The 71,300-nt window shown below is 37.2% G+C and overlaps 5 protein-coding genes and 3 long non-coding RNA genes across 11 annotated transcripts in view; 4 read left to right on the forward strand and 4 right to left on the reverse strand.

The window, feature by feature from the left end:
• Positions 1 to 476, forward strand: part of LOC104090773 (autophagy-related protein 18a-like) — a 964-nt gene extending 488 nt beyond the window's left edge. Inside the window, exon 2 of the mRNA XM_070183503.1 lies at positions 1 to 476. This exon is cut by the window's left edge and continues 295 nt beyond it. Coding sequence (XP_070039604.1) covers positions 1 to 476 — 476 coding nt within the window.
• Positions 477 to 8,811: 8,335 nt separating this feature from the next.
• Positions 8,812 to 21,829, forward strand: LOC104100080 (uncharacterized). Of its 2 annotated transcripts, none has more exons than XR_011410357.1 (2): positions 8,812 to 8,952; positions 21,380 to 21,829. It is a non-coding gene; the product is annotated as an uncharacterized lncRNA (long non-coding RNA). The 2 variants fall into 2 exon arrangements; XR_011410356.1 differs by having other exon boundaries at positions 8,841 to 8,952; positions 21,351 to 21,829.
• On the forward strand, positions 8,951 to 12,261 carry LOC138896866 (uncharacterized). The gene is made up of 4 exons (XM_070182367.1): positions 8,951 to 10,239; positions 10,318 to 10,446; positions 10,517 to 11,186; positions 11,263 to 12,261. The coding sequence occupies exons 1-3, from the start codon at positions 10,209 to 10,211 to the stop codon at positions 11,167 to 11,169; spliced, it is 813 nt and encodes a 270-aa protein (XP_070038468.1). The 5' UTR covers positions 8,951 to 10,208; the 3' UTR covers positions 11,170 to 11,186; positions 11,263 to 12,261.
• A 3,873-nt stretch (positions 21,830 to 25,702) lies between the features above and the next one.
• Positions 25,703 to 47,274, forward strand: LOC104100924 (uncharacterized). Of its 2 annotated transcripts, none has more exons than XM_070182368.1 (11): positions 25,703 to 26,155; positions 38,272 to 38,516; positions 38,630 to 38,713; positions 45,276 to 45,409; positions 45,490 to 45,587; positions 45,717 to 45,805; positions 45,874 to 45,967; positions 46,072 to 46,247; positions 46,323 to 46,393; positions 46,521 to 46,635; positions 46,812 to 47,274. In XM_070182368.1, the coding sequence occupies exons 2-11, from the start codon at positions 38,292 to 38,294 to the stop codon at positions 46,980 to 46,982; spliced, it is 1,257 nt and encodes a 418-aa protein (XP_070038469.1). In that variant the 5' UTR covers positions 25,703 to 26,155; positions 38,272 to 38,291; the 3' UTR covers positions 46,983 to 47,274. The 2 variants fall into 2 exon arrangements, with proteins under 2 accessions (XP_070038469.1, XP_070038470.1); XM_070182369.1 differs by having other exon boundaries at positions 46,099 to 46,247.
• LOC138896867 (uncharacterized) lies at positions 27,381 to 27,774 on the reverse strand. The gene is made up of 2 exons (XR_011410358.1): positions 27,649 to 27,774; positions 27,381 to 27,550 (listed from the first exon to the last, which is right to left on the reverse strand). It is a non-coding gene; the product is annotated as an uncharacterized lncRNA (long non-coding RNA).
• On the reverse strand, positions 27,971 to 29,706 carry LOC138897526 (uncharacterized). The gene is made up of 3 exons (XM_070183504.1): positions 29,334 to 29,706; positions 28,662 to 29,233; positions 27,971 to 28,306 (listed from the first exon to the last, which is right to left on the reverse strand). The coding sequence occupies exons 1-3, from the start codon at positions 29,704 to 29,706 to the stop codon at positions 27,971 to 27,973; spliced, it is 1,281 nt and encodes a 426-aa protein (XP_070039605.1).
• A 1,774-nt stretch (positions 47,275 to 49,048) lies between the features above and the next one.
• LOC104100923 (uncharacterized protein At1g32220, chloroplastic) lies at positions 49,049 to 54,045 on the reverse strand. Of its 2 annotated transcripts, none has more exons than XM_009608289.4 (7): positions 53,764 to 54,045; positions 52,745 to 52,844; positions 52,562 to 52,650; positions 52,398 to 52,453; positions 51,803 to 51,949; positions 49,902 to 50,027; positions 49,049 to 49,436 (listed from the first exon to the last, which is right to left on the reverse strand). In XM_009608289.4, exons 1-7 carry the CDS (start codon positions 53,892 to 53,894, stop codon positions 49,156 to 49,158), a joined length of 930 nt encoding a protein of 309 aa, XP_009606584.1. In that variant the 5' UTR covers positions 53,895 to 54,045; the 3' UTR covers positions 49,049 to 49,155. The 2 variants fall into 2 exon arrangements, with proteins under 2 accessions (XP_009606584.1, XP_009606585.1); XM_009608290.4 differs by having other exon boundaries at positions 52,745 to 52,835; positions 53,764 to 54,022.
• A 2,330-nt stretch (positions 54,046 to 56,375) lies between these two features.
• LOC108945944 (uncharacterized) lies at positions 56,376 to 56,813 on the reverse strand. Its single transcript, XR_004508235.2, has 2 exons — positions 56,491 to 56,813; positions 56,376 to 56,408 (listed from the first exon to the last, which is right to left on the reverse strand). It is a non-coding gene; the product is annotated as an uncharacterized lncRNA (long non-coding RNA).
• Positions 56,814 to 71,300: the final 14,487 nt, after the last annotated feature.

The raw sequence follows: 71,300 nt of genomic DNA on the forward strand, positions 1-71,300 counted from the left end.
GTGAGCTCTGTTTCCGGTCGGAAGTGCACAGGATCAGGCTTCGGCAGGACTACATTGTGGTAGTGCTTGAGCAGAAGATATTTGTCTACCACATTTCTAATCTGAAGTTGTTTCAAATTGAAACAATTGCGAACCCAAAGGGTTTCTGTGAGGTTTCACAAGCTGCTAGTCCACTTGTATTGGTATGCCCTGGTCTGCAAAAGGTTCAAGTTCGGGTTGAACATTATGCATCAAAAAGCACAACAGTTATTGTAGCACATGACTCAGTGCTTGCATGTTTTGCTCTTACGAGGGAAGGCCGGGGTACACTAATCCGGATTTTCAGCACGCTAGAAGGTACATTGTTGCAGGAGGTAAGGGATTATTCTCATCATTGTTTCAGTTTATTCTATATTACACATTCTTTTGTTACAAAACCTGAAGTAATAGCAGCATTTCTGTTATTATGTTTCCCTTTTTGGGCCAAAGTAGAATAATTAATGGAGGGGATAGTGACATTCTTACATGGGTTTGAATTTTTTTATTTTGCTGTTTTTCGGGAAGTAGTGTTCTCCGGTTGATGTTAGTATATGTACCTTACCTATTGTCAGTCTTCCTTTATCCTGTTCTTATGATCATTCAGAATGACGCCTGATTGGCAGGGGCCTTATGGTAAGCGGTGTCACGGCTTGGTCGGAAAATTTTACCAAGTATGTGTATATAGTATAAGCAAAACCAAGTTATTTTGCATATAACTAAATAAATGACACTACCCTGAAACAAAGACGCCCAGTGATCTGCTGGTTAGCGCTACAATTTCTGACTACATTTTATCAATTTGGAGATTTTCTTTAATAAAAAATAATTACATTTTATGAGACTTGAAGCATTAACCTCTAACAAACTATGTCGTTATAAAACTGCTTGAGCTAGAATTCATTTTCTTTGTCAAACTAACAATAAGGACCAGTTTGGACATGAGTTTTGCCAAAATAAATTTGGAATTTATTTGGTAAACACATGTTTGGGCATAGATTTTGTCCACATTTTGGCAAAATCCTAAATCCCAAAATCACCTCAATTGCTGATTTTGGGCCAAAACATGACACGGTCATTTTTTAAATATTACCCCAAATTTTTATAGTTTGTAAAAGAGCCCACATTTATTACGACCAACTAAACCATATCTGCTCACTTGCCTCTCATTAAACTTATTTATATTCAGGACTATGGTTTGTGATAATGATAATGAATGGTATTGATGAAGGTTCTGTATATACAAGATAGCAAGTTTATTTGTTTGGTACTATTGGGTATTTGTGATAATTTTTAGAACTTGTGGGTATAAGTCATGTTTCATATTTTTTCAAATAAAAAGTGAAATATATTTTGAAAAATCATGTCCAAACACATTTTCATCTTCAAACCAAACTTCACCCAAATCAGATTTTTCAAAATAAATTTGGGAATCTATTGCCAAACGCTAGCTAAGTATAATGAAATTATGTAAACTAAGACATATTTAGTGCATTATTTTTAAGGGGAAAAAACAAAACTAGGCAATATTTAAAGAAAATTTGCAAAACGATAGCAACATTAGTTAATTACCTTTAAGGCACCCAAATATTAACATATCATAATACCTTTCAAATAAATGTTCCTAAAATTCAGTCGGACAAGAATCAACCCCATTGCTGTTATAAGAAAAATCAAATTATGGTGGATGTCTACTCTTCCTCCATGATCTTCTCAAATGCTTAATGACATATTCAATGACATATTTCTATGCTTAATAACATATTCAATGACATATTTTTCTTCATTTTTCATGCCTATATAAAAGCCTTGTAATAGATAGGAAAATACACACAATGAAGAAGAAAATCTCTTCCTTCTCTCTATCTCCATTTCTTGTTCATGTTTTACTAAATTGCTTTTATTTCATAACAACATGTCTTGTTCATATTTTACTAAGTTGCTTTTATTTTATAACACGTTATCAGCACGAATTGCTCATTTCATAATCTTCTATGTCAAGACTATGTAAGTTATAAGCAAGCAATGAGATCAAGTACAATGAAAAATGTCTTGGATGATAATACAAAGATAAGTTTTACATCCATCTAAACCCATTCATATTTTCATATCTTTGCATTAACTTTATGTGCAGTGTTTAGTAAAAATATTTTTTTCAATTGTATCCAGTGAAATAAAGAACTGGAAAGGTATGTCTTTATTTGCTACATCTCTTATAGGACAAAGATAATATTCTAACGTATATATATGTTCTGACCTTTTACATACTATGATAGATAATTATTAAGGTAATTTAGTAATAATATTTTTACCATCACATGATGTATTTCATTGAAAGCAAAATTATCAAATATGTAGGCGATTTTACAGTACCTTGCAAATTTGGCATTCGAATATACAATCAATATAAACTCAATATAGTTATAATTTATAATAGTCACAGTTATGCATTAAGCCTTAAATATTTTTGCTGAAAATATAAGTCTCATTCCTCCGTATTGGATTTTTTTGGTGAAGTTCTTATAATCTTTGAAATATAAGTGGTTATAGGTTATCTGCACCTTTCCCCTAATTAATTTATTAAAATATAAAAGTGATTGTATCATTTGAAAACAAAATGACATATATCCTAACTAGCATTTTTGTTGCAGAGGAATTGTTTCAAGATTGAAATAGTTATATATGTCTTTTTGAAAGTTAATTTACTTATGCCTATAATTATGAAGTAATAATATTTTAAAGGCCCGAGTGCGAGTCCTAGTGAATTTTGGCCCATTATGCCAAAGTTTGAGGGTAAGACAATGGGTTCAAGTCCCAACGCACTATGTTGATGAAAAGATGTTGGATTCAAGTTCCAACGCATTATGGCCTAGCATGCCTTTATATGGGTAAGGCATTGGGTTTGAGTCCTAATGCACCATATTGATAATAATAATAACTAAAGAAAAAATAATGTAATTTTCATGAAAAAGCATGAAGCTTGTCCCACTTGATTTGCTCCATTCTTGAAGTGAATGTGATAGCAGTGCATGATAAGTCTAAATAAAGACAAGTGGTTGACCAATGAATGTGGGCGTGCGAAAGGCCAAAATAATAATAATTATCACTATGGTAATTATAAAAAGGGAGAAATTCTTTGAAGAGAATGTGACTTGTGATAAATATTGAGATTGCATACTCATTCCTGAAAGTGAATGTGAAAATATATATATGATAAAGATTATGCATAATAATGTACTTGTGCATAGTTGGATAAATACTACAACTCACCTCTAAGGGAGGTTTAAGACAAAGAAAGATAATGAATATTATTGTGTAGTTACATAAATATATCATTGGTCACATGCATATGATACGCCAAAATATATTTTGTCATGCCTTATGAAAGTTATTAAAAGCAAAATTAAAGCAAAAAAATTATTTTGCTTGTGATGATTTTGAACATTACAATTATTATGATATGATTCTCTTTGTGAAGGAGACATTCATTATATGGATGGTGTGACAAAAGATCTTGTAGTACAAAAACAGTTAAGAGCTCTGAAAGAACTAATTTGTTACTACCCGGATGAATGAAATTGTTCATAACATTAATATTGTAGTAAGTCTCAAAAGAAATATTTTGATTTACAAATATATTAGCCAAAGTGGTTGGCATATTGAGACTATAAATGAAAAGAAGATTGAATATCTTTATATTACTATAATCATACCGGGTAAATATGAAAGGTTACCTGACTTTTCTTTTATTTGTACTATACAAGTATAAGCATGATGATGCAATCACAAGCCACAAGTAAACTAGAGGTTTACTGAAATAAATATTAGTTGGCATGATCGGTTGACCATCTCGGTTCAATTATGATGCGAAAAAATTAATTGAGAATTACATTGGCATATATTGAAGAAATATAAGATTCTTCAAGAATTCTCTTGTGTTGCTTATTCTCATGATATACCAGTTAAGGTTAGGGATTGAATCCCTTGATTTCTGGAACGAATAAAAGGTGATAAATATATGGGCTCAGTCACCTTCCATGTGGACCGTTTACTATTATATGATTTTTATAGATGCATCTATTTTATGGTCACATGTGCATTTGTTATCAACTTGTAGTTTGGCTTTTGCAAGATTGATTGCTCAAATTATTAGAGCACAGTTCCAGAATATAAATTATGATGATTTATCTTGATAATACTGGTTTAAATCCAAGTTGGTTTAGTAGAAATTGTATGCCTCCAATTATATCTAAACCATTGGTTATGAGAACAAAATTGCCAAAATAAAATTTGGTATTTGATGTATTATTTAATATACAACAGCACTTGTAAGTATCTAGCCAAGTTATGATAAGTTCTCCCTATCACAATCGGTTCAGGGTCAGGAACCAAATAATTTCCATCTAGAAATATGAATGTGCTATATGATTTAATTGTTCCACCACAGTGCACAAAGATAGATCCCCAAATAAGGCTAGGGATATGTGTTGGTGATCCCAATAATAGGGGGAGAAAATGGGCAGCTGAAAAAGTAATGCGTGTAATGAATTATTATGAGTACATCGAGATCCTCGTACGAGAAAATGTGAACTTGAAGTTCAAGTGATAATTCATTTGCAAAATATTGCCGGGCGTATTTGCTGACCCAAATCTAAATATCATATTCAGCTGCTAATGCTCCAAATAAAATAAAGTCCATAATGAATAGAGTCCATGGCATGCATAAAGCATAATAGACTAATCGGTTCTAAAGATAAAACTCCTTGAAGAAGGAGAGGAGCAAATGTTCAAGATGGTCATAATAAGGAGGCAAGTGCTCTAGAAGAGCACCACGACATAACACTTCATAAGACCTCATGGGGGAGGCTCAGGTACCTGAAAATAATAAGATAAAGAGATCTCAATAAGTTATGTCTTTATTGAATAATAGTAGAACCGATATAAAATGATCGTCGACGATATTGTTAATATAATGTAGCGCTCAATATTATTAATATTGACGAGGATCTTGAGCTCAAATCTGTCATAAAATTTGGACAGATAAATAATTGGCCAAATGAAAAATACGCAATAAAAATTGATTTCACATGAAAAATATGAAGTTGGACGGATAGTCCCAACACCTGAAAGTATAAAGCCAGTTGAGGTATAAATGTGTTCTTGTGCGGAAAAAAAAAGAAGGTCAAGTCGATAGACATAAAGATGACTTGTATCACAAGAAGATTTGCAAATATCCTGGCATTGATTATATAGAGACATATTCTCCTGTGGTGGATGTCGCCATTTCAGGTTTTAATCTGGCAATACAAGAAAAACGTGATATGCGTATAATGAAAATCATTGAAGGATTTAAATTGTTCTGAAGCATATTAAGGTTTCCAAGTAATTTATTAAATAAAGCTTCAAAAATCCTTATACGGATTGAAACAATTAGGGCACATGTAGTATAATCGCCTGAGTGAGTACCTGTTGAAAGAAGGGTACAAGAATGATTCAATTTGTCCTTGTGTCTTTATAAAAAGATCTGGATCTAAATTTGTTATAATCACCGTGTATGTTGATGATTTAAATATCATTGGAACTCCTAGGGAGCTTCCTAAAGCAGTAGAGCTTCCTAAAGTAGTAGACTATCTAAAGAAAGAATTTGGAATGAAATCTTGGAAAGACAAAATTTTGTCTTGGTCTACAAATTGAGTATATGAAAGATGGAATTTTTGTCCATCAATCAACATACACTAAAATGATTTTAAAGCGATTTTATATGGATAAAGCACATCCATTCCGACCTCATGAAAATAATGAAGAGCTTCTTGGTCCCGACGTACCATATCTTAGTGCAATTGGTGCACTAATGTATCTTTCTAACATTACAAGGTATGACATAACTTTTTCAGTTAATGTCTTAACAAGATATAGCTCTGCTCCTACAAGGAGACATTGGAATGGAATCAAACACATATTGCGGTATCTAAAAGGGACTATCGGTATGGGATTATTTTATGGAAATGATTGCAGTCCCGATCTTGTTGGTTATGCCGATGTTGGGTATTTATATAACCCACAAAAGGTTCGATCTCAAACAGGCTATGTGTTTACATATGGAGGCACTGCCATATATTGGAGATCGACTAAGCAATCAATCGTGACTACTTCATCTAATCATGATGAGATAATTGCTATTCATGAAGCAAGTCGAGGATGTGTATGGTTGAGGTCTATAATACACCTTATTCGAGACAAATATGGTTTGAAGTGTGACAAACCATCCACAATTTTGTATGAAGACAATGCAACATGCATATCCCAATTGAAGGGAGGATTCATAAAATGGGATAGGACAAAGCACATTTTACCAAAGTTATTTTTTACACATGATCTTCAAAAGAATGGTGATATCAATGTGCAATAGATCCGTTCAAGTGATAATATGGCTGATTTGTTCACCAAATCTCTACCGACGTCAACCTTCAAGAAACTAGTGTACAAGATTGGGATGCGAAGGCTCAAGGATGTGAATTGATGCTCTCGTCAGGGGGAGTTAATACGCGTTGTACTCTTTTTTTCTTACAAGATTTTGTCCCACTGGGTTTTCCTTGCAAGGTTTTTAACGAGGCAACCAAAAGGCGTATTTCTAAATATGTGTACTCTTTTTCCCTCACTAGGATTTTTTTTTTCCCATAGGGTTTTTTTTCTAATAAGGTTTTAACGAGGTACATTATCTATGGACATCCAAGGGGGAGTGTTATAAGAAAAATCAAATTATGGTGGATGTCTACTCTTCCTCCATGATCTTCTCAAATGCTTAATGACATATTCAATGACATATTTCTATGCTTAATGACATATTCAATGACATATTTTTCTTCACTTTTCATGCCTATATAAAGGCCTTGTAAAAGATAGAAAAATACACACAATTGAAGAAGAAAATCTCTTCCTTCTCTCTATCTCCATTTCTTGTTCATGTTTTACTAAATTGCTTTTATTTCATAACAACATGTTTTGTTCATGTTTTACTAAGTTGCTTTTATTTTATAACAATTGCAAAACTATAGCAATTGTTCCTATTTTTTCGCTCAGATTTTTTATCTTCTATAACTGATGCAATCCTTCCATTCTTTTTTGTCTTCCCTTTTCTAATGCCTTTCTTCTTATTTTCTTTTTGTATATGCAAAATTCTTCTTTTCGTTTCCTTCTTTGGAGTTTAAATTTGGATAATAACATATTATTTTAACATGTTATAACTTCGACCGGTGGTTCTTATATATTTTCTATTACAATGGTATATGTGATAAATTATTTAATAGTGGTATATATAAAGTATAAAATACACAACTTTAAAGATTATGTATGGTATATTTTGTTTGTTTACATGTATTATGTATGTATGTATATATATATATATATATGGCATATTGATGGAGTACTTACATTATAAATTATCACACATATAGTATACTTGAAATTTATTAAAATATATTAAAGATATATTTTGAGTAAAAATAAAATTATACAATAAAAAAGTTTAAAACTTAAATAAAATAAAATACTAAAATTCCCATTGTGCAACTTCATTAAAGAGGGACTTATTTTTGAGATATTCTTCTTTCAGAATCTTTGATATATTTGGATAAGTATTATTTATGGAACAAAAAAAATATATATGGCATATTGATGGAATATTTACATTATAAGTTATCACACATATAGCATACTTAAAATATATTAAAGGTATATTTTGAGTAAAAATAAAATTATACAATAAAAAAGTTTAAAACTTAAAGAAAATAAAATACTAAAATTCCCATTGTGCAACCTCATTAAAGAGGGACCTATTTTTGAGATATTCTTCTTTCAAAATCTTTGATATATTTGGGTAAGTATTATTTATGGAACAGAAAAAAAAAATTATGGAAGAGAGAGGGAAAATAAAATGTAGTAGAAGTATATTGATGTAGGAGAAAATCCCTTAGTTAATGTACTTACCAAAGTGAAAGTGCTAAAAAAGTAAAAAAAATGTGCCATTTTTTGAATAAATAAAGATTGCTATCATTTATGAGAATAATGTTTGAAAAGAGAGCAACCATGTAAAAATCTTTATTTTTAATGAGGTTATTATGAATATATTTTAAAAATAAAAACTCGTTATTGAGAGTTGTAGTTCTATTTTAAATTGTGTGTGTTTTAATATGATGTTATTATAGTAATTTATTTATTTGTTCACCATTTTTTTTTAATTATAAAAAAATGTCACACCACTTATAAATTATCTGTGTACGCCACTGCTGATTGGCTAATCATCCATATCACGTTGTACAGTTGTTCACCAACTCACTGGACCTTGTTTCACGTGCTCCATAATTTCCTCATTAATTTTTACCTTCGGTTTGCAGCATTGTGATATTTTCAACCTACCATTTGGTTTCTCACCCTTATAACCCCTTGAAACAAAAACTAATTTGATAGACATGGTTTGTTAGTTCTTGTTTTTCTATCTTGAATGAGTTTTTCTCCCATAATTACAAGAGCAATTTCTACATTTTGTAATCCGTAGTATGGTGCTGGACATTTTGATAAAGAGTGTACGGTTGAACTGTTTTGATGGCTTTCTATTTCTTCTTGGCCTGCCTAGATTTATTCTAATTTCCAACTAATTGCGTCTTTTTACTTTCTTTTCGACCAACTAACTGCATTTTACATGCTTGTCTTGTGCTAAATTACACATGATTCAGGCAAGGAGAGGCTTGGATAGAGCAGAAATATATAGTGTTTCATTCTCTCCAACTGCTCAGTGGCTAGCCGTCTCCAGCGACAAAGGCACTGTTCATGTCTTCAGCCTCAAGGTCAATCTAGTGTACTTGAGTACTAACAACTCAAATAGTTCACCCCACTCCCGTGTTCCTGTGGTGGCCTCTAGTTCGCTCTCCTTCATCGGAGGTATTTCCAAAGCAGATTTAAGGTTTCTAGTTATATTTTTAAATCTTAGATGGGTATCCGTTCATACTCAATAAAATTATTTGGCATTTTAACTAGATATTTATAAATCCTGTTAAGCAATAAAAAATGTTGTTTGTAAGTTGTTACTCTGTCCCTAAGAACATGACCTTTAATTCCTAATTTTCAGGCATCTTTTTAAAAAGTGAGTATATTCTACAACATGCACTTCATATATCGGAATTGCCATCACTACCATTGAGAGCAAACTTTTGTTTCTTGCAAGGACACTTTACCTCTACACCATACATTTTTCTTATTTGTCTATTCATCACATCCTCTTATTCCAGTCATCCATGGAGTATAATAGTATAATATTACTTACCTTCTCATTTATAGTGATGAATCATAAGGTGCTGAGTTGTGAATGCTGTTTACCCGAAAAACGGATAGAGTTGAATTTATTCGTAGTTCTAAGGATATGTAATATAGTTCAATACAAATTGTAAGAATAAAAGAAAATATCAAATATGGACCGTAGAGAAGACAAAATAAATACAGTTGTAACGAAAGCGATTTTTTGGGACTAAGCAAGATGAATCAGTTTATGAGGCTTAAAAGAATAAACTCTCGAGTATAAGAGAATATGGTGCTTGAATTACAATGTGAGCTCTAAAAAACTACCCTTCCAGAAATGATAAAACCTCCTCTTTATAGTAGAGGGATCTTACTTTAAATATAATTAAAAAAATACTCAGTGGGAGATTCATGATAAATCAGCTTTTCCACAATTCCTGCCATGATTCTCTAATCTTAGTGGGATTGCAACGGCTTTGGTCTGTGAGTCCGATCTGAATCGGGCTCTTGATCTCGGCTTGAGCCTGATTCTAACTCGAGCTCTCGATCTTTGGCTTAAGCTCGATTTTGACTCGGCCCCTTGAATTGATTCGGGGTCAATATTGGTTGGTCTCTAGATCATGAGCCTGATAGCTTTACTCTGCATCATAGTTCGATTTGGATTCGAGCTCGATAACAATATCGAACTCGACATTGATCGGCCCCTCGGGTTCGAAGCTTGACGTTCACCCTCGACCATCTTATCCGATTGTACCGGCCTCAACTTTTTTGAGGAGGGTTAATAAAACTTCAGCGTCGGGCTACCAAGGCTCTGTTCTCGAGCATTGACGAGGACATGGATCGGGGGCTGGATGGGCAGGTTCGTTTGAGTGAGGACTTCGGACTTGATTCCGACCGAAAAGATGCCATTTCCCGAGGAGTGGAATATGAAACGTAAGTGTGTTCCTACTATTACTTCTATTCTGTTCTTTCATTTCTTTTCTCATCGACACTCTTCTTTTTGTGATGTAGCGGTTCCCTGGATGCCCGGAGCAGTTCTCGATCTCAAGAACTGGGTACGAGCTCTTGTTGCGACCTCCACATATGCCGAGCGCTCATGGCGTGATTTGTCAAAGGGTTGGTGGGAGGCCAAAAATCATGGTAAGCCCCTTTCTCATACTCTTTGATAATTCGAACGAGATGATTTCCAAATATTTTAATAAAATTTTAGGTTTGGGCAAAGATGAGATTTTGAGGCCCTTGTCCAACGAGGAAGAAACTTTGGCCTCTTTCCCAAAGCCGGTGAAGGGAAATAAAAGGAAAAGAGCCTATGTTCCCGACGATCCAAAACCGAAGAAGAGGACGGCTCGTAAGCCGAACAAGAATGTCATTCCTTTGACCGTGGAATCAGTTATGCATCTAAGGTACGAAGATGAAGAAGAAGAAGAAAAAGAAAATGATGGGTCTGCGCTGGCGGCCCGAACGAAGAGAACCACCGATGCCCCATCGGCAGCTGGATCGATGATGCTTCATGAGGCTCCGCCTCGAACTGAGGATATACCGGGGAATGATTCAAGTGGAATCCCTAAATTATCGAAGATCAAAGACGCATCTCATCGGAGCCAACGGATGGGGGATATGTTTGAAGGGGCTCTTGAATCCCTTCGAACCGAAGAGAACGCTCCAAGTGATTCATTTGGGGCAGCAACAATCGAAGATTCGCCCACCTTTCTCGTTTTTTCTGCAAGGGTGATTCCGGAAGCCCAAGCTTTGGGGGCCCTCGATCTAGACAGGCCTCACGATGGAGAGGATCCTTTCGTGACCTGTTTACCGGTATCGAGGATGTCGCTGGTACTAGTGAATCAGATCTTTTTCACGGGGTGAGGCAGGCTTTGAATCAGGTAAGCCTTAAAATTATTTTTTCGGTACTACCTTTATGTTTACTTTTTGTTAACTTCGTTTCTTGTTTCTTTGTAGGTAGCGGCAGTTCATCGAGAAGCATGTTCTCGGTCCTAAAACGAGTTGCGTCGATACGAGGCCGACCTTCAACGGGTTACTGATGAGAGGAACTCCCTAAAACTTCTCTTAGGGCAGAGGGAAGAGGAAATAAAAGACCTCCAAGTTGAGTTGGCCAAGGCTTATCGAGATCATATCGATTTGTCTGAGCAGTTAATGATACTTTTAAAATCCTATGGGCTTGATACCGGAATGATGGCTAATTTTTCGGTCTCACAATTGCAGCAAAAAATTGAGATGATCGGGAAGCTTCGTGAGGAGGTCGACGTGATAAAAGCGGAGTCTTTGCAGTGGAAAGAAGGTATGGACCGCTTTGCTGCAGAGAAGAAACTGCTCGAGCCCAGTTATCATCGGCCGAAACCCAACTTCAGAGAATGAAGAAAAAAGGCATGGTTCAAGCAAGAAGAATAGAGGAGCTCGAGGCTCGGTTGGCCTTTGTACTTGCCAAGGCCGAATCCGATGCCGAAAAGGCAAAGGCCGATGCGGATGCACTCGTGGCCATCTATCAGGCCGATGCTGAAGCTGCCCAGGTCCAAGCAAGAGAGGCAGCCGAGACCGCCGATACTCGAGCACATTGGGTCGCTGAACTTGCTAAGTGCCGATCTCGGAGGGAAACCCTCGAGGAGATCCATGCTCGTGATTTCGATCTCGCTGAAGAGATAAAAAGGGCCAAAGAACTCGAAGCCGATGTTGAAGCCCTGGTTTCTGATAACGATGATGATGACAATGATGATGGCAATGGGAGTAAGAGCGGATCCGAGAACGGGGGGTAGCCTGATAGAGAAGGGACCGCTCTTGAGGATGACCAGGAAGCTTAGCCCTTAATTTTTACATTGTAATCAATCATGTAGACAATTTTGTATATAGACATTTTTGCCGACTTGCTTTTGTTTTGTGAAGACTTTATTCACGCCTTATGAATGTTTTCACAAGGATTTAAACAACTTAATCAAATTTGGACTTCGTAGAATCGAGCGAGCGCTTACTCAAACTTGAAGTGATGTAGCCCTTAGGCTTATTAGTTGAGTCAATGATTCGAGCTCGAAGAAATATAGCCCGTAGGCATAATGGTTGAGTGAGTGCTTGCTTAAACTCAAAATAAAAGTAGCACGTAGGCTTAGTAGTCGAGTGAATGATTCGAACTCGAAGTAATGTAGTCCGTAGGCGTAATAGTCGAGTGAGTGCTTGCTCAAACTCGAAATAAAAGTAGCATGTAGTCTTAGTAATCGTGTGAATGATTCGAACTCGAAATAAAAGTAGCCCGTAGGCTTAATGGTCGAGTGAGTGTTTGCTCGAACTCGAAAATAAAAGTAGCATGTAGGCTTAGTAGTCGAGTGAATGATTCGAACTCGAAGTAATGTAGCCCGTAGGCATAATGGTCGAGTGAGTTATTTGCTCGAACTTGAAATAAAAGTAGCCCGTAGGCTTAGTAGTCGAGTGAATGATTCGAACTCGAAGTAATGTAGCCCGTAGGCGCAATGGTCGAGTGAGTGCTTGCTCGAACTCGAAATAAAAGTAGCATGTAGTCTTAGTAATCGTGTGAATGATTCGAACTCGAAATAAAAGTAGCCCGTAGGCTTAATGGTCGAGTGAGTGTTTGCTCGAACTCGAAAATAAAAGTAGCATGTAGGCTTAGTAGTCGAGTGAATGATTCGAACTCGAAGTAATGTAGCCCGTAGGCATAATGGTCGAGTGAGTTATTTGCTCGAACTTGAAATAAAAGTAGCCCGTAGGCTTAGTAGTCGAGTGAATGATTCGAACTCGAAGTAATGTAGCCCGTAGGCGCAATGGTCGAGTGAGTGCTTGCTCGAACTCAAAATAAAAGTAGGCCGTAGGCTTAATGGTCGAGTGAGTGATTCGAACTCGAAGTAATGTAGCCCGTAGGCGCAATGGTCGAGTGAGTGTTTGCTCGAACTCGAAATAAAAGTAGCATGTAGGCTTAATGGTCGAGTGAGTGATTCGAACTCGAAGTAATGTAGCCCATAGGCATAATGGTCGAGTGAGTGCTTGCTCGAACTCGAAATGAAAGTAGCCCGTAGGCTTAGCAGTCGAGTGAATGATTCGAACTCGAAGTAATGTAGCTCGTAGGAGCAATAGTCGAGTGAGTGCTTGCTCGAACTCGAAATAAAAGTAGCCCGTAGGCTTAATGGTCGAGTGAGTGCTTGCTCGAACTCAAAATAAAAGTAGCCCATAGGCTTAATGGTCGAGTGAGTGATTTGAACTCGAAGTAATGTAGCCCGTAGGCGTAATGGTCGAGTGAGTGCTTGCTCGAACTCGAAATAAAAGTAGCCCATAGGCTTAGTGGTCGAGTTTATCTTAATTCTGTTTGCATAATAAATCTCCAAATAAAGGAATGTTTCTTGGATATAAGATGTTGGTAAAGAGGAGAACTTTCTTTGCAAGTCACTATACATGTGTTCATGTTTCGTGTCTGGGTTCGGTCCAACTACATGAGCATGGTTCGTTTTGACCATTTGGCTCTTACAACTTTTTCTATTGGAAACCCGTTGTTGCGAAATAACTTTCTTGCATCAGAACTTGATATATTTGAGGGCTAATGCCCCCCCAGTATTCAAGGTCGATTGTAAAAAGGCCTCGGATATTGTTGTAAGTGCAGCACGATCATTGGTTGCCTCATTAAAAACCTTGCCGAAAAACCTATTTGAGATAAAAATCGATCTAAGAGAAAAAGAGTGCAACTCGTGCTTTCAGATCTTAAAGCTTCATATTGAAGGATCCATCCTAGCTCCAGATCGGACTTCTGCAAGGGTCAGTTTTGAAATATAAATGAATATGGGAGGGTTGTATCTTAGCAGTAGTATCGTTTTAGATGTGACACATTCCAATTGCTTGATAATTATTTGCCGTTTATAATGTGGAGCTTGTATGATCTATTTCCGACGTTCTCGAGAACCTGATATGGTCCTTCCCAGTTTTCCTTCGTTCGGATTTCGGGAATTGAGGGTGACTTTCCTTAGCACTAAGTCCCCGGGCTTAAAATGGCGAAGCTTGGTTCTTCGATTATAGTATCTTTTGATTAGTTGCTTTTGGGCGGCCAATTGGACGAGAGCAGCTTCTCGTTTTTCGTCTGATAATTCGAGGCTAGTATTCATAGCCTCGTTATTTGATTCTTCTGTCGTGTATTGAAATCTAGTACTGGGTTCGCCGACTTCGACTGGTATCAATGCCTCGAACCCATATACTAAGGATAACGGGGTTACCCCCGTACTGGATTTTGACGTCGTTCGATATGCCCAAAGGACTTCGGGTAGGATTTCTCTCCACTTTCCTTTAGCGTCGTTCAGTCTCTTCTTTAGGTTTTGAATGATAGTTTTGTTCGTTGATTCGGCCTATCCGCTCCCACTGGGGTGATACGGTGTTGATAATATCCTTCTTATTTTGTGACCTTCGAAGAATTTCGTCACTTTGCTGCCAATAAATTGTTTCCCATTGTCACATACTATTTCGGCGGGTATCCCGAATCGACATACGATATGATCCTAGATAAAGTCTATAACTTCTCTCTCTCTTACTTTCTCGAACGCATGTGCTTCAACCCATTTAGAGAAATAGTCAGTCATAAATAAAATGAATTTAGCTTTACCTAGGGTCGATGGCAGAGGGCCGACGATATCCATTCCCCATTTCATGAACGACCATGGGGATAGGACTGAGTGAAGTTACTCTCCGGGTTGATGGATCATTGGTGCAAACCTTTGACATTTGTCACATTTTCGAACAAATTCCTTCGCATCTTTGCCCATATCGATCCAATAATACCCTGCCCTAATTATTTTTCGGACTAATGGATCTGCATCGGAGTGATTCCCACAAGTGCCCTTGCGCACCTCATGTAGGATGTAATCGGTATCTCCTGGACCCAAGCATATTGCCAATGGTCCATCGAATGTCCTTCGGTATAGCGTTCCATCTGAAGCCAACGTGAATCGAGTAGCTTTAGTCCGTAGGGCCCTTGAATCTTTAGGGTCCGATGGGAGCTTTCCATTCTTTAAGTATTCAATATACTTATTTCTCCAATCCCAGGTTAAACTAGTGGAATTTATCTCGGCATGACCTTCTTCGATTACAGATCTCGAGAGTTGAACGATAGTCCCCGAGCTCAAGTCACCTTCCTCGACCGATGATCCCAAATTCGCAAGTGCATCAGCCTCATTGTTTTGCTCTCGTGGAACATGCTGTAAAGTCCATTGTTTGAAGTGGTGCAAAGTGACATGTAGTTTGTCCAAATACCTTTGCATTCTATCTTCTCGAACTTCGAAAGTTTTGTTTACTTGACTTACCACCAACAAAGAGTCACATTTGGCTTCAATGACTTCTGCTCCCAAGTTTTTAGCTAGCTCGAGACCTGCAATCATGGCCTCATACTCGGCCTCATTGTTAGTCAACCTGGTAGTTTTAATAGATTGCCTAATAATGCTACCCGTGGGTGGCTTTAAACTATGCCTAGCCCGGACCCTTTCACGTTCGAAGCCTCGTCTGTAAAAAGGGTCCATACCCTCGATGACGTACCCGATTTCAACAGGAGTTCTTTTTCGACTTCGGGTACGAGGGTTGGCGTGAAATCGGCCACGAAGTCTGCTAAAATTTGAGACTTGATGGCCGTACGGGGTTGATATTCGATATCGTACCCACTGAGTTCGACGGCCCATTTGGCCAAATCGGCCTGATAGTTTGGGCTTGTGCAAAATATTACAAAGTAGGTAAGTCGTTAATACGCATATGGAGTGACATTGAAAGTACGTTCGTAACTTTCTAAAGGCGCTTATCAGTGCAAGTGCCAACTTTTCTAGGTGCAGATATCTAGTTTCTGTTTCTCCTAAGGTTCGACTTATATAATAAATGGGAAATTGCGTACCTTGCTCTTCCCGAACTAGGACACCGCTTACTGCGATTTCTGATACTGCCAAGTACAAGCAAAGTTTTTTGTCTGTTTTTGGAGTATGAAGTAGTGGTGGGCTCGACAGATATTGTTTTTGTTCCTTTAATGCTTGTTGGCATTCCGGGGTCCAAGCAAAATCGTTCTTCTTTTTGAGTAGAGAGAAAAATTTGTGATTTCGATCTGATGATCTCGAAATGAATTGGCCTAAGGCTGTAATCCGTCCCGTTAGCCTTTGTACAGCTTTCACGCTGTCCACGATGGTGATGTCTTCGATGGCCTTGATTTTATCGGGGTTAATCTCGATTCCCCGATTTAACACCATGAAGCCGAGGAACTTGCCCGAACCGACTCCGAAAGCACATTTTTCGGGCTTGAGCTTCATGTTGTATTTCCTCAAAAACTCGAACGTTTCATGCAAATGGGTCAGATAGTCCTCTGCGCGCAGGGACATAACCAGCATGTCATCAATATAAACTTCCATTGATTTACCTATTTGTTCTTCGAACATTTTATTTACTAAGCGTTGGTAAGTAGCCCCTACATTTTTAGCCCGAAGGACATCACATTATAACAATATGTTCCATATTTGGTGACAAATGAAGTCTTTTCCTGGTCCTACGGGTTCATTTGGATTTGATTATACCCGGAATAGGCATCGAGAAAAGTGAGGATCTCGTGACCGGCCGTGGCATCGATCATGCGATCGATGTTGGGCATCGGAAAAGAATCTTTGGGGCATGCTTTGTTCAAATCCTTATAGTCCACACACATTCTAAGTTTGTTCCCTTTTTAGGCACTACAACTATATTGGCTAACCATTCGGGATATTTCACCTCCCGAATGGACCCTATCTTGATAAGTTTGGTTACCTCGTCTTTTATGAATGCGTGTTTTACCTCGGACTGGGGTCTTCTCTTTTGCTTCACCGGTCTGAACTTAGGGTCCAAGCTTAGCCGGTGCGTCGTTATGTCTGGAGGGATCCCTGTTATATCTAAATGGGACCAGCCAAAGCAATCAATGTTATCGATAAGAAATTGAATAAGTTTCTTTCTGAGTTCGGGGATCAACCCCGTTCCCAGGTATACCTTTCGTTCGGGCCAGTGCTCGATTAGTGTGACTTGCTCCAGTTCCTCAATTATCGATTTGGTGGCATCGGAGTCATAGGGAATCATGAAGGATCGAGGGATCCTCTTATCATCATCTTCTTCGATCTTCTAGTTATCTGGTTGGGTCGAAGCCGATGTCTGTGGTTGCTATTTGGTATCTCGTTCCCCTTCTGAGCCCGATCTCTTTACTGGCGAAGGCGAGGATATTGGTTTCGCTTCCTCGACGACGAACATTTCTCTTGCGGCTGGTTGTTCTCCGTACATTGTTTTGACTCCTCTCGATGTTAGGAATTTGAGGACCTGGTGTAGGGGCGAAGGTACAACTCTCATGTTGTGGATCTATGGCCTTCCGAAAAGGGCGTTGTATCTCATGTCGCCTTCGATCACGTGGAACTTCATTTCCTGGATGGTTCCGGCCACGTTTATTGGTAGAATTATTTCACCTTTGGTGGTTTCACATGCCATATTGAATCCGTTTAGAACCAGGGTTGCGGGTACGATCTGGTCCTGCAAGCCGAGCTGTTCTACGATCTTCAATCTGATGATATTGGCCGAGCTACCTGGATCAATCAACACACGCTTAACTTTAGTTTTATTCATGAGTACAGATATTACCAGTGCATCGTTATGAGGTTGTATGACTCCTTCTGCATCTTCATCATTGAAGGGCAAAGTTCCTATGGGTGTGTAATCTTGAGTTCGAGATCGCTTTTCTCTCACAATCGATGTTTTAGTGCGTTTAAGCACTGGTCCCTGAGGGGTATCGGCACTGCCGATGATCATGTAAATGACGTACTGTGGTTCTTCTTGTTCGTTTTGCTTGCCGAAATCCCTATTTTTAAAATGGTTCTTCGCCCTATCGCTCAAAAATTCCCGAAGGTGCCCTTTGTTAAATAACCGGGTTACTTCCTCTCTTAGTTGCCTGTAATCTTTCGTTCTGTGGCCATGAGTGCCATGATATTCACACATTTGATTGGGATTCCTCTGGGCAGGATCAGCCTGCATGGGTCGAGGCCATTTAGTGTCTTTGATACGTCTGATAGCCGATACGATGGCGGATGCATCAACGCTGAAGTTATATTCCGATAACCGAGGTGCTTCCTTAGATCCGGCAGGCCTATAGAACCTGCTTCTGTTCGTCAGCCCCCGGGACCCTTGACCTCGATCACTTCTTTTGTTATTTTGCTTGAGGTTATGTCTCGATTCACGGACTCTGTGGCTTCCGTTGTACGGTTGGTATCGATCCCCGATCGGACCTCATTCTCGATTAGTATCCCTTCGAACCGCGGGTTCAGACCCCAATTGATCACCTTTGACCTTTAATTTTCGATTGGTACCGATTGTGCACGTCGACCCATGTGATGGCTGAGTATTCGATCAGATTATGCTTTAATCGCCGTGAAGCCATTGAACTTCGCTCGTTCAAACCTTGAGTGAAAGCCTGAACAGCCCAATCGTATGTGATTGGTGGCACGTCCATTCGTTCTATTTGAAAACGAGATACGAACTCCCTCAGCATCTCGTTATCCTTTGTCTTACCTTGAAGATGTCTAATTTCCTTGTTGCGACTTTTATGGCGCCGGCATGTGCTTTCACAAAAGAATCTGCTAACATGGCGAACGAGTCGATGGAATTTGGTGGTAGGTTGTGATACCAAATCATCACCCCCTTCGAGAGGATCTCTCAGAATTTTTTTAACAACACAGATTCGATTTAATCGTCTTCTAAATCATTGCCCTTGATGGCACATGTGTAAGAAGTGACGTGCTCGTTGGGATCGGTCATTCCGTTATATTTGGGAATTTCGGGCATACGGAATTTTTTGGGGATTGGTTTCGGGGCTGCGCTCGTGGAAAAAGGTTTTTGCATGAATTTTTTCGAATCCAACCCTTTTATCATTGGTGGATCTCCCGGGATCTGATCGACCCTAGAGTTATAAGTTTTTACTTTTTTATCGTTAGTTTCGACTCGCTTTGTGAGTTCCTCGAGCAATTTAGTAATTTCGGGAGTAGTCCCCGATTCTTGCTCATTTGACTTTACTATGGCTGGTTCCGTTCTGTGAGTGATTTTTCGGGGTGGATTGGGCTCTGGCCTGCTTTGTAGCTGGGTTTGGCTCTGCAACTGAGTTATTGCTGCCTGTTGGGCTTGCAACATTTCGAAAATCATACGCAAGCTAACGCCGTTGTCCTACTCGAGCCGCAGACCGAGTGTCACCATGGATGCTATTCTCGGGTTCAGCATGTAGGTTCGCCTCGATGGCTACATGCGAATTGATATCAATTGGCCCTCCGATTCTAGCTCCAACGGCATTTACAAGTGGTCTTTCAGTACTGGGTGTCAAGTTGTTATTTTCGTCTTGAAGACCGGCCCCGTTATCGATCGGTGAAGCCATTTGATTGATGGTTAGTCGTAGCTAATCCGAAATTCAAGATATTTTCGGAAACAAGCGCAAAACACAATGGCGTATTTTTTCAGATTCGTATCAAATAATCACTGTTATCCTTAGCCCCATGGTGGGCGCCAAACTGTTTACCCAAAAAACGGATAGAATTGAATTTATTCGTAGTTCTAAGGATATGTGATATAGTTTAATACAAACTGTAAGGATAAAAGGAAATATCAAATATGGACCGTAGAGAAGACAAAATAAACACAGTTGTAACGAAAGCGTTTTTTTGAGACTAAGCAAGATGAATCAGTTTATGAGGCTTAAAAGAATAAACTCTCGAGTATAAGAGAATATGGTGCTTGAATTACAATGTGAGCTCTAAAAAACTGCCCTTCCAGAAATGATAAATTCTCCTCTTTATAGTAGAGGGATCTTACTTTAAATATAATTAAAAAATACTCAGTGGGAGATCCATGATAAATCAGCTTTTCCACAATTCCTGCCAAGATTCTCTTATCTTAGTGGGATTGCAACGGCTTTTGTCTGTGAGTCCGATCTGACTCGAGCTCTTGATCTCGGCTTGAGCCCGATTCTAACTCGAGCTCTCGATCTTTGGCTTAAGCTCGATTCTGACTCGGACCCTTGAATTGATTCGGGGTCAATATTGGTTGGTCTCTGGATCATGATCCTGATAGCTTTACTCTTTACTCTGCATCATAGTTCGATTTGGATTCAAGCTCGATAACAATATCGAACTCGACATCTCTGTTTTAAAAGGCGTTTCTGGGGCGAGCCCCGGGGCGATGGTGTGGGGCGAAAGTCTCAAAAGGCGTTCGCCCCGCAATTTGGGGCGTACGCCCGGGCGTTCGGGGCGCATTTTTTTTTAGTAAGGAGTAAGCCCTAGAGACTTTTTCAAATTAAAACAAAATTTGTTGAATTAGTCCTTCATATAATACCCAAATTCTCAAAAGTGAGTTTGGTAATTACTCAAAAGGTTTAAAAAGGAACTCAAAAGTATTAAATTTAAAAGTAAAGACCTTTTTTATTGATTTAAGCCCTAATTCATGGTTTTCCCAAAATTTTATCTTATCCGCTAGTCTGCTGATATCTCTCCCAAAAGCAACGAATATTTAATTTTTTTTACAAATACAAAGAGAACTACATTTTTCTTCATAGCAGCAAATTCAAAGTTCAAATTACAGGTTAATCATCCTTTTTGTTCTTCCATATATAAAATTTTATTCTTTTAGACTCAAATTATTTGTGCTTGTAAGTAACGTATAATAGATTGTTTTGATTAGTTTTTTGTGGGGATGGAGCACACATATATATAGTTTTCTTCAATTCTTATGCAATTTTACCTGTTTATAAATATTAATTGTCATTATATTATTTCATAAAATATTAAAAATTAAATATCTATGGGGCTTACGCCCCGCTGAGGCATATGTAAAACGCCCCGCCTTACGCCCACGCCTTTTAAAACACTGCTCGATATTGATCGGCTCCTCGGGTTCGAAGCTTGTTTGTTCCATCTTCGCAACCCATCTCGAAGTCTCACTTCGATGGATTATCATTCGAACTCGATCAGACGTGCGAAGACCGAAATCTATTTCGACCGTATACAAATGACACATTTTTTACTTCTGTTCAGGCTCTTGAGTTCCTGCTTAATTTTTTCAGCAATTCCGACTGCCTGGAGTGTCTCAATACATTGTTACGTTTGGTAACGAAAAGAATACGCTGATAATTCTTCGCTGGGACGGAAGGTTAGTTAACTCTTGCAAGAACTTATGCCTACTATAATATAATCTTCTTTGCTGTGTTTGCCACCTAAACATTTGGTTTCTGTTTTTGTCATTGAGTATAATTATTTTTGTTTTGCTTTTGAAATACAGTTATTTCAATTTGGATTTGACTGGTTATGGGTTGGTCTCTTGGATAAACATTTCATTAATTTGTCATTGAGTATAATTATTTTTGTTTTGCTTTTGAAATACAGTTATTTCAATTTGGATTTGACTGGTGTTGGGTTGGTCTCTTGGATAAACATTTCATTAATTTGTCATTGAGTATAATTATTTTTGTTTTGCTTTTGAAATACAGTTATTTCAATTTGGATTTGACTGGTGTTGGGTTGGTCCCTTGGATAAACATTTCATTAAAACCCTCAAAAGTCTTAAAGCTTTCATAAAACTAACTAAACATGTTTAAATACTAATAATGTCTTTTCGAACAAAATAGTTTTGGTAGAAGATGTTGAAAACATGATTAAGTAAACAAAAGTGTTGTAAGTTACTCTCCTTTTGGCTATGAAAAAAATTAAATTTATAAAAGTGTACTCTCTCGATAAGACGATTATACAACTCAACAAGGTCGCAAAGCAGATAAAGTTCGTAAGTTCAAATATCATCGCTAGCGTTCATCCAAAAAAAAGCTAATGTTTTTTGCGCATGAAAAAATATCAGGCATACACACTAACAACGTATTGGAGATATAATTAAGTAAATATCATATCTTTGACAATTTAAAATTTTAGATGATATGGTTATACAATTCAGAAAAAAAAATCACATGCTATTTAAATTTTGGCGCCAATTGTTAAATAAAAGGACAAGGCTGGCAGGGTAGGATTGTGAGAAGAAAACAAAATGTTTTTTCTCTTGTTGTTTTTGAAACCAAAGAGACTTCTCATTTGGGTTCGAGAGCAAGAATAATACGTAATATGTTTGTTCCCAAATCCATAATGAGAGAGAGAGAGGGAGAGAGAGTAAAGTTTATATCTTTCATTAGCTCTGTTATGCGTACTCTTCGTTAGGGATAATTTGGAAAACGCTGTGCAATGTGTCATATGTTAAACATTTAACCTTCATGTGTATAGACAATCACAAATACCTTTTTTTTTCCGCCCGGTGTCCGGTATCCGTATTGGAGCGCGACTATATTCGGATCCTCGCCGCGTAAGGCCCCATTCGGGGAGAAGCGCTCTCTACCAAGGATTTTTCCATACCCAGGACTCGAACCCGAGACCTCTGGTTAACGGAAGAGCAACCCCATCAGCTGCATCACATCCTTTGCTGGTGACAAATACCTTGTATAGTAATAACAATGCTTGTATAGAAATAGTTCAGACCGAAGAAAGTGGAAAACAAATAACTGACATGATCTGGTCATAAATTCATCAGGGATCTCTCTTTAAGCGAATGAGGGGAAAGACGGATATGATGTTTGCTCCCTCCTCTCTCTCTCATTTAAATTTGCTCGAGTGAAGAAAGATAAATTTCAATTTATTTACATAGAATTACAAAGACCAACGGAATTGAAACATTAGAGAAGTTGGTTATAAATATTGAAACCAACAACTGAGTGCAGGATTTTAACTGATTGAACTAGGGACTGACATGGTCTTCTTCACCCATCTTATAGCCCATTTGGTGAAACTTCTAGGAAGCCAAAAGTTTTTTTTTTTAATGTGTTAATTTTAGAGAGTAGAAGTGCTTGACAAAGATTTTAGGAAAAAAATAAGTGCTTGAGTAGGAGCAAAAACTGTTTTCAGAAGCTAGCTTTTCCACCGAAGCACTTTGGAAATTTGGCCTAGCACAACTTGCTACTGTAATATTGGCAAAAACACTTTTCAAATTGATTAGTCAAAAAGTACCTTTTTGAAAAACACTTCCAACATAAAAGACTTTTTAAAATAAGCAGATTTTTGAAATTTGACAAAACTTAAAGACGAAACAGGTTAATAGTCTACGTACTAATTTGGTCCCCTTCCTATGTGATTCCCATCATGAATCAACTTTGACTTCAGCTGGGTCTGTCATGTGCTCAATCATCAGCAATGACATATCACAAATTCTTATTATAGATAGCTGCCATTAATTATTGACATGTCAATGTGTCATGCAGCTTTATTAGATGCAAGTTTGACCCAGCATCTGCCAAAGAGATCTCTCAGTTGGAATATCACAATTTTCTGAAGCCTCAAGAACCTTGTAATGTAAAGGATGGATAATGTCTATGCCCAAGAAGGATGCTATGGCTTCCCCTAGTTTAACCCTCTTTGCAAATAGTAGTAAATGGCGTTTTAAGTTCTGTATATAGCTTGAGATAACATAACAAGTTAGTATAGACAACCAACGGTTTTCAACTAGTTAATGCCAAAAAAAAAAAAATGATTTTGTAGTCGTAAATGAAAATATATATGCAGAGCTTAGAACAACAGACAATTACTAGTAGTAAAAGATGCATGAGTTTTTCCCTTCCTTCTTTTACTGCTCCATTTTTCCTTACATCTTATCTTTTCCTATTTCTACCTGCTGCAATGGTATTTGATGAACCTTTTGCACCTTGTAACCCCCATTTTTTGGGCTAATTTTGAGTCCATGTATTACACTTTTTTGAAACTGCATCTTTAACATAAGCGCGTTGCGCGTGTGCTTCGTGTTAATGAAAATAAATTTTTAAAAATAATATAAAAATATTCAAAAGACATATTTATGTTATAATATAATTTTTTTTAAAAAAAATTGCAAGTTTCTAAATGATAGATATTATCATATTTAGGAGTTTGATCCAGGCTATTCTATTGATACCTCTGTAATCGCACAGGCATCCAAACTCAATCATTACTAACAGTTCTTATAAAGTTTTAGCTCGATCGTTATCTTATATTACCTACGATTTCTTTCTAAAGTACTTCTTTTACTCGGGACCAATTACATATATACGTCATTTTCCTATTCATATTCCTTTGTACAAAATGTTAACGAATCTTTTTACCGTTTAAAATAGATTTCACATTTAAAAAAGATTTTTATTTGATTATTTTTTAATATTTAGACAATAAAAGTGGACAAAAAATTTGAGTATGTTCAAAGCAAAAAGAACGTCCTAATTGCTCTTTAAAGTTTAAAAAAAATATGTGCCCCTTTAACATTCTATTATACCACAAAGTCGTCATCTTGATATATTTTGCTTTTTGAAAAAATAAATAGCATTTATAGTTATTCTCTGAAATAACACAATTTTTAGAGGAGGCACTTTAATTTTTTATTTATTTAAATATTATTTTTAATATTATTTTAATATAATTAAATGCCTAAATAAAACTATTAATTTAGAAGAGTATTTTAGTAATTTAACTTTTAACTTTTGGGTTTTCTACCTTTATAATAATTAGTTTCTCGAAACGGGCGGCACACATGTATACCAAATTCACACAGTACACTTGTTAGTTAATATTCATAAGGCCATACAAAGCTTTGAATAGATAATTATAAATGAAAAAATAAAATACAAGTCAATAATTAGAATAAAATACAAGTCTATGTGAGTATTGATCAATATGAAACATCGAATGCTAACTTATTTGTCAAAATCAAAATGATTGAATGTCGTCTAAATCTATGGAAATAAACAATCAAAGTTTAATTAGATACATGTTGTGAGCATCTAATTTTTGCCCCACATAGAAAATTACTCCTAAAAATAGTCCAAAAATAATTTTAATTGCTTTTATAGAATTTTAGAAATTTTTCTTTATTTGTTTTGTATTTATCCACGTTGTTCATGCATATTTAGAAATGTTTTATATTATGAAAATTATCAAAAATATTTTTATCTTTCATTTAGTGTGTTAATTGCATTTAAGAATTAATCATAAGTTAGAAGCATGGTTAAAACAAAAATCACAAAAATATACATTAGCTTTAATCAATTAGTTTAATTAATTAGTTAAAATGCTAATTAGATATTTTTGCAAAATAAATTCAATTAGAAGTAATGTGGCTATTTTTGAAAAGTCTAATAAAGAAGGAAAAAAAAAAGAAAAGGGTTGCTAAGCTAAAATCGGACTGGGCTATTGTTTCAAGCCCAATGTTTGCCACATTCCGCCCCAGCCCAATCCCAATACCTGGTCCAGAAATTTGCCTAGTCCAAACGACGTAGTTTGGTATCAAAACTACGTCGTCTATACCTCCTCTCTAACAAAAGGAACCCTAATCCCCTTCCCTCTCCTTCGAGAAAAATCCTAGACGCCGCCTCTCCCTCCTCACTCTCTCATCTGATCACACACACGCATACACTCTGTCCTCACACTCACTTACCATCACACTTACACAAAGAGGAAGGCTCACCCACTCACATTTTGAACACACATAACTGAAACGAAAGCTGGGAAAATCCAAATGAAGATCTGAAAATCACAAAAGCTCGAAAAACAAAAGAAAACTAGGATTTCGAAGAAGATTTGGGGAGTAATTGATTGCTGAATTTTTGAACTCTTCCCTGGATCTATAAAAGGCTGTTGAATCTCGAATTTATGGCTGTTTGTTGCGGTTCTGTACTGGAATTTGTTCCTTTTGCTTTGTTTGGCTAAGAGCTTAGCTCCTAATTCTAGTTACTGCTTCTCCTTCAAAGTCAGAGATCCATTTTCTCCCATTTGTTTGTTGTGGCCAGGTACCATTTTTAATCGAATGATATAAACCTTTGATTTATTTGAATGAGAATAATGCAAATCTGTTCATACTTTGTATTGTTTCAAATCTGCCAAATTGGTTGATATTCACCATGCTACTCTTGTTTGGTTACTGTATTGAAACGTAAATCGAGTTGCAATTCAAATTTACTGCACTTGTTATGTCAGAAAATGATTTTAAATCTGTTTGTTTTTACATTGAGTAATGTGGTTTTAGAAGATGGGAATTGGGTGAAAACATGTGGAGAACAGCTCTGGACACCAATTGGCTTGATTTCTTATAGTATGAACCGGTAACTCAAGTGTTTTATGAGTTTGATTCCGGTAGCCTGATTTCGTGTTGTTAAACTTTGGTCATTAATTAAGATGGTTTCTGTTTATATTCCATTTTTAAAAGGTTTCTTTTGTGTTAGCTGATGTTGATTGAGAAATTACTCCAGCAAATGTGCAATAGTCATCTTTAATTAGTAAAAAAGGCATTTGATCCTTTTCTGGATGGAAACTGTAGCTAATACTAAATTGCGAAACAAATGAAGAGATGCTGTCTGTGGCTTTTATGGATTTGCCTGTATGAGCCAGCAATTTTAACTTGTACTTTACATGCTCTTGCCTACCAAAAATAAAAATTCCTTAAGTCCTGGACCTCCGCAACAGCATTTTTAAGAGCGAGAAGTGCAAACAAGCGATAAGGGCTTGCCTGGCTTCAAAAGCGAAGCGCACGCTTTATTAAAGTGAAGTGCAATTCTTAAAAAATATAATGTAAACCTTGCAAAGACACAATATAAAATTATAAATAATCAAAAAGTTCAATTTAAAAACTTAAAAGTAGGTACTATGTACCACCAAATCCTCCACAAACCATAGGACAAGCAAAATCAAAGCTACTAAATTACTAGAATCAACATCTTATTCTTCTACTCTTCTTGTTCTTCTTCAAGATTGTCAAAATCTTGAATTCCTCTATCATATTCATATTGCTCGTCATCTTTTTCTTCCCCCTCCTCTTCCTCTTTATGATCACTTTCATCTTCATCAATTAGGGATAGGGATTGACTTGTAGTAGCCACACTTTTTCCCTTCCTAATCGAGCTTGCACTTGAAGTATTCCCCCTTAAACTATAAGGATTCTCCCCAACTCCACTAGCAACCGCAACATCACCCCAAGTGAAATTAGAGTCGCCTTCAAATACTTCTTCATCTTCACAATTTTCGGGGACTCCGGTTAGCCACTCATTAGCCTCATCAATATTGTCCAAAAGAATTGGATCAATTAGATTGCGGTGGTTGTAGCGACGCCTCAATGCTCTATTGTATTTTATGAACACAAGATTATGGAGGCGCTTCAAAGTTAGTCGATTCCTCTTCTTTGTATGAATCTACAAACAAGATGTGTCAACTAATTAGTAGGAGTTGGGACAATTGAGATATAATTTACTTTATCTCAAAATACGAAATAATTCTTTTTATTTCTCACGTGTTCAAAAATGCTCCAGTTCCTTTCACATCCGGATGAGCTACAGGTTAAACTTAGAACTCTGATGGCGAAAGTCTGTAAATCCGGAGTCTCTACACCATATTGGTCCCACCACTCAACTATCGAAGTGAAAAAAAATATTCAAGAGTTAATAAGTATAAAAAATACATTAAAGCTAGAGCTATAAAATATAGAAGCACTTGGTCATCTGGCGACTTTGTCTTTCTTTGTTTAATAGCAAGTCGGAGCTTAAAAAGTCCCTCAGCTGCCTTGTAAATAGCAAGTTGATCTACTATCTTTTCTTGCAAGTCTTCATCTGGGGTCAACTTGATAACAACCTCATGGAGTCCTGTCCACACTTCTCTAGCCAATGAATTATTCTCATGCTGATCATAAAAGAGTGAGGGTTCAGAATAAGTCCAGCTGCATGCAAAGATCTATGAAGTTGCTCACTCCATCTTGCATCAATGATCTGAAAGACCTTTGCATATTTCTGCTCATCAGTGAATGATGCTTGAATAGCCTTCTTGGCCCTATCCATAGCTTCATAGAGGTAGCCCATTGGTGGTTTTTGCTCCCCATCCACCAAACGAAGTACTTTAACCAAAGGGCCACCAATTTTAAGAGCATGAATGATGCTTGAATAGCCTTCTTGGCCCTATCCATAGCTTCATAGAGGTAGCCCATTGGTGGTTTTTGCTCCCCATCCACCAAACGGAGTACTTTAACCAAAGGGCCACCAATTTTAAGAGCATGAAGGATATTATTCCAAAAAGAATAAGAAAGAATAATGCGTGCAACATCTTTCCCCGCACTTTCCTTTGCAAATTTACTCTTGCTCCATTCCTCTGAAGTGAACAACTTTCTCAAATTGGATTTTTGCAAGTGGATACTATGCAAAGTCAAGAAAGCAGTGGCGAACCTTGTCTTGCCCGGTTTCATCAATTTTTTTTGTCTGGTGAATCTTCTCATCATATTCAACAACAAGGCCGCTGAGAAATATAAGAATGTACCCAAACGCCCTGGCCAAAAACTGTAGATAAGGGTTTTTCCTTGAAAATGTCCCCGAATATTAAGTTGATACAATGAGCCGCACATGGAGTCCAATAGACATTCTTGTACGCTCCTTCCACCATGCCACCCACTTTCACATTTTCACTCGCATTATCAGTGACCACTTGAACAACTTTGCTTGGGCCAATCTTCTCAATGGTGTTCTGAAACAAGGTGAACATTTTGATGTGGTTAGTGGATGAGTCGCTAGCATCAATGGACTCAAGAAACAAACTTCCCTTGGGAGAATTCACTAACACATTAATAATCATTTTCCCAGTTCTTGCCATCCACTTATCCATCATAATGGAGTAGCCATACTTGTTCCACGCAACTTTATGTTCCTCCACAATTTTATTAGTCTCCTCCACTTCCTTATTTAGATAAGGACCTCTGATTTCATGATAAGTGGGAGGCTTCATTCCAGGTCCGTATTGACCAACGGCCTCAATAAACTCTCCAAAAGTGTCAGTATAGTTGACACAATTGAAGGGGATCCCAGCATCATAGACCCATCGTGCAAAAGCTCTAACTGCACGATCCTTCAAAATATCTGTCCTTAGCAATTTTTTGTACATCTTTTCCACCGCTCTTTCCTTCCGTCTTCTTTGGGAAATAGCAATCTATAGGACCTTTAGTCCTACTCGTACTCGTCGATCCATGGCTTGAAGAGATTGCATCTCTTCCTCGTTTTGTTGGAAGTGACAATTCTTCAATATCATCATCATCATCATCATCAAGATTGGTCACCAATGGTTGATGACTCATTTGATTTTTTTGCTCCTTCTTCTTCTCAACAAAATTCTTTATTTCATCCCTCACCTCCGGTGGGCATTTCGGACAACTTGTGACGTTTCTATCGCCACCAATAAGATGGAATTTAAAGCGATAAATTCTACCCGTTGTAATCTTGTTACAAAACTTGCATACAACATTTGTATTCTTCTCATTAACTCTATCGCCATATCGCCAAGTCGGGTCTTTATCTTTCGATCTTTGAGACATTTTGAAATCCCTATTAAGATATAAGAAAATACATAATCAAATAAACTGAAAATTTCATATAATATATATAATAATTAATTTTATAAACCGAAATACACATTAAAAAAATCAAATAAACTAAAATATAACATAAAATTTTCTAAAATGAAATACATATAAAATTAATCAAATAAACTGAAAATATAACATATATATAATAATTAATTTTATATACTGAAATATACATTAAAAAAATCAAATAAACTGAAAAATATAACATATATAAATAATAATAATTTTATATACTGAAATATACATTAAAAAAATCAAAAAAACTAAAATATAACATATATATATAATAATTAATTTTCTAAAATGAAATACATATAAAATTAATCAAATAAACTGAAAATATAACATATATATAATTATGAATTTTATATATTGAAATATACATTAAAAAAATCAAATAAACTGAAAAATATAACATATATAAATAATAATAATTTTATATACTAAAATATACATTAAAAAAATCAAATAAACTAATATATATATAAATTAATTAATTTTCTAAAATAAAATACATATAAAATTAATCAAATAAACTGAAAATATAACATATATATAATAATGAATTTTATATACTGAAATGTACATTAAAAAATCAAATAAACTGAAAAATATAACATATATAAATAATAATTAATTTTATATACTGAAATATACATTAAAAAAATCAAATAAACTAAAAAATATAACATATATAAATAATAATTAATTTTATAAACTAAAATACATATTAAAATTAATAAATAAGAAGAATAAAAGGGGAAAAAAACAGAATCTGGACGAGTTAGAGATAAAAGGAAGAAGAAGGAGAAGACGCTGAAGTCTGAACAGTCAACAGTGTGCAAACTGGGCTGTCAGAGATAAACGAAGAAGAAGGAAGAAAGAAGGAAAAAGAAAGAAAAAAAAGCAGAATCTGGACGGGAACACGAAGAAAGAAAGAAGAAAGATAAAAAAAGAGAAGAAGAAAATTACCTGGACTGGTCAGCAATGTCGATGAAGTTGAACCCTAGCTTTGGTCGACGTCGATCGAAGAAGAAAGAAGAAGAAATGGTCAGTTTTTGTCGATTTAGGGTATGTTTTGTATAATAAAAAAACATACCCAAAGTTTTTTTTAAAAAAGGGCCCTCTGCGCTTTTTTAATAGAAGCGATCGCTTCATCGCTTTCCTCGCTTCGTCGCTTTGTCGTTTCCTCCATTGAAGCGTGCGCTTCCCTCGGTTGAGTCGCCTCAGGCAGCTAGAAGCGACACTGGGTCGCGTCGCGTCGCTTCGTCGCTTTAAGAAAGCGACGAAGCGATCGCTTTTCTAATCACTGCTCCGCAATAATCCCAGACTCTAAGAAATAGTTATTGATGAACATCATAGTTTGCTTTAGGCGCGATTAAATAAATCGTCGTGACTATGGGTACGGTTTCCGTGGCATGGTCACGATACGTAAATCCCAACTCAAGTGCGCGTTTCACGCGACTTGACCATAACTTCAAATAATAATTAAAATAAACATGTTGTGAATCACGGGTACGTTTCACGTGGCGTGATTTGCGATGTGTACAAAAACATTAAGTGTGCGACATCGCGACTTGTTTAAATAAATTCCATAATTGTTTAAAATAATTAAAAGCGATATAAAAGCGATAACACATAAAAGGTTTTAAACATGTATTGAATCAGATAATTAGGCCAGCTATTAATTGTTAAGTGACCGTGCTAAAATCACGGAACTCGTGAGTGCCTCACACCTTCTCCCGGGTTAACAGAATTCCTTACCCGATCTTCTGTGTTCGCAGACCATAAATAGAGTCAATTTTCTCGATTTGGGATTCTAAAATAGACCGGTAATTTGGGACACCATAATAATTATCCCAAGTGGCGACTCTAATTAAATAAATAATTTTATTTTGAATAATGTCACTTTAATTGGAAAAACTCCCTCTATCCCTCGGGAAAAAGGTGTGACACATGTAATTGAAATTTTGTAAGGTAATAGCATAACAAAGTACACATACTAACTTTTTTAATTTAACAACTTAGTGCTTAATACATGTCAATATTATCATTCATTATATTTTTATTATTGTAATGGCAGAATATTAAATAATTCATGAGTTTCCACAAATTTTAAGACGAATCACTCTAAAGCATAAATCAAACAAGAAATATATTAAAAGTTTTTATTCTATGTTTATCAATGAAACTGGAAATTGGAAGTATCTTAACTCTGTCAATCTAAAAAGAATCTCAATAAGGTAGTATGTACAGAGAAAGACATAAAGTTCATCAACAAATACTTTATAAGTAAAAAAAATATAAATATAGGAAAGGTCCTTTTTCATTAGAGAAAGTTAATTAAAACTACAAGGACATTATGTGAATGAGAAAACCAAAATACCATTGTAAATAATGAAACATGTCGAAACTTCTAATGGTACTGACACATATAAATTTTTTCCTTGAAAACTAATTAAATCTCCTTTAACTAAACACATTGAAACTCCATCGTAAAATGTCTCACGACGTTGTTTGTCGAGGATGGTGTGAAGATCATTGTTAACTTCCATTTTTCGGCTCAAAATTAAAGAACTTTTACGAACTAATGTATGGCTATGGGCTTGTCATTTTTTTTTCCACTATGGATCTCATTTGTATATGGTGTGTAGTTTTTCATCTCCATTTCGTAAATGGAATACAAAAAGGAACGGTTGTGACTTTTAACAAAGAACATGAAACTTTGGCTTGGTTCTTTTTTAGAATATTATTTAGATTAGTTAGGTTTTTAAAAAGAGCATTTTGGTAATTCAACTTTTAGGTTAAAGGGTTCTCACTTTTATAATAATATAGGTAGATAGATATAGATTGGACTTAATTGTTCTAGTAGTAGATATAAAGAAAGCATACATTTGGCAGGCGTGGGTTTTGGCAATAAACGGAGATGATCCCAAAGTGGCTTAAGACAATGGAATCATTTGTCTCCTTTCTTACTCATCCTGTACGTCGATCACTTATAATCTTTGAGGGGCTAAGTTACCCCAAAATATACAAGAAAACTTGTTACATACTAAGTTACAAAAGCTTTCAGCAAATTATTTCGAACTCCCATTAGGTGCAAAACATAAATTTTGACAAAGTCATATGGAATGGGATGATTGGAAAACGTGGAAAGAAAAAAACCAATACTACCTTTTTCACTATATTCACTACCTTATAGTTACATAACCTGAAAAGGTTAAAATAAATGTTAAGCTCTACCGGTACTGCTACAGAGGCAACTAAAATGTAGTTGAACCCCACCCTTCCTATCATTCTCTCCCCACAATTCACATCATCTCAAAGTTTAAACTTTACACAACAAAGTTTATGCCACAATTCATATCAGTTAGTCGAAGCTCACATTATTGCCCAAGTAAGTATATTATAGGATAATTGAAGCAACAGAAAATGAGACGAATAAAACGCTCGCACAAGTAAATGTATAAACTCATAGAATTCATTCGCTTTGTCTTGATATTCTACAACAAATGTGAATTGTAATGTACAAGTTTATGTCAATAACCTCGTTCAAATATCCACTAGCTTGTACCAGAGGTAGGTTTCCTCCCTCGTGCTTGAGTGAGAGTGTGTGCATTTATGTTCGTGCTTAATTACGCAAGATATCAGATACAAAGAAAATGAAATATGAACTCTTTACCTCTTTATTGGGGCTGTTCTCTTCATCTCCGAGTGCTCTTTATTCTCTTTTCTAGGAGTACTAAGAGCTTGATTGGCCAAGCTTCTAGGAGGCCAAAATTACTTTTTTTTAAATCAATTTTTTTTTTTGGAAATTTAAGGTGCTTGGCCATTGTGAGCACGTAATTTTTGCTCTAATGTCAAATTACTCCTAAAAAATATTTCAAAATAGTTTTTAATTAGTTAATAGAATTTTAGGATTTTTTCTATTTGATTTGTTTTGTGTTTAGTTGTGTTTTGCATATTAGTAGCATTTTAAATCCTAAAAATAACAAAAATATTTTATATTTTAATCTTTACATTTTTAGGCCCTAATTACATGTTAATTGCATTACTAGATACAACAATCACAAAAAATAATAATACACTAGTTATTTTCCTTGCATTTTAGTGTGATTAATTAATTGGTTTAATTTGCTAATTCACACTTTAATTAGTGTGAATATTAAGGAAAATGGTTTAGTTATGCAAAATTGGATTTAATTAGGTTTGGGATTTAAAGTGGTTAATTTTGAAGAGATAAAGGAAGGGAAGAGGGCCATAATCTGAAAGAGAAGGGATTAAAAGAGAATAGAAAAATCTGAAGGATGCCCTATTTTTTTGTTATAAAAGGACACATTCTCACTCACTTTTGGACATTTTCACACGCCTAAGAGAGAGCATCAGTTGAAAACCCTAGAATTTCAAATCCGAGCTTCAAAATTTCTTAAGAAAAACAACAAAAAATTTAAGTAAAAATCACAAAGCTGATTCAAAATTCAGTTCCTTTTCTTCATATTCCCTGGGTTTTGAGGTTAAATCAAGCTGTTGAATTATTTAATTAGTAGTTTTAGGTGATGATGAAATGCTTGGATATGTGGTAATTTTTTAAATTTAGACTGAAATTATACAACTCTTAAATTCATTTTTCGTAGACATTTAAAAAATTTATTCTTCAATTGCTGAGTTTGTGATTTTATTGTGAAGCATTCCATTATCTCATCAATTTAAATATAACATTCGAAGTATACATGGAAGCATTTTTAATGGTTGCCAAAATTTTATGAGATGGAATAGTTCTTACCAAAGTTCGAAAGTACCTTTTTTCCTAAAATAATGATACGAGTAATATTTACCTATTAAACCATGGTTAAAACTACTAGTGGAAGTAAAAAAATTTGGGCCTTTAATAAATAAATAAGACAAATGTCATAAATCTATAAAGGAACTTGGGGAAATGGAGAGGATGAGAAACGGAGAAGAGTTTTATCCATTTTTGACCACTAAGGTTAAATTATTTGGTTTGATGTAAATATCGAGTGCAGATAAGTATTTTACATAATATGTGCATAATTTTCTTGTTTTGAAAATAACTTTTTCATTTTAAGTATAAATTGCTCTTTTTAAATCGACGAACCGGCCAACGTCCCTTTTCGGCAGTAGCTTAGGAGCCTGGTATCTTATCAACCCGTTCTTGGTGTTCTTTCATCTGATCTCAGAGCGCATTGTTTTCATTTTCCATTTCTTCCATCCTTTTAAGAATCCGTTCTTGGTGTTTAATGCGTTGTCACCTGCACTATCAATAATATTATGAGTTATACCTGTCGTTGGAGGTAGGGGTTGGTTGTACTGCTCGTCTGTTTGCTGTATCGTGCAAGTCCTTGCGATTTCTGCAGTCGTGCCTGGAGCGGGTTTGTTGAGGACGCTTGTTATGCTGCAGTGTGGGGGCGGTGACCCACCTCACTGTCGTTTCACAGCTTTCGTTGATGACATTCATGAGGTTGGTTGGGAGGTCACTTGTTATCCTCGTCCTTTCTTCTCGGTTACCTGCCATGTAGAATTTTGTATACACAAAGAAAGGAGGTCTTGGTTTTTTTTTTTTGACGTTAGTGACCCGTGCTAGTTGTAGATCTAGAGGAAACTAAAAGTTTAACTAAGAAATCCCCACAGACGGCGCCAAATTGTTTGACCAAAAAATATAGATCTTGGTTCAAATAATTAAATTTTTATGAGCAAAGGTTAATCTTAGTTAATAATATTAGGTGGATTTTTTAAAGAAACAATAAATGTCGTATGGATCTGGACGAATAGTGGCAATAATACGTAGTAACTGTTCTATAAATCAGGAGCAACAATATAGCATTTAATAGTAATGAACAGTAATAAATGACATTTAAGTAAATAGGAGGAGTGATTCACCCAATAAAGGATGGAATAGGTGGATGTTCCTCCTGACAATGATGAATGATAGACAAATCCTTGAATATTCGAGTTATTCTCAGATCTGATGGAAAAGTATGGACAAGAATCTTAGTGAAAAAGTGGTGTTTATATCTTAGCAAGAGAGACAAATCTTTTAGTCAAAATGTCTTCTTTACAAAGTGAATATCACATGCTCCTATCATTGTCTCTTTTTCTATTTATATGGGACATGTTCCTATGCCCCTATCATTGTCTCTTTTTCTATTTATACGGGATATGTTCCTAAGAAACCCTAATATTACAAGTGCAGAGAATATCCATTAGAATATCCTCTTTAATATCCTATCTTGAAAACTAGCTGTTACAGCTCTGTCAACGATACGCGACCTCGATCTCGTCCCTTGTTGACACCTTGACTACGGCTCTTGTTGACTACTGTTCTTGTTGAGAACGACTCTTGTCGACTACGGCCCTTGCTGCTCCTTGGGCCTTCTCGACAAACGATGAATTGGGAACTCTTTCCTTAGTATTATATTGGCTTAAATATTTTAAAGGCAGATTTTGACCCATACAATATTATCATTATTCTAGGAAAAAAGGTACTCTCTAGCTTTGATAAGAAAATTTATCTTCTAATTTCCAAATATTAGTATAAGGTTTATTTAAGTGCATCTGTTTTAGGTTTCGAATTACCTTTCATGTCAATAAAGTATTCTAAATTTTATAACTATTGTTTTATATTAATAAAGATCTAATGGTTGAAAAAAGGGTGGGGGTTACAATTATTTAATTAGTATTTTCAGGTGATGGTGAAATGCTTGGATATGTGGTAATTTTTTAAATTTAGGCTAAAGTTATACAACTCTTAAATTCTTTTTCCGTAGACATTTAAAAAATTTATTCTTTCTATTGCTGAGTTTGTGATTTTATTGTGAAGCATTCCATGATCTCATCAATTTAAATATAACATTCGAAGTATACATGAAAGCATTTTTAATGGTTGCCAAAATTTTATGAGATGAATAGTTCTTACCAAAGTTCGAAAGTACCTTTTTTCCTAAAATAATGATAGGTGTAATATTTTCCTATTAAACCATGGTTAAAACTAGTGGTGGAAGTAAATAAATTTGGGCCTTTAATATATAAATAAGACAAATGTCATAAATCTATAAAGGAACTTGGGAAATGGAGAGGATGAGAAACGGAGAAGAGTTTCATCCATTTTTCACAATTAAGGTTAAATTATTTGGCTTGATGTAAATATCGAGCGCAGATAAGTATTTATCACATAATATGTGCATAATTTTCTTGTTTTGAAAATAACTTTTTCATTTTTAAGGATAAATTGCTCTTTTTTTTAAAAAAGCGAGAAATTCATTTAGTTTTAGGGATTGCAATTTTATATATAAGTAGTTCTATGAAAAGACAATTCGGTGACGAAGAGATCAAAATTGAAACTACAAACCTAGTTGTATAATCTCTAGTTCCCTTCGGGGTCGTTTGGTAGGATGCATTAAATAAAATAATGCATGCATTAGCTTTGTGTGTTAACAATGCCTTGTTTGGTACACATTTTAAACCTATGCATTAGTTATGCAAGCATTAGTTATACACATACACCCTATTTGGTATTATCCTATGCATAACTAATGCATAGAAAAGCATGGTATTAACAATGTAATGGGTTTTAATGCATGCATTAGCTTAGTTAAAGACAAAATTGCCCTTCAAAATTTATGCTTAAATAAAATATGCTATTATATTAATGCAAGGTTGATTTTATGAATAAATATTCAGTTCTATACTACAATATAGGTAGACAAATCAAATAATTTTTTAAAACTTTTTTCATATAAAAATATTTCTCAACATATGTTTCCTCAATATATGTTTCTTTTAAAAGAATAGAGTGATGGATTGGTTTTGAGGGTATTTTTGTAAACAATCAATTCTTATAGAAATTGTGCAATGCTTTAATACATCAAACGAAAAAATGAATAAGAAATATGTCAACATAACTATTGCCAACATAATTAATGCAAGCATAACTAATACCAGCATTACTAATACACCTTATTCAACATTATTCTTATGAACCCTACCAAATGACCCCGAAGTGTTAACTGCATGTATCGAAGAAAGTATTAGGAGTACTAAAGTGGGTTAACGACATAAGCTGGTTCAGTGCCAACCAATTATTTGTTGGGCCAATTTCCACGACTATTTAAGCCCAAACTCAAACGAGGTTTATGTCTTTGCCTCTTCAACCCTTCTTCTGCTCTTGCTGTTTTCTGTTTCAGCTTTTAACTTTGAACACACTGTTAAAAAAAGAAACAGGTATTTAATTCAGGTACTTTTTCCTCTTTATATGAACTGGTTCTCTGTTAAAAAGTGATGTACTTTTCCTTCTTGTTAGTTTCCCAGTTGGTTCTTCAATTTTTAATCTTGTTTCTACCATTTTTACATGAATTGCGTCTCCGTAGAAAAATGAATCTTGGTGGTGGATTTTTAGTATTATGCTTGAACATAACATGAGGTGTTTCTCTTTGTTTTGTTTATATTTTGTGGGGGTTGTGAATTTTTTCTGATACATTTAATTTATTAAATCATCAGTGACCATAGTTTAGGCGAAAATGGATGAAGAAATTAATGCTACAAAAAGCATGAGGAGTTTGCAAATTACTCTTCTTGATGAGGAAGATGAAATTGATGATAGTGGAGAAGTTAATTCATATGATGATGATGATGAGGAGGAGGATGAAGAGAAAGAACCTGTGGGATTAGGGGTTCTTGAAATGCCCGAGAATTCATGGTCACTGCGACGTGAGCTATTTCCAAGCAAAGCTGGGGGTATTCCTGTATGTTTAGAAAAGTTTTTGTGTTAATTCCTTTATGCTATTTTCCATATTTACTAGTGTGAAAGGCGCTTCTGATGTTTTTTGAGTTGTAGTTTTTGTTTTTGCAAGTATAGGCTTGGTTGGATCCAGTTAACTTGCCAACAGGGAGATCATGTCTTTGCGATTTCTGTGGCGAGCCTTTGCAGTTCATGCTTCAGGTATATTTCTTTCCTTTCCATGTAGAGGAGAACAATAAGGTAAAGTAGGCCAAGTTTAGAATTGACACTGGTAGTTTGTTGCTAGGTCCTACATCTGACTTCCTTAGACAAGAGCTATTGGCTTTATATTTTTCACCCCGTTCTTATTTTCCGTTGCTGTCTACTTTTCAATTGTGTACTAGTTTTTCCATCTACTTATGCAGTGGTTCTTTTTTTTTTTTTGATAAGGTAAAGGTTTCATTAATAAGGTACCAAAATGGTACAAAAAGTTGCAAAAAACACCCCAAAACAACCATATCCTACAGGCCTCCTAGTAGATCCAGAAACTCTAAAAACTGTTGTTGTTCCACTGATACAATGCTTTTACACCAATAAAACAAGTTGTGAATACATTTGTTTCTAATTCTAAAAATGTGCTCCCTGTGTCCTTCAAAACAAGCCCGGTTCCTTTCCAGCCATAAAGTCCAGAAGATGCATAATGGGATGGTTCTCCATATTTGCTTCAGTCTTCTAGGTACTCTTTGATTATGCCACTCTTCCAACAAGCTCCTAACAGTCTGTGGCATTACCCAAGAGATTCCACAGATGTTTAAGAATAAATCCCAGCATTGTCTAGCAATTCTACAATGAAGCAGAATATGATTCACTGATTCTAAATCTCCTTCACACAGATAGCATCTATTACTACGATTAAAACCTCTTTTTTTGCAAATTGTCTTGTGTCAAACATGCTTCCCAAGTTGCTATCCAGCCAAAGCATGCCACCTTGTCTGGAGCTTTTGTCTTCCATATCATCTTCCATGGCCAATTATTAACCCTGTGACTTGACTTCTTAATCAGCATATTATAACAGCTTCTGACTGAAAACTTTTTATCCTTATCCTCTGCCCAGATCAGTGCATCCACCTTACTATGATTAATTGAGACTGAGTCAAGCTGCTGAATTAAGAAACAATAGTCATCTACCTCCCAGTCGTTCAAGTTTCTTCTGAGCTCCACTTGCCATCCTGTCTCTGTGTAAAAATCAGCAATCACAACCCTTATTAACAGAGTAATTGAATAGAGTAGGATACTTAGATTTCAAGCATTCCTCCCCTATCCATAAATCTGTCCAGAATTTAATTCTTTGCCCATTCCCAACTTCCAGCTTAGTAAATTTCAGAAATTCTTCCCAAAGTTTACTAATACACTTCCAAATGCCTCCTTTTGCGTTCAAGTGTAAAGAGGAAGGTCTCCAATCAGTCTTGATTCCATAAATAGCATTGATCAGCTTCTTCCATACCTTATCCCCTTCATGAGTAAATCTCCATAACCATTTAAAAAGTAAGCTCTTATTGTGGGCTTTCAAATTCCTTATCCCCAAGCCACCCCCTTCTTTATCATTCAACACCACTTGCCATTTGACTAAATGCATTTTCTTTTTAGTAGCATTGCCATCCCATAAAAAATTATTCCTTATGGTGTTTATCGTTTTCTCCACTGCAACAGGCATAGCAAAGAGGGACATCAGGTAGGTTGGCATTCCATCTAACACACTTTTTTATCAATGTCTCTACCTCCCATAGATAAATATTGTTTCTTCCCGGGAACCAGTTTATTTGCACATCTATCCAAGACCCCTTGCCACATGTTCTGATCATTTTTTCTAGCACCCAGAGGAAGCCCAAGATATACTGTTGGAAATTTCTCAACCTTACAACCCAAAATAGCAGCCAACTCCTCAACTGTATTATCAGCATTAATGCTAAATATGCTACTTTTGGCCAGGTTAGTTCTTAATCCAGTCACTGCTTCAAAAACATGCAGAACTCCTTTGAGGTATAGTATTTGCTCTTTCTCTCCTTCACAAAAAAGGAGGGTGCCATCAGCATATAAAACATGAGAAACTGTGACTCTATTATCACCAAATCTGCCAAAGTGCATCCCTTTAATCCATCCCAATTTCTCTACCTTCATTAACATCCTACTAAAAACTTCCATCATCAAAGTAAACAAATATGGGGACAAAGAGTCCCCTTGTCTCAAGCCCCTTTGAGATCTAAAATAGCCCTGGGGATTTCCATTTATTAACACAGAAAAACTAGCAGTAGATACACAGTACTTGATCCATTCAATCCATCTGTCGCCAAAGTTCATTTGTCTTAGAATACTTAACAGACAAGACCAATTCACATGGTCATAAGCTTTCTCAAGATCCAATTTGCAAGCAACACCTCTTTTCTTCATTCTCAACAGATAATCAACACTCTCATTGGCAATCATAGCAGCATCTATTATTTGCCTACCCTTAATAAATGCATTCTGACTATTTGATACTACTTTATCAACTACCAATTTAAGTCTTTCTGCCAGCAGCTTTACAATGATCTTATAAACACTTCCCAACAGACTTATAGGTCTAAAGTCTTTCACCTCTATGGCTCCTTTTTTCTTGGGGATCAATGCAATGAAAGTAGAATTCATACTTCTGATAAAGGAACCTTTTTTATAAAAAGCCTCCACAGTTTGCCACACATCATTCTTAACTGTATTCCAGCACTTTTGGAAGAAATAAAGATTGAAGCCATCAGGTCCTGGTGCTTTATGTCTCTGAATGATTTAATAACATTTTCCAACTCTTCCATAGAAAAAGGTCTCTGCAGCCACTCCTTTTCCTCATCAGAAAGTGTCATCAAAGTATCATCTTCCCAACTTGGCCTCCATTCTTCAGTTTCACTGAACAATTTCTCATAGAAATTCTGAATGTGTTTTGATTCTGTTATCATCATCTACCAACTTTCCATCAATTTCTATCTTGTCAATACAATTGAATCTCTTATGGGCATTGGCTCAAGCCAAATGCATTTGGACTTTTGTCTCCATGAGATCTCCTCAGCTTTTACCAATTCCTCCAGCTCCATCATGATAGAATTTCTTTCTGAGTCTAAATTTTCATAATCCTGATCAAATACCATACCATGATTAATTTCTTCCAGTCTGGCCCAAGCCTTACTTTTCCTATCCTACAATTTACCAAAAACCTCTTTATTCCATTTTTTTTAAATCACCTTTCAAAAGTCTAAGTTTCTTTGCAAGAACAACGTCAGGATCACCTTGTAGATTGTAGGATTTCCACCCGTTGTCAATTAGTTCTAAGAAACCTTTATGCTCCATCCACATATTTTCAAAATTAAAGTACCCTTTTCCTTTTCTCCAATCTCCACATTCTAATAAGATTGGGCAATGATCTGAAGTAGTTCTAGGAAGAATCCTCTCTGTTTTAAAAATTTAAAATGTTCATCCCAATCTTCTAATAATAAGAATCTGTCAATCATGGATGCACTCTGACTATTTCTCCCCCTAAACCAAGTATAAGAACCTCCATGAAGTGAGAGATCAATCAAAGAGAGCTCATGAATAAATTTTGAGAACTCTCTCATAGCTCGTGTTCTTGGCTCTTCTCCTCTTCAAACCTAATTACATTAAAATCTCCCCCCACCGTCCATGGTTGTGACATAATTCCGTTGATTGCAGCCAGTTCCTTCCATAAACCTTTCCTTTCTTTCCTATCACAAGGACCATAAACTCCCGTAAAAGCATATTGATATCCAGATTTTTCTTCTTCTAGCAAGATTGTGACTGAATGTTGACCCATAATTTTCTCCAAACAGTTCCATCTTCTTTTATCCCAGAATATAACAATCCCACCGCCGTTACCCTGTGCTTCCAATTCAACCCACTCAGTCCACCTAGATCCACCAAGCTGTCTGATGCAATCTAGATTTATCTTTTTCATTTTTGTTTCTGTCAAGCACACAATATCAGCCTTCCATTTTCCTAACACTAATTTAACCAACTCCCTTTTTTCTACCTTGTTAACACCCCTCACATTCCAACATATAATTTTCAAATTCATTGATCAACTGGCAATGCTCTCCTTCCCTTTCCTCTCCCCCCTTTACTTGTATCACCTCCAAAGCCCATTCCAAATTCTAGTAATTTCAGTTCCCTTTCACATTTTTTGCTTGGAGAAATAGTACTCACTGAAGCAGACGTAGAAGATTTTTTTGGTCTTTCACTATCGATCCTCATAAGAAGCTCCATAAGCTTTTCCCCAATGTCTTCTGTCTTTATCCCCAATTGCTTGCTAATTTTTGTCATGTTTCTTTTTACCCAAACTGATGCTTGCAGATGCATTAACTTCTGCTCAATATTCAGCGCCTGATTCTCATACCATAGCAGCATCAAAATATCCTGGGCTTCATCAACTTCTAATACTTCTTCAACTTCCAGTCTCTCCTCATAGTTAAGCAGAGATTCATCAATGTCTTGTTCGCTATTGGAAATGTTATTCATCAGCTTCTCCACCATCTCTCCATTGATGCTTGGGGTATCTTCCTCAGGTAGAAGATTCTCCAGATTCTTCTCTTCTTTCCTCTCTGAGTTGCTTACCATTTCAATTGCCCAAAATCTCTCGTTTGGGTCGTTTTGTTGCTAAATATCTTCCATGTCCTTCCCCTCCGGAGAAAAGGTTTTTTCTTTTATCGCCTCAACTTCAACAGCTAAAGGGTCGAAAGAGTTGGATAATTCTAGATCTCCAGCATTAAAAGGGGACTTTTGGATACATGGGTCGACCACTTTTACTCTATAACGAACTTTCTGGCCCATCTTTCTCTGATTAAAACCCTCTTTTGGGCCTGCATTCTGTTTTGAATAATAAGTGCCCTTCAGCCCATTATAGTTACCCGACTTGTTTGCATTAGAGTTATTTGAGGGCCCACATATATTAAAGGACACCTGATCCTTTCCTTTAATCGACGCATGGCTCATCCCCAAACTCAATTTTAACTTCTTAAAAATTTTTGGCACACGTATATCACGTATCTCCGTTCCCAGTATTTCCTGTTGTCTTGGAACTCGAGGGTGCCGACTGTCTCTCATTAATGTGACTCTTCGAGTTTTGAGAAACTCTCCGATGATCTTCTCCTCTTTTCCGGTCACCTTCTCGGTCACTTTTCCGGCCAATTTCCTCCACCCAAGAAATTGGTTCAATCCATAAAGGTACTTTGAAGATAAGGTTCTCTACAATCAGTTCTATTGATGCCGGAAAAAGATGTGTCAGAATATTTTACGCATATCCTCGCCCATCTCAGATGACTTCTATTTTTTGTGTCTTCATCAATACCCGGAAAGCCACCATACCGGTCACCAACCATCTCGAAGATATTCTCTGACCATAGGTGAGAAGGAAAACCTATTAACTTGATCCAAACCTTTTCGGGTTTAGAGTTTCTGTGATTACAAGTTAAAACCTGGGACCACCAATCCAAGAATAATTCTTGATTTTCAAACATCCATTTTCCCATTTTGATTCTCTCTGCTTCCACTCTCGAAGGGAATTCAAAAAGGAATTATTCATCATTCAGCTCCTTAACTACCACCCCTGCCGGAATCTTCCACTTTTTGTTTGCCCAAGCTTGTAACTCTTTGCAGTTTGGAAACTTATGAGGATAATAACTAAAGGAGCCCAACAGACACTTTCGATGAAAATCCGCTCTGCTCCTTAACGAACTAGATTCAATCCGAAGCTGATTTGGTTCCAAGGACTCATCGTTCATCACTTTGATTTCATCTTTAGGCCATTGTTCCATCCGCGCCACCTGAATAAAACTCTCCGCTTTTAGAATTTAGAGGTTCATACCTCGTCTTCTCCTTCTCCAGAACAAATCTCTTGATCTTTTCTGCAAAATCAGACCACCCAACATTCTCGCTGATCTCAGGAACTATGATGGATACTTTACTGCTGCCTTTCACTGCCACGACTCCGATGAATCTGCCCATCCTGTTAAAATTCTGGAAAATACGATATGAATATACTTGGCTCTGAAAATCCCAGCTTCTACATATGTTACCCCGTCGCTCTGTTGATAATTCCATGCATTTACATAAGCCCAGGATGTTAAGCCTGTCAAGAGTAACTCTGTTCATTAGAAATCTTCTCCTTTCTACAATTTCAAACCAATTATCACTGAGTTCCACTACTTCAAAAGATTTGTTGCCGGAGGAGAAAAAGCAAGCTCTACCCATTTTAATTTATTAACTGGCCACCTTCACTTTTCTCGTCGCCGTAAAGTAGGCTTAAGTTACTCAGTGAAAAGTGATCAATTAACAAAAGGATAGGGTAGAGACAAGAACAGAGGGGAAGAAATAAATTGATTGAGGAATCACTGATGAAGAAAGAGTAGAGGAAAAGGTAAAGGAAAGGATAAAGAAGAAGATCTGAATTATCGGAAAGAAGTAATCGGCGGCAACGAAAGCTATCGGAAAAGGTGATTAGGAAGAGAATTTGGAAAGGTTGCACATGTCCCAAGAGAGCATTTTGTATTTGGACTTCACACTTTGTAGTCTTCGTTCATTGATTCCTCAAATTGCTCCCATATAACTTTTTCTGAGCATCCTATTTGTTTCTCAAGTCTGTGCGTTTCTACCATTTGTGCTTTCTTTTGTTTTTGTCTAAGGAGAGGGAAAGGAGGAAACTGAATTGTTTTTTTTTTCTTTTTGTTAAAATTCACTCATTTTACAGGTTTATGCACCACTCACTGAGAAGGATTCTACTTTTCATCGCACCTTATTTCTCTTCATGTGCACATCAATGGCCTGTCTCCTTAAAGACCAACACGAGCAGTGGAAAAGGAACCAAGTCAAGCCATCCAGGAGGTACTTCTTCCTAATTGAATTTTTTTTCTTTTTAATGTATTTTTTCCTTCTAACTCTGATCACCGAATGTATTTTTTAAGTGTCAAGGTCTTCCGTTGCCAATTGCCCCGTAATAACTCTTTTTACTCCAGTGAGCCCCCAAGAAACAATGGGAAAGATAAACCTTCTAGAGCTGGAGGTAATGACTGAAGTTGACAATTGATTTCAAAAAGTATTTGGAATAGACCTTTCCTTTTCTTTTAACTCCAATATTAATTGATCTCCCAAAAATATTACTAACACATACATCTTGTCTTGCATTTTTCAGCTGTTCTTTGTGGTTGGTGTGGTACCTGGAAAGGAGATAAAGTTTGTGGTGGTTGCAGAAGAGCACATTACTGCTCTGAAAAACACCAGGTTAGCTATGCTTCCTTTCCTCCTCTTTGTTAGGCTGAGAATTTTCCTAAAATGAATCCAATTTGCAGGCCGTTCATTGGAAATCAGGTCATAAAAGACGCTGTTTACCATTGGAAGCATCTGAATCTAGCAATAATTGGACTGTTGGGGAGATGCAAGAAGGTAAGGGTAATAGATGTGATGTTCATAAATCTATCTTAATTTATATGATACTAGAAAAAAAAGGGCAAGAATGTTGTATATTTAAAATGTCACTGCATGCGAAGTTCATGGAGATTTTAATCCTCAATCAGTTGCAAGCAAGAGTCTGTGGCCTGAGTATGAGATTGCAATTACTGATGAATGTGAGGATAAGATCTTCGATGATAACGGACAACTGAACTCATTGATTTCTTCAAGCCGAGTGGATGAATCAATTGAATCACTTATAGACAGCTTTGAGGTATGTAAGGCTCTTCTAATTTTTGATGGATATATGGAAGACTAATTTCAACTTTACGTAATTGTTTCTATACAGGGGGAAGATGACAAGAAGAGTTGGGCATCTTTCCAGGAGAGGATATCCCGTACGCCTGAGCAAGTATTAAGGTGATTGAAGTTCTTGTTGCTATTTTTATTGTGACAACACTTTGCATAAGCTGCCTTCTTTGCTATCCCCTAAGAATTACGATCACATGACTTGCCATTGAGATTCGATCACTATCTTGGAAAATAGGTATTACAGAGACGCTGGAGCAAAACCATTATGGCCAATGTCAAGTGGCCAGCCATCAAAGGCTGAGATTCCTAAATGCAGCTATTGTGGTGGCCGTAGGGTATTTGAGTTTCAGGTAAAATGAAGCTTTTGCTCTGCTTGCAAGTAATAGCTGATGGCCATTTTAAACTAGTAATTAAATTAGTTGTATGTCTCTTGTCTTGGAAAACGCGTGGCCAAAAAATTGTGGGTTGCCTAGAAGGTGTTGTGAATTAGCTTTTGATTTATGCTCTTCTTGTCTGCTGCTTGCAGGTTTTACCACAAATACTCTATTATTTTGGTGTGGAAAATGATGTTAGTTCTCTTGACTGGGCTGCTATTGCTGTTTACGCCTGTGAAGCCTCGTGTGATGGAAGTGTGGCTTACAAAGAGGAGTTTGTTTGGGTTCAAATTGCATCTCAATCAAGTACAACGCACAGATAAAGGCATTGTTATATGTTTTCTTCTCTTTATAACCGAAAAATCTCCAAGGACTAGGCTCATGGTTTGAGACTCGATGGACATAGGAGCCGCTCCTTTATCTTTCTCCACTTACATTCCATACTTTTGGTTCGCGGCAAGATTCGGAGTCGTGACACGAGCCTAACCTACAGGTGTTGAGCTAAAATTTTGTTTTCCTTAAATCCTTGTAAATTTGCAGACATTTTGCTTTTCTGAACGGCGTGTTGTGATGGAACTTTTATCATCAATCAAGGGTGTTCAGCGTGATATTGAATTTTATGATTTCAAATATTCACTTGCAATAGGAGTAAAACCTCCTTTTGCGGAGAAAAACATTTGGAATTTTATGCAGGTATTAGGTCGAGAAATATCTAAACGAGACAGCATGTAAAGATGCTCATATTCAGATTAATTAGGTCAAATTCCAAGGTGCGGACACTTAAAAACCAAACCAACTAAACAATTGAAAGTTAAATTCTGCTAGTTCATTTGGTATACTACAACCAACGGAATGCACACTTGGTAGCCTTAAGAGGTCTCACTTCGACAGACGACAAGGATTCATGATTCTATCCATGAATAATATACAATTAGCCATCTATTGATTGCGTAATATTCGATTATGCTATTCCAATCTCTAACACAAGGTGTTCTGCAAGATGGTGTTGCCTTGCTCCTCTTACAGTCTATAGAATTACATAAGAAAAGAAAGTGAAATAGGATCATAGGGATGAAAGCAAGGTAATGCTAACTTTGTATACGTGGCTATTTTGGCATCAAAAGGTCCAATATATGCATTATCTTTACTTCGGAAAAGGTATCGTTTGCTAAATAGTTTGCAGATACCCTCCATCCATCTATTCGTTCAAAAAAACACATCACGTTAATTCTATTAATAAAATTACCCCAGATGGTGTGGGCCTATAATTTAATGACATGGCAATTTTTTATTGGGCCATGTGGCAATCTTGGGCTGAAACAAAAAATGAGTCTTATTTCGACCCACTATCTGATCCGACCCTAGGTTTTCTTACCTGGGTCATAATCCTTTTAGCTTATGATTTTCTTTGGGGTGTAGTAAACAATAAATAGTGGTTTTACTAAATTTTGAACTTATAATTTAAAATGGTCACATCAAACAATACAATGCCCAACTTCTGTTGATATCCCGAACACAATTCTTTCCTTCTAATGAATAACACAAAAAAAAGTTCAAAAAATAATGAAAAAATTATGTATAGAACATACTGTGTTGTATTTCATTAAGTTATGAGAATAATGAGGTATAGTAATTAGTAACAGAAACACACAAAATCATTTCTTACTCTTATTATCTTTTCCATTGCAAAACAGAGACCCAAATCCAAATAAGACATTTAGAATTGGACTAATCCGAATAACATTACCATAATTAGGCCCTGGTCCATAATTCTTTCTCAATGGTGGTTTTTGCGATGTGTAAAAACTAGCTGCTGCTGATGAATTCTTCATTTGCTTCCATTGCACACTACTCTATTTTTGTACTGATTGCTTTGAATTAGGCACTGAACCAGTAGAATTGTTGTGGGATAATAAGAGTAATGACCAAATGAGCTTTTCTTGTATGTATTAACACAATGAACACTACTGCTTCTCTAAACACCCCAAAAGGAATTGGAATTAGACTGATTCTTTTGCTGCTGCTCTGATTTGGTCTCTTGCTTTAAAATTTCATTTTCTGATGAGGAAAGAAAACCTAGGGTCAGATGGGTTAATGTAATTTTTTAACCCAGGTAAGAAAACTTAGGGTCGGATAAGGTAAATGGGTCGAAATAAGACCTATTTTTTGTTTCAACCCGAGATTGCCACGTGGCCTAGTAAAAAACCGCCACGTCATTAAATTATAGGCTCACAGGATCTGCCGTTAGACGCAAGGGTAATTTTATTAATAGAATTAACGTCATGTGCTTTTTTAAACGGATAGATGGACGGAGGGTATTTGCAAACCATTTAGCAAACGACAAGGGTAATTTAGGCCCTTTTCCGTCGGTACTTTACACCGCTCTGCATAGCATAAGTAATAGATACATTTTCTATATAAATAAGTTTGTTACAAGATGTATATCATTTATCTTCAAAAAAGGTGTATATGATTTTTCTTTTAATTGTGAACCTTTTACACCTTAACTCCTGCTGCTGCTTCTTTGATTTGGTCAATGGTAAAAATGCCAAAACAGTCATCATCCTTGACAGCGTTTATCACAGCATAGGCAACATCGTCCACGCTAACAGGAGGGGCTAAAAGTAAATCAGATGCTGGCAGCGAGCTCAATGGTTTAGTGAAGCTTTCCGTTGCACGTAAAATTTTCTCAAGAGGTTCTCCAATCAAATCTAGAGGGATCTCGAAACCATCAACCTTCCTCTTCCCATATATAAAGGCAGGTCTAAGAACAACACCTGAGAAATGTAAACACAAAATTGAGGCAGAACTAGTTTAGAGTCAGCAACAATTTTTTTCAGGTCAGCAACTAGTAACACTTGAAGGCACGTAAATAACTTTGTTATGATACATAGGAGTGGTACCTGCAACCTCCCACCATCGCAGGTACCGGTAATTCTTCCCATCAAAGTTTAGGAAGATGGGAAGAAATCACCTAGCGTTTTTTGTCTCCAAGGTTTTCCCCCACTTCAGTGACCGCTAGGCCACACCCTTGGGTGCCATATGGCACATAGGTTTAATCACATCCTCAAAGTGTAACTGATTTTCGTCCCATTTTATTGACGAGCTTTTTGCAGGCATGGTGTTGTACTCAATAATTTCAATGAACTACACTAGGTTCGGTTTCGGCAATTTAGAACAACTTTTAGAACTGTAAGCTTCAGGCTGCCATAGTGCCACCAATGACAAATCTTATTGTGTACCTGAGTTAGGGTATTTGGAAAGAACTTCTGATTCTGCTTTCCTTTTCCCTGTGAAGTAGCCTGATTGAAGGAGGAATGATGGTAGATTGTACTCATGTACAGAAATCAATATGAACTTAGGAATCCCTGCAAGAATAACAAAAGTTTTCATGTAATTTACATTGAACAACTATAAACCCTAGATTTGACATGAATAATATGGAGAAATAAGAAGGGAACAATGAGAAGGATGAGGAAATGTGCAAAAAGATTAGTTACATCTGCCATAAAAGTTGCTCCTGAACACATCAAAGAGGCACCATACTGTTAATGGCAAAACGATTAACAAATTATGCACACAAAATTAGGTGTAAGATGAAGTGGCAAAACGATGAAGTGGCAAAACCTTGAGTATGAGAGATGATAATAACCCCATCCCAAACCCTAGGGTGATGGGACCATTTACCTTGAGATTACTTCTTTCACATCCACCCTAAGTCTCTTAAGGCACTAACAAGAATTTACTTATCTCAATTACATGAATGTGCTTTCTGATAAGGACTCTAAACAATGCCCTTCTGTCAGTCCATATCACGAAATACCAGAGTAATCAACCTCAAGATGCTTCTCAAAAGGTACAACTAATCGAAGTAAAATAGCTTCTGAGGTAATATTTTTTCAAAGATTTCTTGGGATTAGCACCAACATAGGTGAATCGATTATGAAAGATTGATATACCATTGTAAGAGTACGAAAGAAACTCAAAACTCAAAGGATCGAAAAGATTTCCAACTTAACCTCTCTATCTAATAGCAGCAGACCCAATTGCAGAGGTGACATCATAAAAAACCCTACTTTCTTTTCCTCTTTTGACATCCTTATTTTTGTGAAACTCATGTTGGCCTTTCCCCCCCCTCTACATCTGCATCAGTGTGCAGTTATATAAGATTAGAAAAAATTTGAAATACTTACAGAAAAGGTCTATTTGGTTTGATCATGTTTTATGTAACCAAATGCATCGTCATACATGTGAAACATAATCATTGAAGGTGTTAACAGGGGACAAAGAAGACCTAAAATCACATGAAAAAGGTTGTCTCAAAAGACCTACAACCTCTTGAAATCAATGTAGACTTAGTGAAAAATAGAGCAAGATGGAAGCATAAGATCCATATAGGAGATATTAACTAGTAGGGACTGATGCTTAGTCATGTTGATAAGCTTACATTAGGTCCATTTTTTTGCTGGGAGTCTTTTCAATCTTTTTAGACATTTGTACATCAACACAAAATATAGAGAACCTCTGTGTTAAATAATCCCAAATTATTGAATAGTGAGGTCTCATATAGCCAACCCCGATTAGCTTAAGATCAAGGCGTAGTAATAGTCGTTTGATAGATAAGGTAAGTTTTATTAATTGACAAACCAGCACCAAGACAGTGCAAGAGAAATAAAAAATCATGTATTTCAATCTATCATTTATCATAGCATACATATCCTACAATTTACACCAAAAAGCTAGTAAACTCAAGCAATTTATTTCAATCTATGGATGGCTTCAGCTTGTAAATGTCATCAACAACTTAGAAGTGACATGAGCGGAAAGTATTTCATCAAAAAGTGACATGAGCGGAATTTTGCTTAAGAAACAGGTAAATTTTTTAGCATCAGTTTTTTGCAATCATTAGCTCTGAGCTAAAGTAAATAGTGGATCCAACCATGCCTCACACTTCATCACAGTGATGCATCCCTATCTGATTCATTAGACATTTTGTAAGTTAAAGCCAAATGAAATTGAGAAGATAGGCCTAGGAAAAAATATCAGCCAAAAGTGTTCTCACTTGACATAAGAAAACACAAAGCATATCTTTTTAAGCTTGGTTTTATGGATTTTTCATAGGAATAAATCAAAAGCTACTAACCATAATCTTTAGCAGCATTCACAGCCACAACGTTAGCTTCACCATTGATCCTCTGCATTTGTTCATCGGAACCAAAACCTCCCAAAGTTGAAATAACTGCGGTAGCACCAACAAGTACTTCATCCCAGTTTGCATAGAAAACATCTCCTACAGGATACGAAAATCATATGAATAATCTGAATTGGGTGAAAACTATTCCATGCAAAGGATTTTAGCCAAAAGCGGTAATTACACCATAATCTATACAGACAAAATCTCTTTTCCAGGTTGATTGGATTAAACATAAACACTGACTACGCGGGTACATGTCATTTTCATGAGATGAGGTAAAGCAGCAGGATGCCACATGGCTTCCCACTTTTGGACTTGCAAACTCATGAGGAGCTTTAGTAGATTAATTTTTTCCTTATTAAGTGTAGCAAGAGAGTCTTCGATTATCTTCAGTAGGTACTTATTAGTCAGGAAGAAATAAACTACTATGGCTTTCATCAGGCGAGGGCCTAAAAACCAACTTTCGCATAGTGTTCACCAATGTAAAATTTTCACTTGCACTCATCATCATCCTACTTAAGATATGATCAAGAAATGAACCTGCCTGCCATCCAAGTGACTTGATCTACCCATGGGCCTGAGTAAGAAGGACGCCCCGATCTGTGTAGGAAATACTACAAATTGAGAACCCACAATAGATAACAACAAAATAAGAGGATAAAGCAATTGTATGAATCAACAGAAAATGCTTAAGATCAACCAGCACACCTGCTCAGACTTATGGCCTCTATACCCTTAGATACTGCAGCCTTGCATATCGCAGAGCCAACAAAGCCGCTGCCTCCTATAACTACAATCTGTCAAAAGAGAAAGTGAATGACATCTAGTAGCTGAAATTGACAGTTGTAAATGGTCTTTGATCTAGACAGGAGAAAAAGAAAATGTTAATACTCGTTCAGATTTCACATCCGCGACAACATCAATTGCACCCGAGCTAGGATCCTCTCTAACAGCTTCAGCATAACTGCATCTGATACCAAGTCTGCAAGAACTAAAATGAAGGGAAACATCTCACCATATCAAGTTAGATGTCAGATCAGCCGAAAGAAAATTTCAACAGTTAAAATCGCCAGAAATGTGGGAAAAATCCCAAATACAGATAACCAATAAAGTTTTCGTGAAAACCTTAATCCAGTACTCAGAAAACTAGTTTAGTCAAGGCTCAATTCAAATAATGTAGTTTTTGTGCATATCTAGATTATGCTGTGACAAAAAGTCAATCATGGTTAACAAGGAAAACTCTCTTGGTAAAGTATGAAACAGTAAATTTCATTCTGAAAATGATATGCATACAGTTTTCAATGTTAAATAATCACAACATGAATGATTACTCTTTTACAATTCTTTTAAAGATGTAATTCTAATGGTGTTATTATTTGCTTTATCTAATTTTGCTAAAGATTTGAAATTGCACCAACCTCACGTTCGTGAGCTTTGCAACCCTTGAGCCCCGAGAAAGGGGGTTGGTTGCTATATGTTGGACTAAAGATAACTAACTAATTAATAACCATGATGAATCCTCAGAAATAGAGCGAAATGGATATAAAGGATTCACATAGTCGACCCCAACTTATTTGAAATTTGAGGGGTTAACTGATTGAAAGATTCAGAACTGCAACGTCAGTGCATTTTAACAGTCCTTTATAACTCCGGAAAAGAACAATATTTTGGTCAAGATGTAAATCAATGGTGTGATATGTGTATTAGATTAGGTGTAGAACAGTACTTTCATTCTCTTTCCGTGAAGCAGCATGAATGCCCGACTTTTCGATTTAGTCATATTAATTAAGCATCAAGTTCTTTTTAAGTATCAAATAATTATACTTCAACATGTTCAACAAACAAATTACAAAAGAAAAAAATGAATAAAAGAACATTAGAAGATGAATGTTAAATCAAGGAATACTGACCGAGAGCGAGAGATTTGTGAAAAACTGTAACTGCGGAAAGTAGGAAAGAGAGCTCTACTACTACTAGTGCTACTACGAGGAGGAGGAGAGGTAATTCTGCAAATGGCGCCCATGTTTGAGAAAGACGCCATAATTTTCTCTTCTACAGTTCAAAAAGATTATGAGATTAAGAAGTTGTTTATATCAGAGCTTTGAAAAGCAAAAAGTTCAGCAAAATGATTTCTTAAGTTTGGTGAGTTTTGCCAGATTTAGTGCTGAACTCTGGGTACTGGAGTGGGTGTTGGGGTGGGGGTGCGGGGGTGGGGGGCTTATGGGGACATGGTTGAGTGGAGGATGTGTCACACTTCTTGACTTGGTGCCTATTTCTGAGGCCTGAAATTTTACTAAAGGGGAAAAGGGACTAATTTCTGTTAATTGAAATAAAATGTGGAAACAGAAAAAATCAAAGAAAAAATGTCAGATACAAATAGGCTATCTTTGGGGAAAAAACAAGAGTTCTTTTGGTAGGTCTGGAAAGATCTCATGGCTATTGGCATAATAACATGCGGTCAATTCTAGTTAGTACAATCTTGAAAGTTTTGTTTTATTTATAATAAAAGAAAAAAGAATTTTTGCTCTTTTTCTTCCATTTGCTAACTTATTTTTTTTTTTTTTGTGTGTGTGTGTGTGTATATTGCCTCTTTTCGTTTTCTTGAGCCGAGAGTCTTTCGGAAACAGCCTCTCTACCCTTCGGATAGGGATAAGGTCTGCGTACACACTACCCTCCCCAAACTCCACTGATGAGATTTCACTAGGTCGTCGCCGTCGTTGTTGTATTTTTTTGTGTGTAATATTTGTTTAAAGCAAAATTTGTCAATAAAGTTAGTAATTTATAACCGAGCAATTAGCAAAAAAATTGAATATTTTGTTAGTTGTTCGCAATATCTATGATATTGGGTGTGACAACAAAGTCCCAAATTGGTAGTTGAAAAGATTGAGAGCCTACATATAAGGTGTATTGGTCTCTTAATGATGTGAAGCCTTTTTGGGGAAAAGAGTAAGCGGACAATATTACATTATGTTAAGAGTATCATTGGGTCGTCTTAAACAACAATTGGTATCGAAGCCCATGTTCAGCAGGACGAGTATGACGATGGCAGAGTGATGGAACTAGGCTCAGTTTGCTTACCTTTACGAGCTGGGAGACCTGCACACAAAAAGAAGCTAGTTGCGAGCTTTGGTTGCCATAAATATTCTAATGATGTAGTGAATCTCGAAATTGACCCGTGGATCATGATAACGGTCACATGGAACTGGTTCGAGTGGGAAACTTGTGGATTATAGTAGATGTCATAAATACTCTAATGATGTGGGTGATGCACAATGAATCTCGAACATTGATCAGTGGATCGTGGTAATGGTCACGTGGAACTGGTTCGAGGGGGAGACCCGTGGATTGTGGTAGTGGGCTACGTGAAACTTAGTTCGAAGGAAAAATTGTTGGATGTGCAAACAAAACTCTATATTGGTAGCTGAAAAGATTGGAAGCCTACATATAAGGATCTCTTAATGGTGTAAAACCTTTTGAAAGTTTAAAGCGAACAATATCGCACACCACGTTAAGTGTATTATTGAGCCGTTTTAGTCGAACATATGATAAATTGTATCATAGAAAAAGTGTGAAAGAATATTAGAATAATAAGTTAAAATATAATTGCTTTGAAACATGAAAAGTGTAACTTATTTTATTTCATTTCTCTTATCAAAAGTTATTTTCTAAAAATAAAAATTGAAGCAATGTTTTCCCTTTTTCCTCTCTTTTTATCCTTTATTTTGTAGGAGTGGGATCTGATTATGAGACACCAATTAGACAGATAAGGCTAGTTAGCGAATGCCGTCTCAACTCTCACGAGAATACTTGGAAAGATGGGTGAAGACGCAATTACATATTAGACAATCCCAACAAACTTGTATGAGCAACAGAGACTAGAGACTGAGGGAAAAAAGTAATCATATGTCATTATTCATTGATTTTGTAACCTTACGTATGGCACAAAATAAGAAACTAAGTGTAGCAAGTGATTCATTATTTAGCTAGACTCGCTAGGTGGTGGCTTCTACTCAACGCTAATTTTTGTGGTAGCTCATTATATATTGAGCAAACTTCATTTATGGTCAGCCGCTAGAAACTAATATCAACCGCTAGCCATAAAATTACAGTATGTATTTTATAGCCCAAAACTAATTAAAAGACTAGTCACCGATCCAACTATCACGGAAACACAGTTCCGTCTTTCATCAAAAAACCTCTCTTCTCTAATTCCAACTCAAGTTCCAGAATAGAAAAATGAAATCTAAGATAAGAAGCAGGAATTTGAGATCTTCAATGCCGTCGTATTATACATACCTAAAGCCAGGAGCGTTGGCACAACTCAGGAACTCCAAAATCACTGCTAAATCATGACCAAACGATGCTCAATCTCCAATTGCAATGTGCCAGCAAATACCCAATTCAGGACAGACCTATTAGCACCAACCACAGAGGGGTTAATTCCTTGTTTCAATTTGAAGATTGCGAACCACCTAATTCCTTGTTTCAATTTGAAGATTGCGAACCACCGTCACTATATAAATTGTATCACTTCTTGTGGTTTCTTCTTCTCTTCCTATGACCAAAAAAAAAAAATCAGAAATCCCAAACAAAAAAACCAAAAAAAAAAAAAAAAGGGGGTAAAGAGCAAAGTATACCTCGCCCATTGATGTTCTTGGATATAGATAGAGGTAGCTGATAAGCTTAAAGAGAGAAAGAGAGAGAGAGACTGAATTGTTTCTCTCTTTTTAAGTTTTTTTATTTTTGTGAGTGTGTGTACTGTTTTGTGTTATTCTCAAGAAAGTTCAAAAGAGAAGTGGTGAGCATGAGCTACATAGAAATCAACGAGGCACTCACTAATTTTCGTCATCTAAAAAAGCACAGCTGGCATGACTTTTATATAGGTGGCACGTGTGACGGACATATACTTTGCTATTTTAGGTGGATTTTTAGTTTATGTGGCTTTAGGATTAATGTAAGTAGTACAGTTACGTTAAATTGGTGCAACGAAGAAATTAATGTGCTTAGTAGATTGTATTTACGTCAATGAAGTATTCTGTTTTGCTTTATTTATGCTTATTTGTCTTGCCTGTAAATTAATTTCAGTTTTAATGAAGTAACATGTTGTTTGACGATTATTTCAATTACACAATTGTGTTTACTAATTGTGTTCAATCACTATACAATATATATATACAAAATAGACTGTCACTATACAAAAAATATATATAAAAATAGACTGTCATTATACAAAAAATATACAAAATAGACTGTCACTATACAAAAATATACAAAATAGACTGTCATTGTACAATTTATATACAATAGGCTGTCACTATACAAAAAATATACAAAATAGACTGTCACTATACAAAATATATACTAAATAGACTGTCACTATACAAAAAATATACAAAATTGATTGTCATTATACAAAATAGACTGTCACTATACAATAAATATACAAAATAGACTGTCACTATACAAAAAATATACAAAATAGATATTTCGGGCTATTAGATGTAATATATTTGGGTCGGAGGCCATTTTATATCAATGGGCAAAAATTTGGGCTATTAAAATTTTGAGGGGCTATAGAGGGTAGTTTTCTCATTATATATTACTAATTGACAACTCGATCTTCAAACTATTTCGCACAATCCTTCCATCTACCTTGAGTTGTTATGTCCCTAGTGCAGCATAACGAGTATATATATATATATATATATATATATATATATATATATATATATATATATATATATATATATATATATATATATATATATATATAAAGTTAGAGGGGATATAAAAAATTAAAAAGTGATAGGGTAATAACCTTATGTTGTAAAAATCCTATTCGGTACTCTCTCTCTTGATCTGTAAACTTGTATCGCCACTATTTCTCCAAATTATGAACTGACATTACCCCATTTTATATATATATTTTTTAATTTTTCACTCTGTTCATCTCTTCTCTCCAATCTTTTAAAGATATGGATCTTTTCTTAACATCTCTTTCAAAAAACTCACCCTGACCGCAGTTAAATATATTTGCCCATTTTAACTCCTTTCTAGCAATATTTTGGGCTCATCTTAACTGGTCTCTCCTAGGAATTTATAGGTTAATCCATCAGGGTTGTTAAGAAGTTGGAAAGATAACCATATACTTGGAGTAATTTTTTAGTTATTTACAAACTAGCAACTAAGAAATTAAAGATATAAGATATAATATAAAGCTCTTAAATAAATCGGGGTAATAAACATAAATATAATTTATAAAAACAGTAACTTATATGTTTACAGGAGAGAGATTTCCCTTTCGGTAAACCCAAAAGAGTTTACTGGACTTGAAAATAAAAAACTTGCACACTAATGTGGATTAAAGGTTTGCCATTCAAGATATCCTTCTTCTTGTGGAGATTGTGGAGGCAGAAAATAGCCACCGATGACATGTGGAGGAGGCAAGAGCAAATGATGATGTCTAGGTGTTGGTATTGTCAGCAGCCCCAAGAGGAATCCATTGAGCATATATTTGTCACAAGTCCTACTGTCTCTAAGGTATGGGACTTGTTCATGGGGGCTGCTGGAATTTCTGTGCAATTGATTCAATTGAAGCAGATTATAAGGCATTGGTGGTATGCTCAGTGTTATCCAAAATTAAAGCCACTATTTCAAGCAGTACCAGCTATCATCACTTGGGAGCTTTGGAAGAGAAGAAATGCAGGTAAACATGGTGGTTCAGTGTCCACAAATAGGGTGATTCATGAGATAAATATGACATTACATCAACTGGCAAGGGTGAGGTATACTTGGATACCTAATATTCCATTGTTATGGCCAGACATGATTCAATACTTTGAAGGATATAAACCTATATTGATCACTACAAGAGTAACATGGCAACTTCTCTTTCATGGTTGGTACAAATGTAATACTGATGGAGCTTCAAAAGGCAATCCTGGACCTAGCTCCCTAGGCTTTTGTGTGAGGGATGATGAAGGTGATGTGGTGTATGCTAGGGCAGTAGACCTGGGAGTGACAACTAATGTGGTGGCTGAAACTAAGGCTATTCTTCAAGGGTTGGAATATTGTGTGGAGCATGATCTTTACCCTTTCATACTGGAGACTGATTCATTGGTGATGAAGAAGGCGATAGAAGGGGAATGGGATCCTCCTTGGGTAATTGCACAAGATGTGAAGAAAATTATAGAGATGAAGGACAACTTCAATATGATCTTTTAACATGTGTTCAGAGAAGGCAACTCAGTGACGGATTTTATAGCTAACATTGCATTCTCTTTTGCAGGTACATCTGAGTTTCATTCATTCTCTGAACTGCCTAGTGCAGGAAGGAGGTTGATCAATCTAGACAAATCTCAATCACCTAACCTTAGGGTTAGGATAGCAAAGAGAAGAATACCAGACTGATGGCTTCACAGGATTGGACTCTGCACAAACTGATATGTCCAAATGCTAAGGAAAATGCTGAACCCATCGTATGGTATTTTTGGAGATTATTGAATCATTTCTCAGTGGTATTAGCATGCTTTCATGCTCAATCTGAGGATGGTTTAGCAATGTTTAGAATGATGTCTACATTAAAGGTTCTAGTAGGGAAGGATCTGAGCTTACAAGATTACAAAAAGGCACAATTTCAAAGCCTGGCCTTTGCCTTGCAAAGCCTACTTAATTCCTGGCTTTTGCCTTGCAAAGCCAGCCTAAAGCCAGCTCATGCCTGGCTTTTGCCTTGTAAAGCCTATCTAAAACCAGCTCATACCTGGATTTTGCCTTGTAAAGCCTGCCTAAAGCCAGCTCAAGCCCGGCTTTTGCCCTGCAAAGCCTGCCTAAAGCCAGCTCAAGCACGGCTTTTGACCTGCAAAGCCTGCCTAAAGCCAGCTCAAGCCTGGCTTTTGCCTTGCAAAGCCTGTCTAAAGCCAGCTCATGCCTGGCCTTTGCCTCGCAAAGCCTGCCTAAAGCCAGACTCCTCTTCTACACATTAATTTTGATGAGTGATCACATGATTAATACTTGAACAAAATCAGTCCACTGCATATGGAGATCATATAGTAGCTACACTTGGAAGACTATGCTGGCTTCAACTCTGTGGTGGAGATGTTTGGAATTCATTTTAGCCTATGGACAATATACCCTGGAGCCTGGTGAGAGCTTGATAGGTGATGCTTGGTATTTGCCAATGACAATTGGATTCACATACACTAATAGGAGAAGGAAGCATTCAACTTATCATGTTTTAATAGCTAGTTCATTAGATTTTAGCTTTTCTATCTTTTTAATAGCTAGTAGTTTCATGCAACTTCTATTTTGGTTTGGACATCTTGTAAGCTTTGGATCCATTTTGGGATTTTATTTATATATTAGCCACTAGGCAAGTGCTGCCGAGTGGTATAGTTGCTTAAAAAAAAACTTTATTTATTTTACAGGTTTGAGATAGAAAATACTAAAGCATACATAGGGGAATATTTTACAAAGAGAGGTGTGGAGGATGGTTTTTCTGGTGTATGTGAAGGGAATGTGGAAGAAAGTATGTTTTTCTTCAGATGGTTGCTGTAGTTGTTGTATCTTCTGTCTTCGTGAAACACTCAATTTATATGTGTTGTGGACTTCACTTCCGGATTTCATTTTGTTTGAAGAATCTTTCTTTTTTCTTGTTGTCACGCCCCGAACCTAGGAGCGAGACAAGCACCCCGTGCCTCACCTAACCTGGCGTACCAAATTGCGACTAAGGGACTCTGAACACATAATGTCATACTTTGGCCATGGGGCCACCTTGCAAGACAATTTGCGAAGCAAAATATAAAACTGAATGGAAACTAGCACTAACTAAATATCAATATAAAGCTAGGCCGACAAGGCCGTCATAGCTACTACAGCTGACAAACCACCAATTTATACAAACCCAACATACTGCACTAACCAACAGGATATGCCTACAAGCCTCTACTGATAGATGTACTGTGATCGGAACAGGGCCCCGACCTACCCATAACATATATACAGATATACATAAGATGTACACAAAACTCTAGTCCTGGCAACTCCGAAAGACGTGGAGCTTACCGATCAGGCAGAACTCGGAAAACACCTACTGAGGAGGTCTACCCGTCTGTCTGTCTGAACCTGCACGCATGAAATGCAGCGCCCCCAAAAAGGGACGTCAGTACGAAATAATGTACCGAGTATGTAAGGCAATAAAATAACTGAAATCTGAAACTGAACTGATAATATGATAACTGAAATTAACTGGGAGTCAAAGATGATCTGGAGATATACTTACCTGCTGATACTGACTCAACTCCTTCAATATAGTAAGTAAAATAATTGTACGGCCTTATAAGGCTCGATATATATAACTGCTCTGCCATAGTAGGCTCGCTTATAGGCGCTCGGCCATACTAGGCTATGTATCTCGACCATGCTGGGCTCGCTCATAGGCGCTCGGCCACAGTAGGCTCGGTATATAACTTTCCATCTGATCAGAGGTTGCCCAATAGGGGCCTGCCCATCGATTATAGCTCGATGGTAATGAAAATATTGTAATACTGTATATATAGGCTTGCTGCTCTCTTGACTGAAAGAAGACAATACTAAAATTGAATATAGAGTCTCGATAAGGAATAATATTGTAACTTATGAGACTAGAATAGTGTGAATAAATTCATGAATATGAACTTCTCTTTTTGTCTCATTACTAACACATGTAGCTACGAGATCATGCCAAAATGAAGGAAGGCTTAGCCTTAACATACCTTATCACAATCTTTTCAATCACCAAGTTGAACTCACCTCTTCGCACCTTAATCTACAAGAATGATAATAATACTATCGTTAAGTTACGAAAGGTACAACTATCGCACAACGAACGACAAACCTATTTTGTATTAAAACGGGCAGCATCTCCCCTATAATATGCCCTTCCTCCAACTTCAAGATAACACCAACAATACAAGGACAGAACAATAACAACATATATACATCATTTTCCAGCCCTATATACACCATCAAATACTACAAAACAGCCCAACACACCCCAATCTCTTCGTACACAAAACGACCACTGTAGTAGTGTCAAACGACCCGAAAATGTTATGACGAACGACCAGCCAACCACCCTACATTTATATGGTGTTTATAAACCCCCTTCCTCCTCCAAAACTCCACAAAATAGTAATAAAACACGCAGCCCAACAGCAACACAAAACAGTCCACAAAACAGTCCGCTACAAGTGAATAACTCGAACTCACGGCTTCCGATCACCATCCCGTGAGTTCTTACAAGTATAGAACGACTTACCATGAATTTACAGAAGAAAAAATGGATGAAAGAGAGCAGTAAACTCACCTTATTTGTTGGATAACTCAGCTCCTATCTTGGTTCTTCAAACTCTAAGTTTTACCTCCAATTGGAACTTGAAAGGGAGAGAAAATCAATTAGGGTTTGTGGGAAATTTTTGGGAGGATTCTTTGCAGAGCTTATGTCTGGTTATTATGCTCTATTTTGAGTCTAATATATGAAGAAAATAGGCCCTTAAAAGGCCTCTTTGGACGACCCGAAATGGCCCATTTTTGGGCTTTCATTTAAGCAAGTAGGTGACACACCTACTTGTCACCTAGCAGCTTGCGCAGTATCGCAAAAATGCACATATCTCTCTACTCCGATGTCGTATTGACAAATGGTTTAATGCGTTGGAAAATAGACTCATAGATCTTTAATTTGATGGGTGGAACACACCATAACTCTAAGTATATTGGGAGAAAATTGCAGTTACAGTTGACCCAAAGTTTCAGTAAAACTTATGAATGTAACTTGTGATGACTTTCATCGACTTTTGTTCCACAACTCGCTTGACTTAAAAACATAACACACGGATGTAATACGACTAATATAAATCATAACATAATCTCTTTATCATGTTAATCACCCTAGTCTCACCCCAAAGGTACATGTTATAACATTCCCAACTTGTCGACTTTCGATGAAACATTGTTTTATTTAATTGCTTTAGCTTCTGAACTGTCCAACCCTCTTTGTACTTGTTGTTCATGATCTTCAATATTTGTAACCTCAGAGGTAACATGATTAACTTACTTTATATACTTTTAAATATTATCTCATTTTTTTGTCCTACATTAGTTTGCTTACGATGCATTTTTACATACGAAAATATAGGGTGTAACATCACTCCCCCTTGGGAACATTCGTCCTCGAATGTTTACTCTTGGAGACTTTGGAAACTTTTTCCAGAGTATCCTTCGTACACTAGGTTAAAACCAACCTGCATGTAGCCAGAAACATACTATGCATGCCACACATGGCCAATCTTTATAAATAGCAGCAATTTGCCTCACCGACCGTAAATCATAAATATTGAAAGTGAAAAATAAAAGCTTACCTGATGACCTGCTAGCCTACATAGAGCTATGTTGTAGCGTCCCATCTCGAACCATATCTTCATTTTGAAATAGGTGGGGGTATTTAGACTTCATTTCTTCCTCCGATTCCCACGTCATCTCTTCTACATTCTTGCTCCTCCATAAAACCTTTACGGAAGCTACCTCCTTATTTCGTAGATTGCGAATTTGTCGGTCTAGGATGGCAACTGGAATTTCCTCATATGACAAGTCCTCTGTAATCTGTACATCATCCGTGGGCACCACTCGGGTAGGATCGCCAATGCACTTCCGTAGCATAGATACGTGAAAAACCGGATGGACAGACTCCAATTCTGAGGGCAACTCTAACTCATAAGCTAGTTGGCCCACTCTCCGAATGATCCTATAAGGCCCAATATACCGTGGGCTAAGCTTTCCTTTCTTGCCAAACCTCATCACGCCCTTCATAGGTGATACCTTTAAGAATACCCAGTCATTAATCCTGAACTCTAAGTCTCGTCGCCGCACGTCAAAATATGACTTCTGACGACTCTGAGCTGTCAACAGTCGCTCCCGGATAACCTTTACTTTCTCTACGGCCTGCTGAACCAGGTCTGGCCCATGTAACCCAGATTCTCCAACATCAAACCACCCTATAGGAGATCTGCACTTACGCCTATACAAAGCCTCGTACGGAGCCATCTGGATACTGGAGTGGTAACTGTTATTATATGCAAACTCGATAAGAGGTAGATGTTCATCCCAACTTCTTTTAAAATCCAACACACATACTCGTAACATATCCTCGAGCGTCTGAATTGTGCGCTCGGCTTGTCCATCAGTCTGTGGATGAAAAGCTGTGCTGAGATTCACCTGAGTCCCTAGACCTCTCTGAAATGACCTCCAAAAATGTGCTGTAAACTGAGCCCCACGGTCAGATATAATAGAAACTGGTACTCCGTGTAGCCGCACTATCTCCTTAATATATAACTTTGCATAATCTTCTGCTGTATATGTAGATCTGACCGGTAGGAAGTGAGCTGATTTCGTGAGCCTATCGACTATCACCCATATGGAATCGAACTTACGATTAGAACGAGGTAAACCCATGATAAAGTCCATGTTTATCGCCTCCCATTTCCATGTCGGGATCTCTATAGTCTGCATTAGCCCTCCGGGCTTCTGGTGTTCTACCTTCACTTGCTGGCAACTAGTACATTGGGCGACAAACTCAGCAATGTTCTTCTTCATATCATTCCACCAGTACATATCCTTAATGTCATGATACATCTTCGTCGATCCAGGGTGGATGGAATACCATGAATAATGTGCCTCTGACATAATCCTGTCTCGTAGCCCTGCTACATCTGGAACACACAAACGACCCTTGTATCTGAGAACCCCATCTCCCTTGAGCTCTAACAATGGCTTCTTCTGCTGCGGAACTCGCTCTCTCAACTCGACCAACTCTGGGTCCTCGTACTGCCTTTCCTTGACTTCAGCTATGAGGGATGATTTTGCAGTGTTTTGGATTACAACTCCACCATCCTCAGAATCTACTAACCGAACCCCCAACGAAGCCAATTGATGAATATCTCTAGCTAATTGTCTTTTCTCGGGCTCTACATGTGCTAAGCTACCCATAGATCGGCGACTTAAGGCATCTGCTACAACATTAGCTTTCCCTGGATGGTAGAGAATGTTAACATCGTAATCTTTCAATAACTCAAGCCATCGCCTCTGTCGCAAATTCAACTCTTTCTGCTTGAAAATATATTGTAGGCTTTTATGATCAGTAAATATATCAACATGAACACCATATAAATAATGCCGCCATATCTTAAGTGCATGGACAACCGCAGCTAACTCGAGGTCGTGGGTCGGATAATTCCTCTCGTGCTTCCTCAACTGCCTTGAAGCATATGCAATTACCTTCCCATGTTGCATCAGGACACATCCTAACCCGACACCTGATGCATCACAATACACGGCATAACCCTCTAGACCCTCTGGAAGTGTTAGAACTGGAGCTGAGGTCAACTTGTTCTTAAGCTCTTGGAAACTCCGCTCACAAGCCTCTGTCCATTGAAACTTAGTTTCTTTCTGTGTCAACTTCGTCAATGGTGCCGAAAGGGAAGAAAAACCCTCTACGAACCTCCGATAGTATCCTGCTAAGCCTAGAAAGCTACGAACCTCTGTCGGAGTGGTAGGTCTAGGCCAAGATTTCACGGCCTCAATCTTCTGAGTGTCCACCTTTATCCCTTCATCTGATACAATATGCCCCAAGAATGCTACAGACTTCAACCAGAACTCACATTTAGAAAACTTAGCATACAACTTACGATCACGGAGGGTTTGGAGTACCGCTCGCAGGTGGTCCGCATGCTCATCCTCTGAACGGGAATAAACCAGAATATCATCAATAAATACTATCACGAACAGATCTAAAAATGGCCGGAATAGGCTATTCATCAAGTCCATAAATACAGCGGGTGCATTAGTCAACCCGAAGGACATGACAAGGAACTCGAAGTGGCCATATCGGGTCCTGAAGGCTGTCTTCGGAATATCTTTTTCCCGAACTCTGACCTGGTGGTACCCCGACCTCAAATCAATCTTGGAAAAGCATCTAGCTCCCTGCAACTGATCAAACAAGTCATCGATCCTTGGAAGTGGATACTTATTCTTAATAGTTACCTTGTTCAACTGCCTATAATCGATACACATCCTCAGCGAGCCGTCTTTCTTCCGCACAAATAGTACCGGTGCACCCCAAGGTGAGGTACTGGGCCTAATGTAACCTTTCTCCAGCAAATCTTTTAACTGCTCCTTCAACTCCTTCAATTCGGCAGGTGCCATTCTATACGGAGGGACGGATATTGGTTGAGTTCCTGGAAGCAAATCGATGCTAAAATCAATCTCTCGCTCTGGAGGAATACCTGGAAGCTCATCTGGAAACACATCTGCATACTCTTTGACTATGGGAATAGACTGAAGTGTAGGTATCTCAGCATCTGCATCTCTAACTCGCACAATATGATAAATGCACCCTTTTGCGATCATTTTCCTTGCCTTCAGATAGGAAATAAACCTACCTCTGGGTGTTGGTGTATTACCTACCCATTCAAGGACTGGCTCACCCGGAAAATGAAATTTGGCTACCTTTGCTCGGCAATCAACTGTGGCATAGCAAGCTGCCAACCAGTCCATGCCCATGATAGCATCAAAGTCCATCATCTCTAGCTCAACTAGGTCAGCTGAGGTCTGACGACTACAAATTGTCACCGTACAACCTCGGTAAACCCGTCTAGCAATAATCGATTCTCCGACCGGTGTAGATACCGCAAAAGGATCACTTAGTATTTCAGGCACTATACCAAACTTCCTCGCGACAAATGGGTTAATATACGATAAAGTAGATCCTGGGTCTATCAAAGCATAAGCATCGTGAGAGAAAATGGTTAATATACCTGTCACAACGTCTGGTGAAGACTCCTGGTCCTGTCGACCCGCTAAAGCATAGATACGGTTCTGATTACCACTTGAACTGGAACCTCTACCTCTGCCTCGACCTCTACCAGCCGAAGACTGAGACTCACGCCTTGAAGGATGCACGGACATAGACGATCCTGTTGCTGAACTCGCTGGTTGTGCCATTCCCCCAGAATCTCTATTTGGGCAATCTCGCATCATATGCCCCGGACGCCCACATGTATAACAAGCATCAGAACCTGCTCGGCATTGACCCAAGTGTCCTCTACCACAGATGTCACACCGCGGAGGAAATGACCATGTCTGCGCAGAACCTCGTTGTCGCTGCAAACCCGACGCCCGTGAGCTCTCACCTGGTCCTGACTGAGTATAGCGGTCATACCCGTAACCCTGTAACTGAGGTGGCGGAGGCCTAGGTGGCCGTCCGAAGTACTGGGTCCTATAACTACCCTGAGATTGCTCTTGAGACCTGGGAAATCTCATCCTCTTACGTTGCCCTTGCTCAGCCCTCTCTGTACCCTGCTGCCGACGCCTACCCCTTTCTATATTCTGGGCGAATGCCTGAATCCGGGAGATATCCATACTATCCTGCAATGCAGCGGTGGCACATGCCTCGGTTAACTCTGGGGCTAACCCTGCTATAAACCTGTGAATCCTGTCCCGCATAGTAGAAACTATGGATGGTGCATATCTGGCCAATGAGTCAAAACGGAGACTATACTCTCGAACACTCATATTACCCTGCTTGAGGGCTAGAAACTGATCGACTCGAGCCTGTCGGATCTCCCGCGGTAAGTACTGGTCAAGGAAAGCATCTGAAAAATTCTCCCAAATAACTGGAGGTGTATCACGTCCCCTGGACCTCTCCCATCCCTCATACCAAAGGATGGCTATATCTCGGAGTCGAAAAGCTGCTAGCTCAACTGCCTCTTTCTCCGTGGCATGCATAACACGAAAGATCCTGTGAAGCTGATCTATGAAATCCTGCGGGTCCTCCCTCTGATCTGTCCCCGTGAACTCTGGGGGACTCAAAGCAATAAACTCTCGGACCCTTGAACTCCCAGACCCCTCAGAAGTTCCTGCACTAGCTGATGCCCTAGCATGTTGCTGGGTAGCTACCAACTGTGTCAACAAATGCACCGCACTCCTTAAGTCCTGATCTGATGGAAGTGGAGGGGGAACTGGATGTGCGGTTTCCCTAGGAATCTCCGTAGTTGGTGGAGGAGCCAGTAATGGCTGAGTAGGGGTCTCCCCTTGAGCCTCAGACTGGGCCCCATCTACTGGGGGTACCCTGTTGGTCCCCTCACCTACTACTGTATCTCTCCTCTGGCTAGCCGTAGTCTTCCTAGTCACCGTCATCTGTGCATGCAAACACCAACACATAAGTTTAATTCAAATTTCCTATAACTCAGTTCTATAGCACGATTTAGATTTCAAAGAAGTGTAACCAACTCCTAAATGCCCTGTAGTTCCTTGCTTATATAATGTGGTGCACAACACATCTATAAACAAGACCCTACTAGACACGGCTTGTAGACTCCCTAGGACAGAACTGCTCTGATACCAAGTTTGTCACGCCCCGAACCTAGGAGCGAGACAAGCACCCCGTGCCTCACCTAACCTGGCGTACCAAATTGCGACTAAGGGACTCTGAACACATAATGTCATACTTTGGCCATGGGGCCACCTTGCAAGACAATTTGCGAAGCAAAATATAAAACTGAATGGAAACTAGCACTAACTAAATATCAATATAAAGCTAGGCCGACAAGGCCGTCATAGCTACTACAGCTGACAAACCACCAATTTATACAAACCCAACATACTGCACTAACCAACAGGATATGCCTACAAGCCTCTACTGATAGATGTATTGTGATCGGAACAGGGCCCCGACCTACCCATAACATATATACAGATATACATAAGATGTACACAAAACTCTAGTCCTGGCAACTCCGAAAGACGTGGAGCTTACCGATCAGGCGGAACTCGGAAAACACCTACTGAGGAGGTCTACCCGTCTGTCTGTCTGAACCTGCACGCATGAAATGCAGCGCCCCCAAAAAAGGGACGTCAGTACGAAATAATGTACCGAGTATGTAAGGCAATAAAATAACTGAAATCTGAAACTGAACTGATAATATGATAACTGAAATTAACTGGGAGTCAAAGATGATCTGGAGATATACTTACCTGCTGATACTGACTCAACTCCTTCAATATAGTAAGTAAAATAATTGTACGGCCTTATAAGGCTCGATATATATAACTGCTCTGCCATAGTAGGCTCGCTTATAGGCGCTCGGCCATACTAGGCTATGTATCTCGACCATGCTGGGCTCGCTCATAGGCGCTCGGCTACAGTAGGCTCGGTATATAACTTTCCATCTGATCAGAGGTTGCCCAATAGGGGCCTGCCCATCGATTATAGCTCGATGGTAATGAAAATATTGTAATACTGTATATATAGGCTTGCTGCTCTCTTGACTGAAAGAAGACAATACTAAAATTGAATATAGAGTCTCGATAAGGAATAATATTGTAACTTATGAGACTAGAATAGTGTGAATAAATTCATGAATATGAACTTCTCTTTTTGTCTCATTACTAACACATGTAGCTACGAGATCATGCCAAAATGAAGGAAGGCTTAGCCTTAACATACCTTATCACAATCTTTTCAATCACCAAGTTGAACTCACCTCTTCGCACCTTAATCTACAAGAATGATAATAATACTATCGTTAAGTTACGAAAGGTACAACTATCGCACAACGAACGACAAACCTATTTTGTATTAAAACGGGCAGCATCTCCCCTATAATATGCCCTTCCTCCAACTTCAAGATAACACCAACAATACAAGGACAGAACAATAACAACATATATACATCATTTTCCAGCCCTATATACACCATCAAATACTACAAAACAGCCCAACACACCCCAATCTCTTCGTACACAAAACGACCACTGTAGTAGTGTCAAACGACCCGAAAATGTTATGACGAACGACCAGCCAACCACCCTACATTTATATGGTGTTTATAAACCCCCTTCCTCCTCCAAAACTCCACAAAATAGTAATAAAACACGCAGCCCAACAGCAACACAAAACAGTCCACAAAACAGTCCGCTACAAGTGAATAACTCGAACTCACGGCTTCCGATCACCATCCCGTGAGTTCTTACAAGTATAGAACGACTTACCATGAATTTACAGAAGAAAAAATGGATGAAAGAGATCAGTAAACTCACCTTATTTGTTGGATAACTCAGCTCCTATCTTGGTTCTTCAAACTCTAAGTTTTACCTCCAATTGGAACTTGAAAGGGAGAGAAAATCAATTAGGGTTTGTGGGAAATTTTTGGGAGGATTCTTTGCAGAGCTTATGTCTGGTTATTATGCTCTATTTTGAGTCTAATATATGAAGAAAATAGGCCCTTAAAAGGCCTCTTTGGACGACCCGAAATGGCCCATTTTTGGGCTTTCATTTAAGCAAGTAGGTGACACACCTACTTGTCACCTAGCAGCTTGCGCAGTATCGCAAAAATGCACATATCTCTCTACTCCGATGTCGTATTGACAAATGGTTTAATGCGTTGGAAAATAGACTCATAGATCTTTAATTTGATGGGTGGAACACACCATAACTCTAAGTATATTGGGAGAAAATTGCAGTTACATTTGACCTAAAGTTTCAGTAAAACTTATGAATGTAACTTGTGATGACTTTCATCGACTTTTGTTCCACAACTCGCTTGACTTAAAAACATAACACACGGATGTAATACGACTAATATAAATCATAACATAATCTCTTTATCATGTTAATCACCCTAGTCTCACCCCAAAGGTACATGTTATAACATTCCCAACTTGTCGACTTTCGATGAAACATTGTTTTATTTAATTGCTTTAGCTTCTGAACTGTCCAACCCTCTTTGTACTTGTTGTTCATGATCTTCAATATTTGTAACCTCAGAGGTAACATGATTAACTTACTTTATATACTTTTAAATATTATCTCATTTTTTTGTCCTACATTAGTTTGCTTACGACGCATTTTTACATACGAAAATATAGGGTGTAACACTTGTTCACGTGAAGTCTTCAGAGTTTGTCCTGCATTATTATCCTTGCTTTACTGTAGAAGATGCCTTTCTTTATTGCATTATTGTACCTTTGCCAGAGTCATTCTCACTATCTTTGTCTTTTTCTTTACTGTAGAAGATGCCGTTTTTTATTACATTATTGTACCTTTGCCAGAGTCTTTCTCACTATCTTTGTCTTTTTCTTTGTTTTATTCTTGCTGTTATGATGATGGTCCGCTTCTACGTGTCAAGATTATGCAAAGCTATTGAATCAAAACTCATTCCTGAATCATCATTTGAGTCTTGAACATCTTGATAATTTATTCCTAAGTCATCATTTGGGTCTTGAAAATCTTGATAATTTACTCCTAAGTCATCATTTGGGTCTTGAGAATCTTGATAATTTAGATTAGTATCTTCTCCTGAGCTCTGAGATATTTCTGGACTGGGATTTCTGATCATATGTTTGTCTTGCTTCTCCTTGT

This window comes from Nicotiana tomentosiformis, chromosome 8 (genome assembly GCF_000390325.3).
Source record: "Nicotiana tomentosiformis chromosome 8, ASM39032v3, whole genome shotgun sequence".
Classification (NCBI taxonomy): domain Eukaryota; kingdom Viridiplantae; phylum Streptophyta; class Magnoliopsida; order Solanales; family Solanaceae; genus Nicotiana; species Nicotiana tomentosiformis.

What these genes read in the sequence shown, in the direction of transcription:
- LOC138897526 (XM_070183504.1), bottom strand. Translation starts at nt 29,706, where the DNA reads ATGTCTCAAAGATCGAAAGATAAAGACCCGACTTGGCGATATGGCGAT. An exon ending in GAGTACGAGTAGGACTAAAG is followed by an intron (nt 29,234 to 29,333) that starts GTCCTATAGATT and finishes AGGATCGTGCAG; the next exon opens with TTAGAGCTTTTGCACGATGG. An exon ending in TTTTTGGCCAGGGCGTTTGG is followed by an intron (nt 28,307 to 28,661) that starts GTACATTCTTAT and finishes AGCTATGGATAG; the next exon opens with GGCCAAGAAGGCTATTCAAG.
- LOC104100923 (XM_009608289.4), bottom strand. Translation starts at nt 53,894, where the DNA reads ATGGCGTCTTTCTCAAACATGGGCGCCATTTGCAGAATTACCTCTCCT. An exon ending in TCACAAATCTCTCGCTCTCG is followed by an intron (nt 52,845 to 53,763) that starts GTCAGTATTCCT and finishes CCTTCATTTTAG; the next exon opens with TTCTTGCAGACTTGGTATCA. An exon ending in CGGATGTGAAATCTGAACGA is followed by an intron (nt 52,651 to 52,744) that starts GTATTAACATTT and finishes CTCTTTTGACAG; the next exon opens with ATTGTAGTTATAGGAGGCAG.
- LOC104100924 (XM_070182368.1), top strand. Translation starts at nt 38,292, where the DNA reads ATGGATGAAGAAATTAATGCTACAAAAAGCATGAGGAGTTTGCAAATT. An exon ending in ACTGCTCTGAAAAACACCAG is followed by an intron (nt 45,806 to 45,873) that starts GTTAGCTATGCT and finishes TCCAATTTGCAG; the next exon opens with GCCGTTCATTGGAAATCAGG. An exon ending in TGTTGGGGAGATGCAAGAAG is followed by an intron (nt 45,968 to 46,071) that starts GTAAGGGTAATA and finishes CTGCATGCGAAG; the next exon opens with TTCATGGAGATTTTAATCCT.
- LOC138896866 (XM_070182367.1), top strand. Translation starts at nt 10,209, where the DNA reads ATGCCATTTCCCGAGGAGTGGAATATGAAAC. An exon ending in CGAGGAGTGGAATATGAAAC is followed by an intron (nt 10,240 to 10,317) that starts GTAAGTGTGTTC and finishes TTTGTGATGTAG; the next exon opens with CGGTTCCCTGGATGCCCGGA. An exon ending in GTGGGAGGCCAAAAATCATG is followed by an intron (nt 10,447 to 10,516) that starts GTAAGCCCCTTT and finishes ATAAAATTTTAG; the next exon opens with GTTTGGGCAAAGATGAGATT.